Source organism: Prionailurus viverrinus, chromosome A3 (genome assembly GCF_022837055.1).
Source record: "Prionailurus viverrinus isolate Anna chromosome A3, UM_Priviv_1.0, whole genome shotgun sequence".
NCBI lineage: Eukaryota > Metazoa > Chordata > Mammalia > Carnivora > Felidae > Prionailurus > Prionailurus viverrinus.
In genome coordinates, this window is record NC_062563.1 from 88146288 (window position 1) to 88198061 (window position 51774).

The 51774-nt window shown below is 44.8% G+C and overlaps 1 protein-coding gene and 1 pseudogene across 4 annotated transcripts; both read right to left on the reverse strand.

Moving 5' to 3' along the window:
- Positions 1–342: 342 nt before the first annotated feature.
- On the reverse strand, positions 343–35602 carry CLEC4F (C-type lectin domain family 4 member F). Of its 4 annotated transcripts, XR_007151268.1 has the most exons (8): positions 35161–35602; positions 34200–34316; positions 33770–33880; positions 30246–31364; positions 12349–12501; positions 10518–10677; positions 649–683; positions 343–406 (listed from the first exon to the last, which is right to left on the reverse strand). XR_007151268.1 is itself a non-coding variant. In XM_047854633.1 (7 exons), exons 1-7 carry the CDS (start codon positions 35219–35221, stop codon positions 23540–23542), a joined length of 1830 nt encoding a protein of 609 aa, XP_047710589.1. In that variant the 5' UTR covers positions 35222–35602; the 3' UTR covers positions 23233–23539. The 4 variants fall into 4 exon arrangements, 3 of the variants coding, with proteins under 3 accessions (XP_047710589.1, XP_047710590.1, XP_047710591.1); XM_047854633.1 differs by lacking the exons at positions 343–406; positions 649–683; positions 10518–10677; positions 12349–12501 and adding exons at positions 23233–23690; positions 24360–24478; positions 25357–25508; XM_047854635.1 differs by lacking the exons at positions 343–406; positions 649–683; positions 10518–10677; positions 12349–12501 and adding exons at positions 23621–23690; positions 24313–24478; positions 25357–25508.
- Positions 35603–39993: 4391 nt separating this feature from the next.
- On the reverse strand, positions 39994–42546 carry LOC125163075 (40S ribosomal protein S6-like; annotated as a pseudogene).
- Between the last annotated feature and the right edge of the window lie 9228 nt (positions 42547–51774).

Sequence of the window (51774 nt, forward strand, 5' to 3'; positions counted from 1 at the left end):
CTGCCAATGGCCAAGGCTTACCACTCCTTACTTTTCTAGCTTAAGTTTATATTCCTATTAAAGTTAATCTCCCCAAGAAGGGTAATAGGCACTTATTCCTCAAGTGATGAAAATAGATAGAATGAAAGATAATAGCTATGGGTCCTGAAAGGTTAAGGATGGAAACCTCAGAGGAGCTGGGGGATAAGCATGAAGGCTGAAGACCCTGAAGCCTATTTCTTCTAAGCATGAAATTAAGGAAAAAGAATTGAGTAGATGTGTGACAAGCAAGGCCATTTAAAGGGTAATTGTAAAGCTTTGAATTATCACAATTTTTAAGAGACTTCAAGACTTTCAAGACTGCATTTATTTGTCTCTAGAAGGTAGCCCTGGGCTGGCACTTTTCACTTTTCATACTTGGGGGAGCCTGAAACAGAGAAGAAAGTCCCTTATAAATGGCTAAATGATAATAACAGATAGTTCCCAAAAGAACTATATAAATTTTTTCATTAGTAATCAAAAATGTTTAAGTTTAAAGATATCATTTTTTTATCTATTAAAATTCTATCATTTTAATAGATCCCACTGTTAGCAAGGATATGGTGAACTCGGCACTCAGAACTGATGGTATTATAAGTTGGCCTCATGCAAGTCCTAGATTGTACCTACCTGTGACTCAGGACTTCCACTTCTAGGAATCTATCCTAAAAATAAATAAAAAAATTTTTTTAATATAGAAAGAGGTAAATACATCAGGCTATTTGCCATGTTGATTAGAACAAAAAACTGAAAACTTAAATGATCCCCAATTAGAAAACCCTTCCATTCAATTGATCATTAAAACTTGTGATAAAGACTACACAGTAACCTCAAACATGTCAATGGTAGAATAAGAAGAAATACAACACAGTGTTATATACCCTGTGATAATTTCTTAATTCAGTTGTGTAAGAAAAAAATTTGGAAGCATTTTAGTATATTTCCATCCATGGTTTTAGTAAGATGGTAAGATTACTTTGGGTCTTAATATTCTGAAATCTCAACCTGAAGAAAAAGCCAAACCCATGACTAAAAATAAAGCCACTCCAATCTTTCACTGTGGAAAATAAAGTACTACAGTCACATGCTTTAATTCAGGTTATAAAAAACACATTTACCTATTTCCTAGCCCACTCTCATTTATATTTCAAGGGTCAGTGTTTTTTAGAACAAAAGGCAGTAAAGAGTTTAACACTATTACACATATGCTCTGATTCCATCCTTCACTGACCCACTGGATATTGGTCAAGTTCCTTCTGTTTTCTAGTTTCCTGACATGTAAAATGGATATAATTATACATCACAAGGTGGTCATGAAAATTACAATGTTATTATGTATACACCACCAGGAATAGTGTCCAGCACAAAGTATCAATAATTTTTCTGTTCTTAATCAAGTCTTTCCACTATACATTAAGCTAACTTTTTGAGTTCAAATTTAGCTTTAAAAGTTTCATTTAATTTTTTTTAAACTTTTCACATACTTATAATGTGTTAAACCTAAGAGATAAGTTCATGTATTGCTAGGTTTACCCAGAGTTAAAAGATAATTTATTCCAATAGCCTACAGTCTAGTGTATTATAGATCATTGTCTTAGTTTGGATTTAAGTGTTAACTAGAAAATTCCAGGAATGTAGTATTTAAGTATCAGAATATGAAAACTTGCTAAAGATTATCAATATTGCCTTATTCTCACAGTTAATTAAAAAAAAAAATGCCTGTTGGCCTCATCTAAGCAGTTGAAGGTCTAGGAAGAGGGTGGTCTGAGGGACAAACCCAGCTTGCTGCTCAGCCCCTCTGATAAGGCAGGCGTGCTCCTGTTGTTGGTTGTATAGCTGCATGGTTTGACATATTATCCAATGTAACCTTCCCTCCACCCACTGAGCCAAGACTTGGGGGAGGAGCCAGGGACTGAGGTAGATAGATACCAACCAGAAGTCCACATTTAGCTTCATATTTCAGTTCCCAGCAACAACAGTCTGAAAAGCAAGGTTCTCATTTGAAAGAAGCTGACTTTGTTGAAAGGGAGAATAATAAACATGTGGGTTCTGGTGGGCCAGAGCTCAGATGGCAGCTCCGGTGGTCACAAAGCAGGGAGGAGGCAAGACATGATGTGGGAGAAGATTTCCTACAACCAAAAATGGAAATGAAAGTTGAAATAGCAGGAAGTAGTTATTTGGAGGGGATGGAACTTGTCTGTAGAAGCTGCCTGATTACTAATCCCTGGGAAGGGCCCCTGTACCACACCTTCCTGGGGAAGAGTTACATAAGGGAACAGAACCCAAGAAAGATAAAAAAGAATCTGAGGAAAGCCAGGATTTGTACCCACTTCTCAGAATGTAGCCTCTCACAGTTTAGTGACCACATGGCTGAAGGAATTTATAAGTATGTGCCTGAGGGAAGCTACATAGCCCATCTAGGAGTGGGAAAGCCAGGGAGACAAGAAGATGCCTGGGTTCTGAAGGCAGGCAGCCCAGTGAGCCTGGCCTAGAGAAGAGAAGCCATAGTGGGGCCATGGACATCCACAGATGTCAGCTCAACAAGACTGGGGGCCTAAGGATTAGCTGGGGAAATACACATGAGCATTCTCCTTCCAGCCTCCAGCCATAGCACACACACTCCTTGCTGTACCCAAAGGAGGACAAGAGGATCTCCTAGGGGAGACGGGGCAAAGAGTCCCACAGGGATTCTGAACATTAAACTGGTAACAGTATTTACTCAAAGAAGATAGACCTTAATGGGCTAAGAGAATCTTCCCACCATCTGAGTCATAAGGTCTTTACTAGGTTCTCAAAAACAAGTAGAATACAGTGTAGAAAGTAAAGTTATATTTCTTCCCATATAAATTGTGCTCACAATTGTCAGTCCTGCTTTGATGTGTGCAAATCCAGCCAGGACCCAGAGATCAGAACGCAGCATGGTCACCACAGCCCTGCCACCTCATAGAGTTGTACAGATGATCTTCCAGCAAATAAAGCTCCTTTATAATGAGCAGGGTTTTGGCCACCAAGCCCCACATGGTCTTTCTCTTCCCTTGGGGGCCTGGTCCAAATTGCATGAAGCAGGGAAACTCTGCTCCTAGGTTCTTCTCACCTCAGAGCACTGAGGCAGGTGCCCCACGCCCATCTTCCACACTAGCATTGCTGGAAGGACACATTCCTGGGAGGAAAGTCTTCCAAAAAAGGAGTGATCCAAAGAGGACCAGAAGAGTTCCCCCCAAAATAATCAAGCTATATTTATGGTTCCTTTACCCTCCCACTAGAAGATCTGCCTTTAAAATGATGTCTTTGGGGTCCATTTCATTGCTAACCCATTCTGGATAACTCAGAGGTTAGAAAAAGGGGAGACGGGAAAGGGCAGGAGGACACACTGACCTCCCTGAGGGGCAGGCTTATGTGGTCCTAGTACTTGATGGCTTCCTGCTAACCCAAAGAGCAGTCTGTCTTAAGGGAGGTCAGCAGCACATCAGAGGAATCCTGCCGCTAACTTTGAGAGACCTTTCCACTCAATTCTTACAACCCTCCTCTCTATCCATGTGGGACCAACGAGTTTGGGTCTTTTATAAAACTCCTATAAATTCCCTCCAGAAGTCCACTAGAATAAATCAAGATTTATTTCAATTAATTTAAATTTTTTTAGCATTTATTTATTTTTGAGAGACGGAGCATGAACAGGGGAGGGGTAGAGAGAGAGGAGACACAGAATCTGAGGCAGGTTCTGGGATCAGAGCTGTCAGCACAGAGCCTAACATGGGGCTCGAACCCATGAACTGCGAGATAATGACCTGAGCTGAAGTCAGACACTTAACTGACAGAGCACCCAGGCACCCCTTACTTCAACTAATTTAACTACCAAGCCCATCATATGAGAGAAATAAAAATTATTGGCTTTCTCAAATTATGTTCAGCTCACCAGGTAGACATATTGTCAAACATACCAAACCTCACACACATTCACAAAACCCACTTTTTGTTTGATTTTTCCGTGGGGACAGAAGATTGAGAGTTCCAACAAAAGAAATCTCCCTGTCTTATTTTCATGAAGAAATTCACCTTTCCTCTAACATTTTCTTCTCATCTTGGTCAGACTGGGACTCAAGAGTTTCCCTTGGGTGCTGCTTGGATCTCTTCCTGAGTAGCTGCATCCAGGGGAACCCTCCACTGGAGGTGGCATCACTCTGAGGTTAGATGAATCCTGATTGTATGCTCCAGACCTCACCTTTCCAAAGCTCCAGGGAAAAAAACCAACATCTATATCATCACAGCAACAATCCCTCAGCCCCCAGAATTTAGAAGACACAGTCACATCCTGAGCCAACACAACCACTAGAGCAGCCTCCACACTCAGAGTCCCAGCACTCTTGGTCCAGGGCTGCAAAGTTTAACACCCAAACTGGTGGTACAACAAGGTGTCTGGGGGCCGACAACCCAGCGAGCACCCACCACATCAAAAGGAAGTGCAAGTTTCTAAAATATTCTGCTGCTACGTTCATCAGAATATACCCCCTAGGCCTCAGTGAACACCAGGGCAGACATATGTGGTTCCCAGGGAAAAGCCTAGACCACCATACTGTGGTAGAATTTTTGCTATCACATAGAGCCAGTTCCTGGCAGAAATGTGAGAGGGAAGACAGGAGATAGTTGCTTCAAGGCCTTCCCAAGGTGCTAATGAATTCATCCCAGCTAGTTAGATCATTCCATTTCAGAGCTTAAAATGCTATTAGAAGAAATGCTCCCAGTGATTAATTTCCACACACGGATTACCACAATCTGCAGAGGGAGTAGTGGAAATCTACCATCCGCATAGTCTTCTTCCTCTCAGAAACTCTTCCAAGGAATACTCCCACACCAGGCCAAAATTTTAGAAGTGTGTGATGGCAGAACACCCAGGCCCCAGACCAGGCACTTATGTTCATCCACATATTCCTTTCCAGAGTCCCTCTGACCCCAGCACAATTGGCATCTCACTCCAACACAGAGGATGGCCTTTGTCCAGGGACACAGCCTCTGCAGGATCATAGGCAACTGTGAACAAAACTCAGAGCCTTGCGTGATAGGAAATGCTCAAACCATAAACACAGGTGTCAAACAAAAGAAATAAGCAATGGTGGGTCAGTAAACATCTTGCCACCCAGCAATGCTCAATCCCAAAACAGCAAAATCCTACACTTGAAAATCCAATCCTAAATGAGCCTTGCCAGGATCCTGACATTGATCCCTACTCCTACCAAGGCCAGATGCTGCAGCTTCACATGGCTCAGGGCCCTCTCCATTCGCACACATACTTGCTGATTCAGTCCCCAAGTGAACCTGCTCTGGCCCGAGAAGTTAATCTCCATGCCTGCCATCAGCAGATTCTTATGTACTTCATTTGGGATTTTTGCCTCTCAGGAATGTTGTTGATCTTGCACAGGCTGTTCTGACCCCATCCTCAAATCCCCAAAAATGCCCATCTCTGCCAGCACCAGGATTCCACTCCTCAGATCCTCTCCAAGGGCAGGAAGAAGGGTGCCATTCCTGCAAACTGAAGCTGGAGGAGGCCTGCGTCCCAAATCCTAAGCCCCTCTGTACATAAGCATTTCAGTCCAATGAGTCACATCATTGGACTATCCCCAGGTTTCTGGTTAGGGTGTCTGGCCAGGATCCTGAAACCCTATATACTCACTCCTTCATGTAAACTACACTGACCCCTTATGAGAAGTGTTTGGCAAATAAAGGTCAGGCTGAGCTTTGTTTCCCTGGTCCCTCTCACTTCATATTGGTTCCTGATTATAAAATGAAAGCGTTTATAAAGTTAGTAAAAGTGATGTTGAATAATTGCTCAAGCCACATGCAAATTAGGATCTCAGAGTTAAACCTATTAGCCAGGAAAAAAACTAGTCAGAAAGATAGTCACACAGTAGGCACTTAAAAGAGAAAAAAATCACTTCCCCCTTCCCATCCTGAACAATTCAGTCCTAATGCTGTTAGCTCACAGTGAGATGGGGGGAGGGACATGGTGGCCTTGAGTGAGCTATTGGAGACCCAGCAGGGTGAGGATGGCATCCACACATAGAGGTGGCCTAATACAGGACGTCAGAGACCAAGCAGATGAGGGGAATGGCCACACAGTGGGGAGGCTCAGTGCAAAGTGATGAAGTCCAATCAGCAGGAGAGGGGTCTTGGAAGGGCAGTGTGGTAAGGGGAGCCAGACCCAAGCCAGGCAAGGATGGTGCCCAGGCAGAGGGCAGCATAGCATGGGGAGAAGCAGCCCATGCCAAATCAGACAGGCATGAATATGTGCAGGTGACCTCACATGGTGACCCAGAGTCCAAGCAGGATGAGGAGACACCCATGTGTGGGGTGAGGGATGGCCTGAGTGGAATGTGAGAGCCAAGGAGAAGGTTCTTACGGAGGGGCAGCTAGTCATGGTGTTGTTATGGGCTGAATAATGTCCCTTCAAAATCCATATGTTGAAGTCCTAACCCCCTACCTCAGAATGTGACTGTATTTGGACATAGGGCCTTAAAAGGGGTGATTAAGTTAAAATGGAGGGTGGGCACCAGTTCAATATGAGTGGTGTCCTTATAAGAGAAAATTGGGGCACACACATGCAGAGGAAAGACCGTTTGCGAGCCAAGAAGAGAGGCCTCAGAAGAAATCAAACTTGCCAACACCTTGATCTTCGACTTCCAACCTCCAGAACTGCGAGAAATAAATTTACATTGTTTAAACCACTTACTCTGTATATTTTGTTACAGCAGCCCTAGCAAACTAATACAGGTGCTAAAGCCCAAAAGGGGTGAAGAGAAGAGCCAGGCATGGGGGAGACAGCACAGAGAGGAGAAATGAGTTACACACAGGGTGTCCTTGATGAAAGACTCATTCCAGGGCTAGGGGTGCGAAAGGACATGATGCTTGAGCTCAGAACATCTTCTGCCAGAAAGGAAATGATCAAAGAATGATAGTGACAGGTCAAGCGGAAAGTTAGCCCACTTGATGGGGCTTTCACTGGCCACAACGAGGAAAATTTGAATAACAAAATAAATAATGAAATACTAGGATATTATGATGATATAATAATTACTGAATTAAATAGAAAACCATTAAAATGAATATAGAAATAACCAAAAGGTTCTACAATAAGTCAATGGTTAAACTGTGGCACATCCATCCCATGGACTAATACTCAGCAATGAAGGGGGAGGGGTGTGAATAGACTTTTAATACAATGACTGGGATGATCTAAAGGGCACTGTGCTAAGTAAAAAGACCAAACTTTAAAGAATACACACTGAATGATTCCATATAGTATAGAACACTCCCCAAATGACAGAGACATGGAGAACAGATTACTGGTGGTCAGTGGGTAGAGAAAGTGGAGATGTGGGGGCAGTGGATGATAGCAGGCAGGAGAGCTTTATGGGGGTGGAACCGTGCTAGATCTTAACAGTAGTGGTGATTCCACAAATCTACACTTGTGATAAAATGACAGGGAACTAGACACACATAGTACCAATATCGATTTTGTTTTGATATTGTACTATAGTTTCAGGAGATGCAGTCATTGAGGGAAAGAAACCAAGTTAAGGGTACATGGGACTTCTCTGTACTATCTTTGTAACTTCCTGTGCATCTATAATTATTTCAAAATTAAAAGTTTCATAGATACAGAATGTTGGTGAAGAACAGGATATCAAGAGAGCTTCAGAGCACCTCCACACAAAATATGGATCACAAAGTAAAAAGGTTAACTTTACAGTAGAGAGGCCTGGAAGTTATTACATTAAGTGATGGAAGTGAATATCCTCAGTAACAGGACAAATCAAAATGTACCCCATTTAATAAGATGCAATGGGTAGACAACAGCATCACTTCCATGCCGTTCCCGCCAAAGATGTAGATCTGAATCTAATCAGGGGGAAAGAGACAAACTCAAATCAAGAAATATTCTGCAAAACAACTGGCCTGTAATCTTTCAGTGTGTCAAGGTCATAAAAATCATGAAAAGACCAACAAAATGTTCCAGACAGATGGAGGCTAAAGAGACATGACAATTAAATGCAACTCATGATTCTCAGCTGGTCCTTCTGCTAGAAAGGACATTCAGACTGTTGTGAAAACCTGAATGGAGCCTGAGGATTTTGTGGCAGTAACGCCACAACATTAACTTCCTGATTTTGATGGCTACACTGTGGTCATGTAAGGCAATGTCCTCGTTTATAGGAAATGCATACTAATTAAGGACGATGGGGCATCAGGTTGGCAACTTATTCTCAAATGGGTCAGGAAAAAAGTTATTTGTACTGTACTTGTGACCCTTCTATAAAGTGTTTCAGAATAAATGCTTTTATTTTAAAAATAAATGATTTAAATGTCAAAGAATGAGAAACCCTTCACAAAACTGATGAAATCCTAGAACATTTCTGCAAAAAAAAAAAAAAAAAAAAAAGTCACTCTTTACATTCAGGCCTGGAAAGTCGCACTTGGCAGAAGTTACATGCATATATAAAAATCTCAAAAACATGATTCCTTGTTTAGTCTAAGAATTAGCATGCTCTTTCAACTAGCAATTTAAACTGAGTTAACCAAAAGACTAAAATTTAAGTGTTTTGTTCCCTTTCCTAAAGAAAGTTGTTAGAACTTTTCTGTTTCTTAATAGAAAATGTTAGTCCCCGCTTTAAATCTGCTTACTATAAACAGCCTATTTCCAGGATCAATTATCCTTGGAAGACAAATACCTCCTTACATCCCTGCTGCTGGTGTTGCTAAGCATATGCCTACTGTGCTTTCTTTTAGGTTCCACTCCCAGCCCAGGCCCAAAAAGGAATGGCAGGAAGGTATAGCCAAGCAGCTCACCCCAAGAATGACATGGTGATACCTATCTGACAAGGATAGGTGAGGATTAAATGCAAGTAAGATTCTTGCCTTAATACCAAGTATATATTAAAACATTACTATTTTTTAATATTTTGAGTGTGTGTGTGCACGCACACACACACACACACGTGAAAGCAGGGGAGGGGTGTGTGTGGCAGGGAGAATCCCAAGCAGGCTCAGAGCTGTCAGCACAGAGCCCAATGTGGGGCTCAATCTCACAAATGGTGAGATCATGGCCTGAGCTGCAATCAAGAATCAGATGCTTGGCTGACTGAGCCACCCAGGCGTCCCAAAACTAACATTACTATTGTTAACAGATAGCCAGGTTCAAGGTTCAGCTCAGGTCAGATCTTCATCCTTACTTTTGTTCCCAGTCATTCCCAGTCGGCTCAGGTAGTAGCAACAGGAATTCAGTCTCCCAAAGGTTGACTGTCAAGGGAAGGTTTGGTTTATAGGTCAAGTGGCCAGAATATAAAAATCTAAAACTGAGCATGTACAAGAAGTAGAACCCTTACAGAACAGTAATCAAGTAAAAAAATGGCAGCCAAGGTCAGTCAGCAGAAAGCCCGGAAGACCCAAACCAGAGTAGAGCACTACTAAAGGCCAAGTGAGAAAACTCAGAACACTTGCTACAAACAGAATGCCTGTGGCTTATTGTTGATTACCCACCAATCAATACTGATTGCTCATGATGAGTCCAGCAGATTTAATAATGTATGTCCAAGTGAACACTGACATGCCAGGTATTGTGCTTGACACTTCCCTGACATGATGCCATTTGAGTCTTACAATTATCTCATGTACAAGGTAGTCCAATTATCATTCCCATTCCACAGATGGGAAAACTGAGGATGAGATTCAGCAGTTCACCTAAGGTTACAAAACTAGCATTTGAACCCCAGTGTTGGCTCTCTAGAACCTGCACTCAACTGCTATTTTAAACTGCCTCCCACCACCAACCAGCATTTGTGACTCCACAGCTCCCACTGCCCCTTATGTCACACTAAGCAACTTGTTACAGTACGCTTGGTTACAGTTCCTACAAGCTGTTCTTGTTTCTAGCAGTCATGTGGCAGGATGGACCAAGGGGTCTCATCAGAGTAACACAGTCACAGCAAGGGCTAAAAATGCCCACTTGTGGACTTGAAGAGGCAGACTGCTATTTCTATCCAGCAGCTTCATTAGTTTGGCAAAGTACCAGGAGCTATTAAATAAACTCTTATTTTTACTTAGAAAATGCCTTCCAATAAGGCCAATTCAAAAACAAAATGTGTATGTGCACACATGTGCATGCATGTCTGTGGTATCACCATTTATCCTTGTGTATGGCAAGCTACTTCTTTCTTTTTCTGGAGGCCTCACAGTCAGAGATATTTTTGATGAGTTATTTAGGGTCATAAAAGGTAAACTTCGGTCTGAAGTGGGTAATTCTGGAGGGGTTGCCTTCCCCTTGAGTTGCTTACCTATTAATTTGGAAACATAATAAATTTTCCAAACTAGCAAACTCCACCTTCCCATTAGGTACTTTCACAAAATGACCTTGTTTCAATCATCTTTCAGCATGTAAAATGCCACACACTTCAAGGAAAATATTTTGAGTTTTTGACATCTACGTGGCTATTTAAGAAAAAACACTTTACCAGACTCCTGGTTGGGGAGATAACTCCGGTCGTGGACATCATGCTCTGGCGACAAGTGTGTGCTGACTCACCACTGCCACCATCTGCCCAGGGCCTCTCCTCCTCGTTCTTCAAGCCCACAGTACAGCTGGCATGTTGGGTGATGTTTCTCGATAGATCTCTAGCCAATGATATAGGTGGTTCAGAAACATTGTTGCTATAGCTCTGGTGATCCAGATTTTGTCTCTAGAAACCATATGTAGTTGTCAAACAGTATGACAGTCAAGATTCTGAAGATTTAAATCAATATATTCCAAAATTTTAACCAATGAAGTTTCATTTAAGTGATAAGGGCCATTCTTAAGTTATCATGGATGGAGAGAAAATCATCACTCACGAGACTGTATTTGTTTTTCTATAACCTTAAGATGTTGTACAGTTGGCAACTGCATTAAAAATATTATCCCATGGAACAGATCCTGTATTTTGTAATGAATGTAGCACAAAACAAAGCCCTCCTGTTACACATGCAAGGAAAAACTAGGGCAGCCACCTGTTCATGTACAAATGCTATGACCATACAACAACTCAAGCATCTAATTGGTTCACAGGACAATCCATTCCCACCATTGCAGAATTTATCCCCTCAGGGGTCACCCAAGTAGGACTAGTGAGTGGACAAGGAAAAAAATGAAAAGAACCATTATATAAACTGGCTATTCCCAGCCTAATTTTTTAGAATGATAATGTTTCTCTACTCTCTAATATCGGTCCTTCTCTTCTGTCCCTAAACACAATCACATTGCTACTTACAAAAGACTTCAATTGATCTAACCACTTTTCTTCTTCCATCCTTTTGATCCTTCTTCCAGTCTCAGATTTCTAGGTTTAATGGACTTGAAATTTGCCATTATACTCTGCCTGGGACCCATTTTACTCTGAGGGCCACCTACACGCCCTCAACCCCCTAATAAGCAGACTTCCAGCCCACTCCTATCCTACACCTCACATTCTGGGCTTCTCCATAGTTTCTTGAACCACTTCCCACCCTCAGATTCCCAAGATTCTCCCCACCCAACTTTAGGACCAGTCTTGCTTCTCCACCTTCTTGCCACCTTCTCCTCTCTGATGGCTCCTCCTCCTTCCTGCCAATGGTGTCACTCATGACTCATTTCTAAGGCCTTTCTCTCTTCGTATCTTACCTCCTCTGATGACTAATTCACTTACAGGCCTTCAAGTCCTGCCTGACCATGCAACAAACCCATATAACTAGCCCACAGCTTCCATCACCTAATGGACAGTTGTGAGCTCTACACACTGACAATTGTGCTGACACTACGTGCTTCACAGTTTGCATAGCAGGTTCATTTATGTCATCCCACCAAATGGTTGAAAATCCCATGAGACTGGTATCCCCAACCATTGCTGAGCATTCCACCAGACTTGTCTTAGAGAGGGCCTCTCCAAGGGAAATGCCTCTTCCTTTCTGTGTCCTGTCTGATGGGAAACCACCACTATAGAGTGGATTTATGGAAGCCTCCTGTCACACCCTAGCTATCAAGGTTCTATTAAAGATGCAGCAGTTAGGAAGCAGGTACCCTGGACAGTGACAGGAGGCAAGTATATAATCAGAAACTTGGCTCCAAAGCTCACACAGATCTGGATTCAAACCCCAGTCCTGACATTTCTTAGCTATGTAGCCTTTACTTGTATTTTGATTTCCTGCTCTGTAAAACATGGATCATAAATAACTCCTAGGATTGTTACAAACTAACTGGAACATATAAATTGCCCAGCACATGGAAAGGGCTCAATAAATGGTGGACATTGTTCTAAATTCTTAAACCTTTACCTCCGAGTCTTTGGCTCCTTCCAAAACATCACTGAGAACTTGTATGTATTCAGTTGCACCTTTAAGGATATCAACCTTGCTAGGCTTCCTGCTTTGGGGAAGAAATGGCACAAGCGCCTTCAGTTTGGCAAAACCACGGTTGAGATTTTTTATCTGGAAAACAAAAAAGCACAGTGACACACAGAGAAGCTAATTTGTACAGATGCCCCCCCAAACCATAGATGAGGGTTGTGAGGGCTTGCTTTCACAGCTCATGTCTGGGTGGTGAACCTAAATAGGCATATGCCAGAGTCCCCACTCCACTGGCAGTGCAGTTGCTGGCAATGGAGGAAGGAGCGGCGTAAACTCAGCACTGTGGGTGGACGGGCTAGCAGGGGGGAAGGGGTCTGTGTTCTTGCTGAACCCTGTCCTCCTCCTCTTAGAGCATACCTGCTGCACTGTAATGTTCAGGCAGTTGGGTAGTGGCTAAAAACTCTAAGTCAATACACCAGGATTTAAAACCCAGCTCCACCACACACATACTAACTTTACAAGAACGTTAGGATACTTCATATTGCCACATTATGGTGTATCTGCTAAGTGGAAAATACCCACCTTGTAAACATCCTTGTGGTGATTAACATAATTATACATAAAACTCTTCTTCCTGAACTGGTGCATAGAAAGTCCTCCATAAGTGGTACTGATAATGAGTAAAATGTGCAAACACTGGTCTACTCAAGCACTGTGCCATCAACTCTTTAATCTCTTTCCCAGCCAAATCAGGTGTTAGTGTCTAGAGAGTCTGCATGTTGGCAAGACTTTAAAGGCAGAATAAGGCTAGCTCTCTATGATTCTCCAGGGTCCAATCCTTCAGCTCACAATGCCTGGAACTCTGATGACCATCCCCCTGGGGGAAAGAGGCCTTGGAAAAAACTGGTTCCCACTACACCATAAAGCCAATATACTCCTGTTAATCGAGAGTCCTCTCCCACTCCAGATCAAAGTCAACAATGGACATAGTTATCTCATTACAGCAGAATACAAAGACCAAAAAACATATGAAAATGTGCAACTCTGATGAAAGGACTACAAAACAAAATAGAAATTAAATGCCATTTTTCATGTACCAAGCTGGCAATGTTGTCGTTTTGTTAATCATACCCAGCATTGGAGATGGACAAAGGGAACAGTCTTATACCCTGTAAGAAAGGATGAAAATGAGTAAACTTTCTAGAAAGCAATTCAGCAACTTGTATCACAACTTTTGAGATTGTATAGGTCCTATGTTCCAGTAATTCCATTTCTAGTATTTTGACAGCAATTGCACATAGATATATAGACCAGTAAAAAGCTGCAAAAAGCATAAAGACTGGATAAGTTATGGTCTATTTATAGGACTATGCAGTAAAAAGCTGAAAGAATGCTTAAGAATGAGGAAATGCTTTTGATAGTGTTAAGTGGAAAAAAACAAAAATACATACTAGCTCACAGTTTTATAGAATTATATATGGCACACACATAACTAGAGAAAAAAGACTGGGAGGATATATACAAGATGTCAGTTCATGGTAGTTATATCTGTGTTATGGTTGTTTCTGTTCCCTGGTCATTTCTGTATTTTCCAGGTATATTAATTTTGTCGTTGTAAAGAAGAATGAAGGTCATTAGCTTTAAAATAGAGGGTAAAACCAGGATGAATTCTCTGCAGAAAGCAATTCCTTCCTGATGGGAAGGCCCATACAAAACGCAAACTACTGAATCAGAATCTTGTTTGAGGCCACATCATCACATCCGATTCCAGGGTTATTTTCACAAAGGGTCCGTGCCTGGTGAAACCAGGCTTTTCCACTCCCTCAGTTTACCCCAACTTCCCCTGTTCTACTTTCACTTGGTCCTTTCTCCTCCCGCCCTTTCCCAAAGCTCCTAGCTGATGCACCGGGGCTCCACTTCCAGAGGACCCGCGCACGGGCGGCAGAACCTCTCCCTCAAGTCCCAAGCCCGAAGGCGCGCCCTCCGTCCTCTCCTGTCCCCCACCCCCCACCCCACTCCCGGTTGGACTTCCTCCGCCGCGGCCAAACCCCCAGGTCTGCAAAGAGCAGAAGGGAGGCCAGATTGGACAAATTGGGGGCCCAGGTTCGATGAGAAATACTAAAAGCCACCAGTAGATGCCGCTCGGACTACGGCGCACAAGACCATTCCGCGTTGTGATTCACCGCGGCGTCCCAGCCTGATTGGGAAGCAACACTAGCTGGAGTGCAAGTCCCGTGCGCACCCCTGCACCGTGTTTCCTTACTCTAAAAAAAGAGAAAAGAGTAACTTCCACTGGGCCCCCTCACCCCATACTTGCTTCGAGGCAGAGATGCAGAAGGGAAAGGGGTGGTGGGAGCCCTTTGCACCCCAAGCGCCTACCCAGCGCCGAGTGGTTGGGAGATTTAAGCGCGACTCCTGGGCGCTAACCTTTTTGAAAGCACTTGCCAAGGCGAGACATTTTTTAACGTTGTCAGGGGCCTCGCGTGTCCCCACTCCCACCCCTTGACCCCGTTCCGGGTGGTCAGCAGGTGAAGAGGCCATCCTAGCGTCAGCGAACGTCTCCCGGACGACGGAACCTCGGGCCTCAGGGGGTTCCAGTCGCCTCGGAACCCCGCGGGTGGGGATGAGTGGGTGCACGGGCTACCGGCCAGGTGTTTGGTGGCGAGCAGCGGGTCGTGAGGCGGCCGAGCCCGGGTGGCCTTGGAGACCCGCGCGGAGCAGGGCGCTCACCCGTTCGCGCTCCTTGGCGTTGGCCACGCGCCGCCGCTCCAGCACCAACTGGAGGTCCTCCGTCGAGGAGTAGCCGCCCGAGGGCAGCCGCTTGAGCCGGCAGATGGCGGCCAGCTGGGGCAGCGGCCCGAACTGCTCCCGCAGCACTTCCTCCAGCACCTCGGCCTGCGGGACGCTCAGGAGAGCCGGGGCGGGCGCTGCTTCCATGGCGGCGGGCGGCGGGCTGGGGGCGGTGCGGCCTTTCATCTCCCGCACCTGCGGCTGCACGAGCTGCGGAGCACGGGGGCGGGGCCTGGGGCCCGGACCACCTGTCCCGGTTCCCCTACCCCGGCCTAATGCAAGTCGGGTGCCGCTCGGGGAGCCGCGTTTCACGAGCTGCACAGGTGATTTTGGTGAACACTGGATTACAGACAGCACCGGTTCTTAAACCTGGAGGCACACTGGAGTCGCCTGGGGGAATTGGGTTTTTCTTGATCCACTTGCCTGGATTCCAATCCCCAGAATTCCAGTTTGATCAGTCCAGGCTGGGGACTGAGCTTCTGGATATATGTATACACATGTATGCAAACATACTTATGTACATGTATATATTTACCAGACAAAAAATTTGCCGGCTACAAAGAAAACTTCTAAAAATCATTTTGAAATAAATAAAAGTTGCAAGAGCAGTAACCAAAAGGTCCTGTAGCCCCTTCACCTAGATTTTCTGCTTGTTAACATTTTGCACAATTTACTCCATTGCCCTCTTTCTCTCTAGGAATATTCCCATTTTCATTATTCTTTTTCTGAAGTGTTTCCTAAGTCTTGCCCTGTCATCATGACCTTGACAGTTTCTAAGAGAAGTCTTTCATTCTGAAGGATGTCCCTCACCTAGGTTCTGCCCAATGTTCCCTCATGTCCAGACCTAGGCCATCCCTTCTTGGCAGGGACTCCACAGAAAAGATGCTGGGCTTTTCTCAGTGCATCCCATCAAGACATACATGATGCCAACCTGTTCCACCACTGGTGAAGTTAATCTTGATCACTCAGTCACGGTGGTGTCTCCCAGGTTCCTTCACCATACATGGACTAACTTTTCCTTTTGACTGATAAATATTTTGTGAGGAAATCACCAAAATCCTTAGCATCCATTGATGACTCCTGCCTGAATTAACCACTATTTTGTGGCCAAATCATTGACAACCTATTGGGGGGATGAGCTTTTCCTTCTCCTCATGTATTTATTCATTTTGTGTTTATCTCAGCATGAACTCATGACTTTATGTTTTGCTCAATAAGATGTAATTTATTCAGATCACTATTTCAGTGCTCAAATGGTTCCAGATTTGGCCTGTAGGAGCCCCCTTTGTGCTGGCTTCTCTGTTCTTTTAACATGACCCCATCATTCTTTGCGTGCCTTCTTACTTGTACCAAAAAGGCATGACATGTTCCTGGCTCATCTTGAATCTTCCCAGCCTAGCCATGGAATCAGTCAATTCTAGTGGAAGATGGAATTTAGAAACAAAGATTTGGAAGCTTGGTTGTTCATTCCTTTTGGATGTCAATGCTTCTAAGCCCTTTTAGCAGATAGGAAACATACATATGTACACATATAAGTATACACACACAGTTATATCTATATTTTTGTGTAGATAGATGACAGAGGGTTAAAACGCAGGAGTTCACACTAATATCTCCAATTCCAATCCAATAGCTCACATTTCTCTCTTGTTTCTCCCTAATCTGTAACTCCCTTCTCCAACAGTAAGAAACCTGACTCCTGTTTATCCTCAGTATATTTACTTATTTATTTGCTCAACTCTTGTATACATCCAGTTTCCTAGCCACATCGGCCACCTCCTCAGCCCCATCTCCTCCTCAGCTCCCTCCATGACACTGCCTGCAAAAGAAGAGAAGAGGACACACCAAATGTTTAACTGGGGTTCTCTGAGCAGTGAGCCTGGGAATGAGGGAAGATCTGTACCTCGTATCTTCTATATTTCTTGAATTTTTCACAATAAGTGTGGGTCACTTCTGTAGTGTATATATATAACCTATATATATGTACACATTTAAGAAGAAAAATAATTTTTTTCTCTAAGCTTATTTGGTGCTGTCTGCTGGCAAACAGATAGAAGGTAACGAGAGCCAAATATGCGGAAATTTTAAAATGGAGATAGTTTACCCATTTACTTGAATTTCTGTGAGTATCAAAAAGGACATTTTCTAATTTATTGCCAAACCCTGGAGTGGATAAGCTAGTGTGTGTCAGGGGCCCAGTGTGAGAACCCCAGAATTTATTCCTCCATACCTGCTCCCCTCCATCAATTCCAACTATAACTTGTTGGCCTCTTGTCTGTTAAACTTGTATATTGGGCCATATGTTCTGAGGGAGAGCAATCACATGAACTAACCTGAGCCAAGGTGTTACACCTGACAGTGACTGGGTGCTTCCACCTTGCCATTCCCCGAAGATACAATGGCCTAGTGAACCTAAAGTTAATTTTTCTCCCCTCTGGCAGTGTGAGAGGCATAGGTCATCTCTCTTCCTCATGTCACCCAGGGACTTAGGTTCCTTCCAAACCATTGCTCCAGAGTGTCATTTCCAAAAATGGAGTTGTCCTATTAGAGGCCTCTGCCATTGCCGGTGCCCAGTGGCAGCAAAGTCCTCAGGCATTCACCCCAATCAAGAGTCAGAGCAGGATCAGAAATTCCTCTAGGTATTCCAAGCAGAGCCAGTGGTTTAATTCGGGGATTTAGGTGCTTAACACCATCACTGGGAAAGCTGGTGAAGCAGGAGAAGTTCAGTTTGAGAACATACCACCAAAGCTGCAATCCAGGGAGTGGGAACCAATGTTACCATAGCTGCCACTCAACTCCCCCAAAGCTGGGAAAGGGGCCCTGGAACACTGTTGCAGAGAAATGCCAAGTCCCACCCCCAGGCTTGTCCACAGAAAATAGATGGAAGGACAGGGACATGAGCTCTGCCTGATGTCCATGCTCACCATCTCATACGCCTGTTTCTAAGGAGGTCCTCTTAACTGACATCCAGTACTCTGGGAATAAGGCATTCTGGGAAATGGAATTTCAGACTTCTGCCTCTACAATGCAGAGAGGCACCCTGGAGGAAGGGAAGGAGCAAGGAAGAAGTGGGGGGGGGGAGCTAATCCACTGTTTCTTCCGCCTGAGACACACAGAAACTGGCCCTTGCTCCATCTTTTGCCCCAGCAGATTCACCTCATCAATCCTGTTTCCTACCCTGGGACCCAGCTAAGAGGGACACTCCCCATATCTGCCTGGGTCTTTGGCAGCTCCTCATCCCACTGACCAGTTTTTGGCTTAGACACAGTAGCCTTAATCTTTGTACCTCAGTCAAAACATGAAAGAGCTGCTAACAAACAGCTTTAATAAGGGAAGGCAAAGAATGACATTTTTAAAAGGGACCAGAAACTATAAAAAGACAAGTTTGCATTGCCCAGAATGCCTGTCTAAATCAATTTGGCAATTTCATATTATTACTCATATTAATGTAAATTCATATTATTATTAAATACTATGTCTTATTTAATCTCACCATATTCCTGGGCACCTGATTTTACTCCCATTGTACAGATGAGAAAATCAATGCCAGAGAAGTTGAGTCACTAGCCAAAGCTACACTACTGGTCAGCTTCTCCTTGAGATCTGAATGGCCGCTGTCCCAGGGTCACCAGGGATAGACCTTTGTGGAAATCCCACATTTCCAGCTGGCCTGGTCCACCAGCACACAGGCCCTGCTTGCCATGCTCCATACTTCGCTTCCCTGGAGGCTCCTCCTCCTCCACCCCCACTGAGCATGAGCTGGGGTTACTATCTTGGCCACATCACCAGAAGAGTTAACTGTAGGTCAGAAGTGCTTTTCTACCAGGAACAGAGAAGGGGAACAGACCCACAGGCTTTGTCCCCAAGAAGCTGGTGAAAGGTCAGGGACCCCCCAGCTCAAATCCTTCTCATTTTTGCCACTGTGCTCAGCAGCAGCCGGTAGCCTCCAGCTTTGACAAGCTGAAGAACGATGCCTGGCAGCCTCATGAAAGAGTAGATAGAAGCTTGGAGCCCTGCAGGCTATGGGGCCTCACAGAAGAATGGGGACTTATAGGGCCTCAGGGTTAGTTGTGGGTCCAAGGGGAAGGAAGAGCTTCTGCAGCACAGGAGTTCATAGGACTGCAGGCAAGACATTCAAACTCTCTAGGCCTCATCTTGCCATCTATAAATGGGAGATTGTGACAGAACCTTCTTCAGAGTTGTAGCAAGGAGTTAATTAGGCCATTGACACAATAGTAACAGCTAACGCTTGTATAATGGGATCCATGTGCCATGTACTTTTCTAAGCTCATTTTATGGGTTAACTTAATCACACAACGACTTCAAGAGAGAGAGGTACTGTAATGTTTTCATAGAAGAGGAAATTGAGACACATAAGTCAAGTAACCAACTTTCCCAGCTAGACAGGGGTAAACCTGGGATTGGACCCAGGCTGTCTGGCCACAGACTATAACAGTCTATAACCACCAATCTCTCCTGCCTCACATAATTCCCACCACATTGTAAGTGATAACTACAATAGCAATGATGATATATGAACCAGATAGAATGTCCAGAAACTTGGCTATTACACATAAGTGACCCAGGCAGGGTGTTCTGAGAAAAAGTGCAGAAGCTTCAGTCAGAGCTGGTTGAGGAGATACTGAGGTCCAGGGCTCGGTTCTGGTGACCCCATAGCAGAAATATCATGAAAGGCTTGTTGGGGCCACCTTGAAGAGGGCCTGAAACCTCCATCCTGGGACCCAGCTGGAGTAAGAAATGCTTATCATAGCTAATAAAGATGAGATTGCAACAAAAGTAGGGCTTTGAGGAGATTCAAGAGGAAGTAAGCTACAGGCTGCTTTGGTGACAGCAGGTGGAACAGAGAAGCACAGCTGTGTTATGGATACCCTGCTTCGTGTGGACTTGTCCTGGAAGGCCTTTTCCAGGAAGAAGCCTTCTTGAGGCCCAGCTAGCAGACCCTCTTCTATCCTAAGTCCCTCCCACGAGTAGCCCAGGCCTCCTTACTCTTCGATGACTCTCCCTGGGGCTGGGGCTGGGGCTAGGACTTTTACTGGTGGCAAGGGTCCCTGGGCTTGGTTGGCTTTGAGCTGTAGGAATTGATAGCAGCGTATAAAAGCATAGCCACTTATAACTGGCCCTTATAAGCAAGAGCAACACAAAGGGAGAGGGTCTTTCCAAAAGCCATGGTATAGGCATACAAGGGAGTTGGACAAAGACCCAGGCCCAGATCTGGGTATATGGGAGAAAGTGTTGGAAGAATTCCGGAGTATAGAGGGCTGGGGCATTAGCTGATAGAGGACACTCACAGTTTCTGACTATAAGCACAGGTAGATTTTTTTCTGAACTAATGACTTGTGTCATCCTCAAAATGCTGTGACATCTGCTTCCAGAATATGCTCACTCTCCTGACTAAGAAATTGTTCCCTGCCCCTAGAAAACCAAGCCTAGGAGGTCATTTCATGACAGCCAAAAATTCTGTGCCTTCTCCCTATGCTAGAGCCAGGATCTCCCCTAACTCATAATGTGTAGACTCCAGCCTCTATCAGGTTGGGCCCTCATACCCTAAAAGACTGGAAATCATAGCTCTGGGAGAAAAAGCTGTGGGCACCCATGTGGTGGCAACTGTCTATTACAGCCTATATCTACCATCAACATAATCCGTGGTCACTGAGAGTAGCAGCTATACAGTGGAGGCTGGGTAGAGCAGGCTATCACTCCAGGGTGACAAGCTGACCACTTCCTCCAGGACAACCGAGGACTTCATTCTGTCTCCCCAGATGGCTCCACTCAGTCTGTAGAGAACTTAATTCCTCTGCCTTTCTGACTCTCTTGGGGAAATTTCAGCTTTCAGAACCTTCTCGATAGGGAAGAAAGGGCCAGCTCGCGCATGAAAATTGACCCTGGAGTGTGAGCATGTTTATGTGAGCATGTTTACCTGTCCCTGTCCCATTAGCTTTAGGCCACAGACCATGGTTGGTTAGATAGATAACGAAGCTAGCTTGCTACTCCAGAATGTCACCACCAGGTTTCAGGCTCCAGAGGATTCTTCCTGCAGCTATGAGAAGGGGCAGGATGTCCTAAGTACCCCTCCTCCCTACTAGAATGCTGGCTTCGAGAGTGGGGGTGGGGTGGAATTTTATGTTTCATTCACTTTTGAATCCTGAAAACCTAGAAGAGTGCTTGGTACACGGTAGAGGCACAATAAATAGTCCTCGATTGCATGAATATTGATAAAAACTAAAAGTCTTCAAGTAGACTTAATGGTCATGAATCTTTAGACATTAAAGTAATACTAAAATACATAAATCAAAAGCTATTAGAAACATAAGAACATGACAAGATAATAAACATATATGATGTTCTACATGGGAGAGTTAACACAAATAAATCCTCCTAGAGAAATTGATAGGTTGTATGGACAACATATAAATAAGGATATTGAATATTTGAACAATGAAAATCACAAGCCTAATCTAATAAATATACCTGTGGAATATTTATAAAAAGTGAATATACCTGTGGAATATTTATAAAAAGTGAACAGATACTACTAGGCCATAAAGAAAAGCTCTATAAATTCTGCAAAAGTGGGACATATTAATATTGGCTGCTACCTTTTTTGCATAGGCTATGGAAACCATAAAACAAAGAATAGGAACACATAAAAAGAAAACAATAAACCCATCCCTATATATCTATATTGCTATAGTACAAACTACTAACGAATAAACTGTCAGGAAATCAAATTGTGCAACATAGGTAAGTCTAAAAATAATAATAACAATAAAGGTGTTTAAAAGAAATACAGCAAGGGGTGCCTGGGTGGCTCAGTAGGTTAAGCGGCCGACTTCAGCTCAGGTCATGATCTCATGGTCCGTGAGTTTGAGCCCTGCGTCGGGCTCTGTGCTGACAGCTCAGAGCCTGGAGCCTGTTTCAGATTCTGTGTCTCCCTCTCTCTGACCCTCCCCTGTTCATGCTCTGTCTCTCTCTGTCTCAAAAATAAATAAATGTTAAAAAAAAATTTTTAAATAAATAAAAGAAATACAGCAAAATGTTATATCAAGCCTGTGATAGAGGAGAAGTTTCTAAGATCGATAAAAAGCTAAGAAGCCATAAAAGAAAAGGCCAAAAGAAAAGCCAAAAGGAAAATATGAATACGAACAGATTAAAGTCCTACTCAGCCAAAGATATCATACCAGGTAGAATAGATTTCCATTTCTGGTCCTAATGGAGTAGCTGGAGCAGTCCTTTTGCTGTCAGCAACTGGGAAACTGGACAAAACTCATGAAACAATTGATGAACAATTGTTTTCAGAAATTGGACAATTGCAACCCAAGTTCCTGGCTAGGGAAGCAGACAGGCTGAACCCACCAGCCCCCTAGGATTCTTCCTGGAGGCTCCTGCCAGACCCCAGTGCAGGGAGGAGGGTCCCTCCCGCACAGGGAATGACAGTTGCACTAAGTATGGAGAGAGGAAGATGGGAGTTGGGGGAGACTGAGAGTGCTAGGATTTGGGGAGGAGCATGAAGGAGAGACAGTTGTACAGAGGAAGAGCCACAGAAACCTACATTGGGCTCCCTGTGCCTGAATGCATAGGATGGGACTCCACAAGGCCAGGCAAAGAGCTGTTCTAGAAATTCTCATTCTAAATTGAGCTGGCAGAGATCCCAGTCCCTGGAAGGGGAGTGGGGCCACGAGAAGAGGCCAAAGCCAGAGATATGACATCAAGAGGAACAGTCGGGAAATGAGATGAGGCCAGCCACAGGACAGAAAGAAGTTTTTGGAGTGTTTTAAAGGCCTGGAAAAATCCAGCTCCAGCCCCATCTGCAACAAAGGAAATGCAGGAACACCTGGAATGACTATTACTTCTTGTGAATTCGTACCCCTGTAAGATGTCCCTGTGGTTAGTGTTAAACTTCTGCTGTTTTTCAAGGAACTAACTAAACATTCATAGCTATAAAGCCCTTAAACAAAGATATGCTTGTTATGCTTGATATGACAGAAGGGACATTGAGGAAGGAGACCAATCCAGGGAGAACAAAGGGTGGTGACCGTCACAGAGACAAGCACAACGCTTTTGTGCGTTCAGTGAGTATTTATTGAGGACCCGCTGTCTGACAGGCCTGTGCCGGTTGCTGAGGGGGATACAGAGGCACAACAAGCCTCTGGTCCTGAAGAGCCCTTGATCCCATTGGGTCATGTGGGGTAAATATGTTTGAAGGGTTACATGAAAGGACAGAGCAGGAAACACAAAAGGCCAAATGGAAAGCCCCAGAGAACAAGCTGGGTTCAGAGGTTCACAAGGCATCAGGTCGGCGAGGGAGGGGGGGGGGGGTAGGGTGGGTCCAGAGCTGGCAGCGGCGGCCACCTTTCAGATCTGGCCTGTCTCAGGCCACATGCTGGTTGATGGGCTTCTTACAGACCCAGCGATAGGGGGTGTCACAGTGCATGTCATTCCACTTCTGCTCAATATGGACACAGTCTTCTGTCTGCCCATCCTGGTGCCGCCAGTTGTCTGGCTGATTTGTGCCCCAAAACCTGGAAACAAGACGGCTTTATTCCGCCAGACAAAGGAAGTGTCCCTTCCCCCGACTTTGGTATAAGGAGCTGAAGTGACATGGGTCCCTAATCTCCTGGTGGCCGTGGATGGGGACAGAGGTGGGCCCAAGGGTGCCCTAAGGGTGGCTCTGTTGAGGTTGCCTTTAGTTACTGAGGGTCAAGGGATAGGAAGGGTGTCTGAAGCTATAAGCCCCACCCCAGAATTCACATTCAGATACCTTCTGGTGAAGGCAGGGCCTTCAAAAGTTACAGGATAGGCAACAAACAAAGAACAACAACAACAATAAAAAGGCAGGAAGACCCACTCATAGGCCACTTGCCAGCCCCAGGACCTGTCTTATTCTGATACCCCTCTGTGGAAGGGTCCACACAAGGACCACAATTATGCACACCCCGCACACATCATACACATCATACATACACACGTATCATACATACATACATACCACACATCACACATACATCACATACACAACCATACATCCACTCTTTATACACACATCACACATACACATCATACACATATATCATACACAACAGTAACACTTACTGGGCAGGAATACACACACAAGACAAGGACATGCAAAAGTTTCTAGCAGACCTGCTCCAGACTCTGCTTAGGACAGCACCAGATAGTGCTGCACTCACACTCTGCTCCGGAAAGCATTGAATGGTGTCCCGTCCACCCAGCGCCAGAGGCCCTCCTTGCCCCTGTCAGTGAGGCCAATCCAGTGGTAAGAGGTACTCGTGAACTTTACCAGAAATTCCTGCAGAGAAAAGGCAGTGTTTAATCCTATGTGAGGAGCTCATTTTCCCGGCCGTATGGAAAAGGAGTCTAGGCTGTCCTCTCCCTGGTCCTGGGACATGAAGCCCACTCCTCTGCAGGAGCTGAGCCCCTTCCTGCACCTTCCACGGTTTGTCCAGAGTTGAGGGCAGGATCCAGGTGCCCTCAGAGAAAATCCGTCTTCTCCCATGTTGACGTGATGAGTGTGCCTTCACTGGGACAAAGACCAACCATGCAATAAAAAATAGCATGGCCTTTGACAGATATACAAGAACAGCCTCAGAAGAACCACAAAGGATGGGCAGTTCTGTAAGCTGAAATGGACCAAACTCATTATGGTCCTTTGACAAGAACCCTAGTAAATTCTGGTAAGGACCTTTGGCAGATGGGCCACCCAAGGTCCATATTGCCTTTGGTGGTCCTCAAACTTCTGTGTCTGGCTTTCCCAGGAAGCCTGGGTCTCCTGCTCATGGGCCTTCCACAGCCATTGGATTAACTGGTGTTAAACTCGGGACTGACAACTAGAGCAGACGCTGGGGAAGTGAGGAATGGGGAGGGACATATGCTCCCAACACTTTAAGGGAAGTCACCCATGCCATCTCTCTTTGCCCTTCCTCATGGTTGACATCTGTGGGCCTCTGGGTGTCTCCCTCATTCGTCAAGAACATCGAGGTTTGCAGTCAGTGTTTTCACCTCCAGAACAAGGCGCTCGTTGCAACCCAATAAACATCTGCTCCCTGACTGACAGAGGAAACATGCAGGAAACAGCCCAGGCTACTGCAAGAGGAGAAAGGCCAAAGCGCCAAGGTCCCTCATCCCACACCAAGCCCGTCAGCACCACCCCAAGCCTGCAGCTCTGACCTGCTCCTCCTCAGAGGTCACTGAGGCCAGGTGGGCTCCCTGGGACACACAGAACTGCTCAGCCTCATGCCAAGACTTCTTGACGTGAGAAAAGTAATACAAGCTCCCGCTGTAGGCATTCCAGCCTTGCAGGATCAGCTGAAGAAGTTGATCTGGAGCAAAGGTTGGGGAGGAGAGAGAACCAGGGGCTGGATGTGGATGCCCCAGAGCTGCCCTTCCTGACCTCTCCAGGGACTGGCCACCAAGAGTCACAGGCCCACACAGCGCTTGATGCCCAGTGCTTGGGGCAAGACCTGGGAGGCTGCACCCCCAGCCTGATACCCAGTACAACAGAAAGCAGCCCAGGACACCTGGCTCCATCTCTCCAAGGATCTTCAGATAGCTTTGTTACCTAGGCAACACTTTCTTTCCAGACTCCTGCATTCTGGCTCCACTACCCTCTTTCCCCATTCACTGCTATCACCTGACAGTCCTCTGCCTCTCAGTTCCTGCCATCTCCCTAGAAGACTTTACAGCCATCCCGTGGTGACAGCCATTTCTTTGACTTCATCTCCATCCACTTCAGCTGCCCATACCCCAGACCATACTCAGGACCTGGTCTACCTGACCTCCCAATGTCAAGCTCTAGTAGCTCATTCCATGAGCACAAGCATCTTGTATTCTCAGCTCTTTCATTCCTCCCCACTATAACGCTCTGCTTTCTAACATCATCTGTACCACAGCTATTTGAAATGGGGCCACAACAGACTCACTTACTCATTCATTTATTCTTTTGTTCAACACCCATGGTTCAGTGTTTTTTAACTTCTGTGAACCAGGGACTGTTATACAAAGACCAGTAAGACATGATTTGTGCCCTCAAGGAACATACAGTCTAGTAAACAAGACAGATGTAAAAAGGGTGTTGAAGATGCATTCATTGAAAACCATGTGCATGCTAGAATAGAAGCATAAAAGACAGTCTGGTCTATTTCACCTGGGCTGCAAGTGATGCTCTCAGGAAGGACCCGTACATAGGTGAGATTCACTTGAGCTAAGTCTTAAAAGACTGAGGAAGAGTTTGCCAGTTGGTCAGTGCCAAAGAGAGCATCCCAGGCAGGGGGAAAAGTAGACACAAAAAGCATGGAGGTGTGAAACAGCATGGCATGGCCTGATCTGTTCAAGTGCTTGGGATGGTCAGTGCAGAAGGGACAGGAGACAAACTTGGACAGGTTCACCAGCACCATATCATACATGTCGTATAAAGGAGTTTGGGGTTTTTTCCCCTGTGAGCATAGGGAAGCCCTGAAGTGTTTTAAGAAGGATAGTAGTATGCTCAGATTTGCATTGTAATAATGTCAACCTGGTGACAGTGTGGAGACTAAATAGGAAGAAGCCAATCCTAACCGGGCCAGAGATACCAATTAGAACATAGTTGCAAATGTTTCAGTAATGATGGTGAGTGTGTAAACCAGGGGTTTCAAAGTGTGGTCCCAGACCAGCAGCATCAGCATCATCTGGGAATTGGTAGAAATGTAAATTTCTCATACCCACCCAGACTGGCTGATTCTGAAATTGTTTCTTAACAGTGGTAGGTTTTTTTTTTAATGTTTATTTATTTATTTTTGAGAGAGAAAGAGACAGCACAAGCAGGGGAGGAGCAGAGAGAGAGGAAGACACAGAATCCAAACCATGCTCCAGGCTCTGAGCTGGAGCTCAGACCCATGAACCGTGAGATCACGACCTGAGCCGAAGTCAGATGCTTAACCGGCTGTGCCACCTAGGCATCCCAACAGTTGGTGTCTTAACAAACCCTCTAGGTAATCCTGATGTATTCCAAAACCTGAGAACCAGTAGTCTAAACAGGATTGGCAAATTGCAACCTGCAAGCAACCTCTTTTTATAAATAAAGTTTTATTGGAACACAGCCACATTCTTTATATACATCTTTGGCTGCTTTATTGCTACAGCAGCAGACATGTTGCAATAGAGCCTGTTCATCCAGAAGCCCAAAATATCTACTATTTGGCCCTTTAAGAAAAAGTTAAACTAATGGTTCTCAGTCCTCACTGCCCATTAGAACCATCGAAGGAACTTTTTAAAAAATTCTAATGCCCACACTGCATCCCAGATCCCCAACCTCTCCAAAAAAAGTCAGAGTTCTGGAGGTGGGTCCCAGGCATCACTATTTGTAAAGCTCCTCAGGTGATCCCAGTGTGGCCCCAAGGTGGAGAAACACGGGTCTATGCTAAAGCAGTAGGTAGACATAGGACAACAGGGGGCATTGGAGGGACATTAAGGAGGGCAGACTTCCAGGCTCTGACAGACCAGGAATCCTCAATGCTGCCTGCCAAGCCCCTCATTTGTCAGCTCTCTTTAGCAGCTGCTCAAACTGTCCCCTCTCCCATCCTTAGCAAGTGACTGCCTACCCTACCTAGGAAGAGGCACCACTAAAGCTTGGCTGCCTCAGTTTCCTATTCCCACATCTGCAAACCTACTGCCACACCTCTTCCTCCTAGCCTCAGAGGTTCAAGTATTTATTGTCCCAACGCTTCAAGGTGAATCCCTCAGCCGTGTATGTCATTCCCAGTCTCTCCCTCCTCCAACCTCCTCCCTCTTTGCTGGCTCCTTTCTCCCATCTTCAGACCAAGCCTATCCTCTTAATCTAGAAAAACCCCCTCAAGGAAGTTCACCAAAATGTTAGCAGTGGGCTCATACAGAAAATATAGAACTTTTCATGGAAAAACAAGTGGTTGTTTTCTCATCATTCTCTTTCTCAATATTTGCCATGTTGTCTATAATTAATATGGAGGTTTTATAATGTAAATATCGATTACGTGTTTTTTTCATCCCTCCCTCCACCATGTCACCCCCTCTCCCCCACAGCCTCCTCTGCTCCTCAGCCGAGGTCCTTGAATGGCTTGTGCACTTGAGCTCTCATTCACACCCTGCTGATGGTGGTCTGGCCTCTAGGCCACACACAACTCTCCACTGGAACTTCATTACCAATGACTTCTTAATTGCCCAGTGTCAGCGGGTGCTTATTGGTTATTTCACATGACCTCTCAGGCATTTGCTAGAACTAGCTCCTTCCTTCTTGAAGTTCCCTCCTTCCTTGACTTCCCCAACTGCACATCTCCTGGTTCTATTCCTTCCTCTAAGACTGCCTTTCTAATAGTCTCCTTCAAAAACTCATCTTTTCCTTCTTGCCACCTGAAGGTTGACTTTCTGTTTCTGCCCTCAGCCTTTTTCCCACAAAGCATTTTATTGTATGCAATGCCTCCTGCCTCCACCAACACCCACTGCCACAACCAGAACCAACATAACCACAGCTTCCACATCTGTGTCTGCATCCAGGGCCTGTCACCTACACTCCACACAGCATGCAGATGACAGCCACTTGAATATCCCCAAAGCATCTCAGGCTCAGCATGTCCAAATCCCATTGCCCTTCTCCCTTCTTTTATTCCCTCTCAGTCAGGAGGCCCATCTAGTCAGCCTCTTTGAAGCCCTTCAATAGACCCTCATTTCCTAGAAGATGCAACCCAAACTCAGAAGCCTTCCACATCCAGCTGATATGTCTCCAGGTCTGCCTAAAGATTTTTTTAATGTTATTCATTTTGAGAGAGAGAGACAGAGACAGAGAGACAGAGCACGAGCAGGAGAGAGGCAGAGAGAGAGGGAGACACAGAATCCTAAGAAGGCTGCAGGCTCTGAGCTGTCAGCACAGAGCCCAATTGGGGCTTGAACTTACGAACCTTAAGATCATGACCTGAGCCGAGGTTGGACGCTTAACTGACTGAGCCACCCAGGTGCCCCTAGCATAGTGATTTTCAAAGTGCAATCATCAACCCATTCATGGGAGGCATCAGGGTCTTTTGGTTTTCTGGGGTTTTTTGTTTTTTGTTTTTATAAAAGATTATAGGGGTGCCTGGGTGGCTCAGTTGGTTGAGCACCTAAACTCTTGATTTCAGCTCAGGTCATGATCTCATGGTCATGGGATCAAGCCCCATGTTGGACTCCACACTGAGCATGGAGCCTGCTTAGGATTCTCTCTATATATCCCTCTGCCCTCCCCCACCCATCAAATAAAAAAATAATAGATTATAAAATATCAGAGTGCATCCATGTGTTAAAATGTCCGCTTTTGAAATGTGTGTGTGTGTGTGTGTGTGTGTGTGTGTGTGTATGCATATGTGTGTGAGAGAGAGAGTGAGAGAGAGAGATACACATAATTATACTGGGTCACAATATAAAATTAATTTCAGGCTGTGCTTACATTCCAAACAGTTTTAAAGCCACCATCCTGGCCCCTGCCTACTAACCTCTCATCAACTGCCCTCTTGGCTACAGTCCAGTCACAGAATTGCCTGAAGTTTTCTGAACCTCATGGTTTCACATCTTCATGACTATGAACCTGCCACCCTCTTACCCTAATTGTTTGGCAAACACCTATGAGTCCTTTAGGGCCCAGTTCAAGGGCCATCTTCTCTGCAAAGCATCTTTTAATCCTTTGTCCTCCAAAAAATTTCTCCACCCTCAGAAGATCCCTTGTCTATATCAGAGGACATCAACCTCAGAAGATCCCTTCTCCCTCCTCTTTGCTCCTCTCCACCCCAGTTCCTAGAGCTGTCCCTTACCTAACACCTCTTGCACCTCTCTGCATGTCTTCCATACATCGTTTGTTTCTGAAGTATTGTTTTGTCACTCTGGCCAGATGACAAACAACTTGAGAGCAGGATCAGCTGCCTTATGCCACCTTTACCACTGCCTAGGATTCAGCCCTTCTCCAGCACCCAGCCTCCTTCCTAGGGGGATACGTGCTGAAGTAAGCAAAAGACTGAAGGGACAGAAGACTCTAGCCACCCAAAAGACTATATGTCCCGGCCAAGCCCTCACCTCCCACTTACTTTGTGTCCTCTGTAGCTGCTCCTGGGAACCAAAGGCCACACGGAGTGTCTCCAGGCGACTCTGTTCCTCCTGGATTCTCGTAGTTAGCGTTTTGGTGTCCTGTAGATCCCCTTTTAACCTCTGGATCTCAGCACTGGCCTTCTGCAGATTGCTCTCTAACATCTGGGTCTTGGAATCTAAGGCTGAAGCAGACTTCATTCCTTGTTTTAGGGTCTGTATCTCTCTGCTGGCATTTTTCAAATAACCATTTAACACCTGAATCTTGGAATCTAAAGCATTAGCATTTTCTAGCTCTGTTTTTAATAACTGGATCTGAACATCTGTCTGCTCCAGATGGTGGCTTGCTTCTTGGGTCTGGGCAGTGACAGTCTCTAAATCTCTTTTTAACAAGTGAATCTCATCACCTGCCCTTTTGAAATGATCTCTTAATAACTGGATTTCAGAGCTGGCATTGTCTAAATGGCCTTTCAGAAAAGTCTGGGTCTGGGAGTTTAAAGCATTTGCATTTTGCAGGCTTCCCTTTACCCTCTGGATCTCAGCATTGGCTCCTTCCAAACTGCTTCTTAAAACCTGATTTTGGGCCCTTAAATCATGGACACTATCCAATTGGCCTCTCAAAACATGGATCTGAGCATTAGCATTCTTTAAGCTACTGTTTGCCAGCTGGGCCTGGGCATTTGCCATTTCCAACCCTGCCTTCAATATCTGAATTTCAGTGTTGGCATTTTCTAAGCCTCCATTCAACATGTGGAGATCAATGCTGGCATTTTCTAAACTGCTTTTTAAGAAACTGTAGGTCTGGGAATTTAAAGTGTTTGCCTTTTCCAGATCTCCTTTTAGCTTCCGGATCTCAGCACTGGCACCTTCCATGGAACTCCTTAACATCTGGGTCTGGAAAGTCAAGGTATTGGCAACCTGTAGAACTCCTTTTACCACCTGGATGTCAGCACTGGCATTTTCCAGATGACTACCGAGCACCTGGATCTGAGAACTGACATTGTCCACTCTACAAGTCAACATCTGCATCTCCATGCTCCAGGTGCTGGAATTCTCCACGTGGCTTTTAAACATCTGGATAGTCTCTTGCCACTCTGCCACCCTGCCAGAGTGCTGGGAATCTGGAGGGAGTAAAGGGAGAAGGTAGCCACAGAGGCCAATTGCATAGGGAAGCATTAATTAAATGGGCCAACCACAGTGTTCTTGAAATTTCTGAGGGAAATGTCTAAGACACAGCGCTGAGTGCTCCTTAAGCTGCCTCCTGCTCACTGCACCCACCCAGACCCTGGGAATGAGCATGCTGAGATTGTGAGCCAAAAATTTAAATAAATAAAGGCCTATTTAGCTGTCCCCCCATGAACTGAGGGGCAGAAGGATTAAAATACTTGCCTATGTAAACTAGCTATCAAGAAGAATCATGCTGGTCAGGCGTGGATTATTTTGCCATTGTAATTGAACTTGAAAGTAACTGATTATATCATTTAGAGCTGCTGAAGCTTAACTCCACTAAAATTTCACTATCAGATGGGTCATTATGAAAAAGAAAATAGGTATGAGTAAAGCCCATGTTTAGTCTTCCACTATATTTGCACACCAAGCACAAAGCCTCTTGATTCATCATTGTTACTTCTTAAAAACTGTGTAGACAACAAACATAGTTTTCTGATCACAAATTCCAGAAACTGAACAACATAGGTACCTGTTGGGTTCAATAGGTACCTGTTCAATCCACAGGGCTACGGTGGAGACCCTCCGGGTGATACTAGACCCTAGAACCTTCTTAACAGGCTGGCACACCCAATGTTAATATCAAGCAAGAGTCCCAACAGAAGTTGAGGATATGGGAGACCTGAGTGAAAGCCCTGATCATTGGGGTGATTCAGGGAACTCACAGCCCCTTTCATCTGCATGGTCTTTCCCACCAGACCCACCTGCAGCTGCCTCTGGTCCTCCTAGCACCCATTGCTCACCTCACAAGCTAAGACCTTATCTCAGACTTTCATGGTCTAAGACTCTTGATTCCAGCCTTCTCTCAGGAATAGAGTGAAGAACCCAAGTAGGAAGGGACCCTTTCTGGAAGATCCCTGCCCTATGCCTCATGCCCTATCTAGGTAAGTGTATGAGGCCTCAGACACTGTGCTGAGGCAAGGCCAGGTGGGGCCAGGTGGCCTTTGAAAGTGCCTTGTAAAGATAGACAAATACATCAATGGAACAGAATAGAGAATCCAGGGGCGCCTGGGTGGCACAGTTGGTTAAGTGTCCGACTTCAGCCAGGTCACGATCTCGCGGTCTGTGAGTTCGAGCCCCACGTCAGGCTCTGGGCTGATGGCTCAGAGCCTGGAGACTGTTTCTGATTCTGTGTCTCCCTCTCTCTCTGCCCCTCCCCTGTTCATGCTCTGTCTCTCTCTGTCCCAAAAATAAATAAACGTTGAAAAAAAAATTAAAAAAAAAAAAAAAGAGAATCCAGGAGTAGACCCACATACATATATGGATAATTGATTTTCAACAAAGTCACAAAAGTAATTCATGACAATCTTTTCAACAAACAGTGTGGCAACAATTGTCTATCCACACGCAAAATAAAAATTGACTTCATCCTCACACCATTATATAAAACTCAACTCAAAATTGATCATAGGCCTAAATGTAAAGCCAAAAAGTGTGAAATTTCCAGGAGGAAACATAGGAAAACGTCTTTGTGACCTCAGGATAGGTTTCCAATATGAAACCAAAAGTACAATCCATAAAAGAAAAAGAAATTGATAAATTAGACTTTATTAAAATTTAAATCTGGTCGGGGCGCCTGGGTGGCGCAGTCGGTTAGGCGTCCGACTTCAGCCAGGTCACGATCTTGCGGTCCGTGAGTTCGAGCCCCGCGTCAGGCTCTGGGCTGATGGCTCAGAGCCTGGAGCCTGTTTCCGATTCTGTGTCTCCCTCTCTCTCTGCCCCTCCCCCGTTCATGCTCTGTCTCTCTGTGTCCCAAAAATAAATAAACGTTGAAAAAAAAAAATTAAAAAAAAAAAAAATTTAAATCTGGTCAAGAGAACGAAAAGACAAGCCATAAACCAAGAGAAAATATTTGCAAATTACATGACTGATAAAGGACCAAAAAGTACATACTATATGATCAATTTTACATAAAACTCTAGAAAAAGCTAACTAATCTATATTACCACAAGTAGATCAGTGGTTGCCTGGGGAATAAAGGGAGGAGGGGAGAGGGAAGGATGACAAAGGGCACAAGTAAACTTTGGGAGGAGGAATATGCTCATTATCTTGATTGTGGTGATGGTTTCACGGGTATACATGTAAGTCAAAACTTATCTGCTTGTACACTTTCAATATTGTAATTTATTATCTGTCAGTTACACCTCAATAAAGCTGGTTTTTAAAAAGATCATGTCTTTCTGTAAGAAGACTGGAACACATTCAGGGGTCTGGGGACATCAGAGGAGAGGCTTCTCTTAGAGTCTGGGTATTTGAATGCCCCAGCTCCCCCACCCCACCCTGCCCTGTGGCTACTCACTGTAGGGTTCCACAGGTAACTGGCTGGTTGTGTTGTCCTCTCCGGCAATCATGGCGGAAAACTCTTGGAAAGAGGTATATGGCTCCAAAGGAAGTCTTGGCTTCTGTAGAACTGAGACACCCATTCCCGAGGGGTCAGCATAGGCTCTCTGCACTAAGGCTGGGAGAACAGGCTGCCCCACCCCCCGGGGTTCCAGAAGGAGGGAGATGGCACTAAGGACCTCTCAGACTTTCCTCCATGGGCCTCGGCTCTTGGGAGGCTCCCCTTGGACAGGGACCTTGGATGAGTCCCAGGAAAGATCTGGTTCAGGCCTGGGGCCAAAGATAGACTGATTCTTCTGGGAGTAGAGGGTATGCATTTGGTCCCTGTGGGACTTCTATGCAGGAAGATGGAGAGAGTTGGTGGGGGGTCAGGTCACTTAGGAGCTTACCCATAACAAAGAGAACCACCAGCAAGGAGGCAACAGTCACAGCCATAACCGTCAGGGTGGTCTGAACAAGCCTTGGCCTCCTGGGGGCTGCAGGAGCCCCTGCCGCAGAGTCCAGCCCTACAAGCGAGAAGCCAGTGTACAGGAGGAGAATGTGTTGTGTGGGCTGGACAGGATTCGCTCAGTCTCTTGGACTGTCCGATGAGGATAAGAACATTGGCCACACTTATCATGCAGGCGGGAAATAAAGCACTTGGAAGCGTTCACCAGAGCTAACTGGGGGTGTGGTAGCAACACAAAGGTCAAGAGAAGACCACAACCCAAAACCTAGAGGAGGTGCACAGGGCAGAACCCAGCACAGAGAAGGGCATCAAACATGCAGTGTGCATGAAAGAAGAAAGGAGGGAGACAGGGAGGGACAGAGAAGGAGCCTGACCTCTGAGTCCCAGGGCTAGGCTTGCTCTTGAACCCTGACCAGAGCAGGACTCACAGCCCTTTGGGACCACTGCCTCACCCATAACCTGACACAGGTCAGTGCTGGAGCCTCCCTCTGCAGGGTCATAAAGCCCTGCATGGATGTCCTAGGAGTGTGGAGGTGTGGTTAGGGATAAATAGTGTACAGAGAAATCTATTCCAAGGCGGAGAGACACCAATCTGGAGCCCCTGAGGCCTTGTGGGGCCAGCCCAACATGCAGAGATGGGACTCAAAACCAGGTCCCTCTGAATTCAATTTATTCTTTCTATTGACAGGTTGCCATCCCCAAGGAAAAGGGTCTGGGGAGGTTCACACAGACACTAGGGTGTGCGCCAGGCTCTCCATCCTCACCTAACCCACCTTCAGCCCTTGCCTGTTTATTCTGGAGGCTGAGACAGTAAGGAGCCAAGCTCTGGCCTGCCAGGGAGGGGCTGGGAGACAAGCAAGCCAATTCCTAATGAGGACAGGCTCATGCCTCAGTTTTCTCACCTCGGGGCTGCAGGGAGACACTCTGGTTGTCTGTGAAAAAGTGGACCTTGTCACAATTCATATCGTCTTCCTTTATCCTCCAATGCTCCTCCCTGCCGCGGACTCCAACGGGGCTGTCCGGTGGGCCAGTAGGGATAGGAAGCGAAGCTGAGATACCCCAGACTTATATGGCCCTGAGTAGGGCCTGACCATCCTGGAAGCTCTGCCCCCCTCCACTGCTGATTCTGCAGAATCACCCCAGTGGTGTCCTTCCCCTCCAAGCTCCCAGGCGCCAGACTGCCCTGCCCTCCCCTCAAGCCCATCACCCCAACCACCACTTTCCAGCATAGCTCCCAAAGCGAGCCTCAAATACTGTTTCACTGGCCTCCGGAGGGGGTACAGGTCCTTCTCAGCTTCGTAGAAAAACATCCTTGTTACCGGTGGCTGATTCTTAATCCTAGCCCAGACCCTGGAAAGTAACAGGAAGTCAGGTAAGGGGAGGAGGATCTGGGTAAGTGCAGCAGGGATTTGCAGGCCAAAGGTAGGGCTGAGGTGACTCTTGCCCACTTAGGACTTCACAACTGGCAGGGGAGGGAAGGGTCTGTAGTAGAATAAAAAGTATATTTGGTGTTGGGGCAACTGGGTGGCTCAGCCAGTTAAGTGTCTGACTTTGGCTCAGGTCAGTATCTGACGGAGCCCTGCACTGAGATGTCAGCTCAGAGACTGCTTCAGGTCCTCTGTTCCCCTCTCTCTGCCCCTCCCCGTGCTCTCACTCTCAAAAATAAATAAACATTTAAAAAATTTAAAAAAAATAAAACTTCAGATCCTCTGTCCCCCTCTCTCTACCCCTCCCCTTTCTCTGCCCCTCCTCCTCTCTGTCCCTGCCCCGCGCTCTCTCTCTCTCTCTCAAAAATAAATAAAATAAACATTTTTTAAAAAGTGTATTTGGTCTTTGTCCCAGTTCCTTGGAATTTCCCAAGTGATAGGAGCATTTTTTATTTTTCATAAAGAGCCCCTTTTGAGCATACTTGAGCTTATGCTAATGAAGTGACTCACGATGGGCCCCTAGATGGTTTCAGGATAGGAACTGATCCCAGAAAAACCAAACTCCCACCTATCCAACCCCACCCGGACTTCCAGGTGGGAGAGGGGGCCTGGAGATTGGGTTACAAAAGATTTGAGGAACTTTCAAGGACTTTCCTCATTAGTGAATACATCCACAAGCCAGAGGGTGTCACATCCTAACTCCACAGGAACAGAGGCTATTGTGCTCTGGACTCTTCTGAGCCTAGCCCAGGTATCTCTCCATATCTCTTCATCTGGCTTTTCATTTGTATCCTTTATTGTAAACTGTAATAGTAAACAGTGATTTCCTGAGTTCTGCGAGTCATTCTAGTGAATTATCAAAGCTAGGGAGGGTCACCGGAGTCCCCCGATTTGCAGTCGGCTGCACAGATGTGTGGGTTGCCCAGAGACTCCACTTGCGGGTGGAATCTGAAGTGGGGGCAATCTTGTGGGACTTAGCCCTTCACCTGTGGAGTCTGTGCCAACTCCAAAAGCCACTGTGAGAATACCAGCTCGATGTCAGAGAATCGGTTGGTATCAGAAAACAGCAAATGGGACCCAACTTGATCCAATTTTGCCCCTCTGGCCGATTGGATCCATGCTCCCTTGAGTCGATTGAGTTTGGGACAAACTAAGAAACTGATGGATAAGCCAATGTGCAGCTTTGCAGTGACACTGCAACTTCCCTGCTTCAGGGAGTCCCTGCTGCTTGTGGGCCTGGACTTAGAACACAGAGAAGTGAGACATCCTGGTGGAGCCAAGTGAGCCCAAAGTCCCCAGCCCCACAAGGGGGTAAACAGCTGAGCAGAATGAATACTTCCACTGGCTGGTCATCACACCCTTCCCTAAGTCAGTTCTGAGGTTAATGGTGGATTCTTGTTCCTTGGTTCCCCAATACTTCAGATGGTTATAATCTTATCAAAATGGATCACATTTTCTCTAACTCATAACAGTCTAATTACATATTTGTCCTCTATCTCACCAGTAACCCGTTTACAAGATGTCGGTTCTACCTGGCAAATGGCTTGTGCCATCTTTATTGTTGCTTTTTCCTATTTTCACGCTCAGTTTCTACATCCTGTTCCCAAATCCCAGAGTCAGCTTCCCACAGACCCTCTGAGTGCTAAAAAGCCTGCAGCCCAAATGCAATGTTGGAGAAGCCATCCTTCAAGTGCCTCATCCCGAGGCAGGGTCAGGAGAACAGCCTCCATCTAAGAGGAGCTCCTGTCATGGATGCTACTGTCAACTCAGCCAGCTGAGTGCACAGCTGATATGCAGGGTGAGGAAGGAGGCAGTTGCCTATATATACAGTTCATGATGCCATGGCAGTGTGTGTGTGTGTGTGTGTGTGTGTGTGTGTGTGTCGAGTGTGGAGCCATCACCTGTTGGCCTGTTACCTCCTGTCCATTGAAAGCTGACCTGAGAGGAAAGGACACAGGAGGAACATGAAGGCATCCATTTCTGGAGCAGTCAACAGCTCTGCCTGAGACCCCACGAGTGTTGAGCAAACACTTTCACCTTTGTAAAAGGGTAGCTGCTTGAGGTACCTCCCCAGAGGCCCATAAGAGGCCCTGGGGTGGCAAAAGAAAAGCAAGGGCCTGCCTTGATTTCCATCTCCCCACACACAGGAAGGGCCCAGGCCAAGCCCACTCAGAAGCTGATTCTTCCTGGGACCTGAGAAGCTGAGGGAGCCTTAAAAGCAGAACTGAAAGGGGCAGAGTCTGGGCTAAGACAGGGCATAGTGCTGCAGAGGTGGTCGCCTCAGGTGTTACCAGCAGGACTCCCCATCCTGCCCCTACTTCTCTGTCCCCATTCCCCTCCCTACCCCAGGCTCTCTTTTTTTTTAATGTTTATTTATTTTATGAAAGAGAGACAGTATAAGCAGGGAAGGCGCAGAGAGAGAAATGCACACAGAATATGAAGCAAGCTCCAGACTTTGAGCTGTCAGCATAGAGCCCCACGCAGGGCTCGAACTCAAGGAGGGCAAGACCATGACCTGAGCCAAAGCCAGACATTTAACCGACTGAGCCACCCAGGCACTCCAGGCATCCAGCTCTTATTTCTCCTTCAAGAACACCATCTGCCAGCAGGAAACAATGGATTGCTACATCCTTGCTGAGAGGTTTCTCTGTTCTCCGGCCAGAATAAATCAAATGGACATTTTATACATTAATACCAGAACCACTCATCAGCTAGAACCTCTTACACATTGGTTTTTCCTTCCCTACTGAAGGGTACAGAGCCATACTCCTAGAGATGCAGACTCCTATCCTAGCTGCAGAAGCTTTTTAGTCACCCATATCAATCCCTACCAACACACAATGGTCAGCTGTCTTCCAGGAAGTAGCTAGATTCAGCAGTTTTGATGGAAAGGAGAGAGAGGCCCTGAGCAGTCTCCTGTCCTCAGGCATCTCTCCTGGTATTTGTCTTGAGAACGATGCTTCCCTCCTCCTCAGCCTGTCCAGTAGGGGTGAGGCTAAACCCATACCCAATTCCCAGCCCCAGGAATGAGTTTATGGCTTGATCTCCCTTATTGCTTCAGGGATGAGCATGTGACCCAATGCTGGATTTTTGTTGGAGATTATAGGCGTGGAGCTACCCAGATTGCTACTGGGGAGAGTCTGCCTGGCCCTGACACTAAACCTGATGCAGCCAGAGGCAGGGCTGGAAAGAGGTAGCTTTGGGGCAGGATGTGAGCCCCTGTACCCAGCTTCACAAAGGGTCCCAACTTTGCTTCCCACAGCAAATCCAACAACAACAACAACAATCCGTCACATCACAGGCATCAATGCACCATCTTGCCTGGCTTTAATTTGGTTAATGTTTGTTTGTTTGTTTGTTTGTTTGTTTGTTTGTTTTGAGAGAGAGAGAGAGAGCACAAGCCAGGAAAGGGCAGGGAGAGAATCCCAAGTGGGCTCCAGACTGTTAGAGCCTGATGAGGAGTTCAATCCCATGAACCCATGAGATCATGACCTGACCCGAAATCCAGAGTCAGAAGATTAACCAACTGAGCCACCCAGGTGCCCTTAACTGGGTTAATCTTCTAACTGTTCTCCCTGTCTCTAGTCTTGCTCCTCTCAAGTCTTGTCGCCATATTGCAGGCATAATGATTTTTTTAAAATTAGGTATCCATACACACATGATCTAGCTCCCTCAGCCAAGAAGAAGCAATGACACCCCAGTTGCAGTGACCACACACACAGTACCCAAATCTTGGTTTCTAATATCATTATCCAAAAAAATGAAACCAGAGCTCCTTGGAGAAATGGCTGATTCTAGGACCAGGGCAGAAAATATACAAAATTAATCCAAGTCATGCTTGGAAATAAAGAGATGTTTTTTAAAATGATGAAAGGATGTTAAAAAACACATAGGAGCCACCTGAAAGAGCTCCTAATGGCCAAAACTGGAACAATTTGAGCAAGAAAATAAATGAAGTACTATTGGACTATAATCCAAAGCATAAAACCCATGAATCCATACTGATAAGTAAACATTTGAATAAATAAGCAAATAGATAAATCTCCCACACAGAAAAATTCCAAATAATTTGTGTACATACTTGAATCTCAAGAAAGTAGAGCACACCTCCCTATTGCTTAAGTGTGGGCTGCACACAGTGATTGCTATGGTCTGAATGTTTGTGTCCCCCCCCAAATCTGTATGTTGAAATCCTAACCCCCAATTTGATGGTATTAGGAGGTGGGGCCTTTGGGAGGGATTAGGTCATGACGTAGAGTCCTCATTAATGGGATTAGTGCACTTACAATAGAGGTCCCAGAGAACTTGCCTGCCCCTTCCATCATGCAGATGGATACAATAAGACACAAGAGTCGGTGACTGGAGGAAGCCCTCACTCAACCATGGTGGCACCCTCATCTTGGATTTCCAGGCTCCAGACCTGTGAGAAATAAATTTTTGTTGTTTATAAGCTACTTGATCTGTAGTATTCTATTATAGCATCCCAAATGCACTAAGACTGAGACTTCCTTCCAGAGAGTACAAAATGGAAAGGGTGGGGGGAGGAGTAATTTTGCAGTAAGCGAACCTGACAAACATTACCTCAGCCTGGAGATCAAGGGCAGCACCCAGTAACGAGTCATGTCGACAGTGTGTACCCGTGATGAGAATAGCACTTTATCTCTGAGGTCTTCCTCCTAAAACACATCACCCTAGTTGGATAAAAAATATCAGATGAACCCAAATTGAGGGATAGTCTACAAAATATCTGACCAGTTCTCCACAAAATTGACAAGGTTACCAAAAACAAGGAAAGTCTAGGTGCAGGCAGAGTTAAGACGGAGGAGAAGTAGGGGGACCAGGATTTTCCTCGTCCCTCAAACACAGCTGGGTTGACATCAAGTCACTGGGAACACCCAGAAAATCAATCTGCGGAGTGGCAGAAGGATCTCCACAGTTGGAGGGAGACAGCTTGGCAGGACTGGGGTGCATGTATGTGAATTGGGGGAGAGAAAACAGCATAGGCCCAGAGGGGAGGGAACCCCTTCTGTGCGGAGACAAAAGAGAGGGCTTCGGTACTGAGTTAGCACAAGAGGAAAACCTCTCCAGACCATGCACTGGGGAAAGAGAATTCCAGAGAGTGCCAGTTTCTCTTTTGCAAACAGCCTTAGGAGCTGAAACTCAAAGATTCCTAAAGTGAGCGACTTTCTCCGGAGTGGAGCCGGGAGCCATGTGTGCGCACTCCTGGGGAAGAAGGAGCCCACCCCGGGGGCTCTGTAGCCATCTCAGGGGTACGCTGGGAGGGAACAGTCCCCTTCCTCGAGTACTTTGGGAAGAGGGTTTATTGCCTCCTCAAGGACGAAAGGCTCTGCAGGTGCCAGCCAAAGGCCTTTTATCAGCAGGGCTGGGTGGCGCTACACCAGAACGGGGGGGGGGGGGGGGGATTGGAGGGTCCTTTAACACATCAGGTTTTGAATCCCAGCTGAGCCCCTAGGAGGCACAGGAGACTGTGGAGCAGGGCAAGCCTACTGCCCCTGAGCAGTGTGGTTTGAGACACCCAGTCTGGGGTAGAGAGACTGGGGTGTCACCATTTTTCTCCCCACACCAACATGGTGGGGCTTTAGGGACCAGCACAGCAGCCCCCCGTGGAGGCGGGATCTGCTTACACCAATCCCGGCTGCTCCATGTCTTCTAATTGCTGCTAGCTGGGGGGGGGGGGGGGGGACTGACACTGACAGAACCTCTCCTCCAGACCAGCACAGCCACCAGTCCCAGGGACCAACAGACAACTGGTGTTTGTTTGTTTGTCTTTTTCTTTTCTTTTTCTTTCTACCTTCTTGTTTTTTATTTTGGAATCAGACTCATAGTTTCTGATTTCTTTACATATATATACACATACATATAATAGATATAAATTATATAAAATATATATTATATATTTATTTATATACATAATATATATTATGTATTATATATTTGTATTTTTTATATATATACATTTTTTACTTTTTTCTTTCTTTCTTTCTTTTTTTTTTTTTTTTTTTTTTTTTTGATGTCCGATCTTACTTATTTGTTCCTCTTAGAACAATCTCATTTTTGGAATCAGACTTAGAGGTAGAAGCTCTCAGAGAAGACAGCTTCTGTCTCTTGGTAATCTTTCCTGGCATTTTTCTTTGGCCTCCTTCACTCTGTTGGCCACCAGTCTGGCATATTCTACAGCCTCTTGCTTATTTTTTTTTTACTTCACTGCTTCTTCCAGGCGGTACACCAACATTTGTGTTGAAGGACACAGGGAGTAACAAGATGCCGAATCTTGGGTGCTTTGGTCCTAGGTTTCTTACCTTCTCTGTTAAGGGGCTTTCTCACAACAGACTGGTGGACATCATCTTCCTTTGAGAGACTGTAAAGTTTGCAGATTTTGCTAGCTCTTTTGGGCCCCAGGTGATGAGGCACAGTAGTATCAGTGAGTCCAGAAATACCCTTCTTCCCTTTCTTCATGAAGACCCGGTTGAGAACACTGAGATTGGCAACCACAATGCAACCCTGAACAGATTTGCACTTTCTTTCTCCAGTCCTCCTTAGTCAGTAGCAGGAATGCCCCTTACTCAGCAGCACACAGACATGGCCATGGGTCAAGACACCTTCTTCATGGGGAAGCCTTGTGTGTCACTGCCACCACCGATTCAGACCAGGTAACCCTTCCATTCTTCACCTTGTTCATCAGCAGCAACTTCTGTGGCCATTCGCTTCTCAAAAATGGTACAAAGTTTCCATTCGTCATCCACTTCAATGAGTTTCTGGCAGCCAGTAGCTGGGAAAGAGATGTTCAGTCTCATCCTGAAGCAGCCTGCCACCTCTGAGGCGCCACAAAAAACAGGCCCGACTTCCCTACGCCTTTTCTATCTCTTTATCTTTATTTTCCTTTCTCTTTCTCTGGATTTAGCTTTATAGTTTTTGATTCTCTATTGGGTCTTCTTTTCTACCCTTTCATTTTTCTCTTTTTATGGGATCAATCTTCCCCCACCTTTTCCTTTTTTTCCAGGGTTATTTCAACAAATAAATCACAGCACACCTGGTTGAAGGCCCAAACATTCCACCACTACAAGCAAGGAAGAGCTTTGTAGAGGACTGACCAGTGGGATAGAGCAACCAAAATGCAACAGCAGAGTGCATGCAATCTGCAGAGTAGCAAAAGGATCTCCACAGCTAGAGGGAGACAGCTTTGCAGGATCGAGGTACAGGACACTTTCTGAAGTGCCAGGCCCTGGACAGTGTATGACCCCTTTTTAATATCTTAGTACTCACAGGTGCAGGACATATAACAAGCTATTAAAACACGCAAAAGACAGACACTTAACCAAAATGACAAAACAGAAGAATTTTCCCCAAAAGAAATTAAGGAAGAAATCACAGCCAGAGAATTGCTCAAAACAGATATAAACAATATATCTGAACAAGAATTTCGAATAACAGTCACAAGACTCATAGCTGGGCTTTAAAAAAAAAAAAAGCATAGAAGACAGCAGAGAATCTCTTGATGCAGAGATAAAAGACCTAAGAACTAGTTACAATGAATTAAGAAATGCTATAAATGACATGCAAAATAAACTAGATACAGTGACAGCAAGGATGGAAGAAACAGAGGAGAATAGGCAAAATAGAAAATAAAATTATGGAAAATGATGAAGCTGAAAAAAAAAGAAGGAAATGAAATTACTAGATCACGAGGGAAGAATTAGAGAGCCAAGTGATTCCATAAAATGAAACAATATCTGTATCATAGGAGTTCTAGAAGAAGAAGAGGGGAAGGAAATAGTCATCCAAGTCCAAGAGGCACAGAGAACTCCCCTCAAAATCAACAAAAACAGGTCAACACCATGGCATATCACAGTAAAACTGGCAAAACACAAAGATAAAGAGAGAATTATGAAAGCAGCTAGGGACAAATGGTCCTTAACCTACAAGGGAAGACACATAAGGGTAGTAGCAGACCTGTCCACTGAAACTGGGCAGGCCAGAAAGGAGTGGCAGGAAATATTCAATGTGCTGAATAGGAAAATATGCAGCCAAGAATCCTTTATCCAGCAAGGTTGTCATTCAGAACAGAAGAAGAAGAGATAAAGGCTTTCCCAGATAAACAAAACCTAAAGGAGTTCATGACCACTAAACCAGCCCTGCAGGAGATCCTAAGAGGGACTCTGTGAGTGGAAAGCAGCAAAGACTACAAAGGACCAGAGATATCACCACAAACATGAAATCTACAGATAACACAATGGCACTAAATTCATATCTTTAATAATCACTGTGAATTTAAATGGACTAAATGCACCAAGAGACTCATTTTAGACCAGAGGACACCTTCAGATTGAAAGTGAGGGGATGGAGAACCATCTATCATGCTACTGGAAGTCAAAAGAAAGCTGGAGTAGCCATACTTATATCAGGCAAACTAGATTTTAAAAGAAAGACTGTAACAAGAAATGAAGAAGGGCATTACATCATAATTAAGGGGTCTACCATCAAGAAGAGCTAACAACTGTAAATGTTTATACCCCCAATGTGAAGCACCCAAATACATAAATCAATTAATCACAAACATAAACAAACTTATTGATAATAATACCATAATTGTGGGTGATTTTAATTTAATTTAATCTTTTAATATAATTTATTGTCAAATTGGTTTCCATACAACACCCAGTGTTCATCCCAACAAGTGCCCTCCTCAATGCCCGTCACTGTGGGTGATTTTAATATTCCACTTACAACAATGGACAGATCATCTAGGCAGAAAATCAATAAGGAAACAATGGCTCTGAATGACACATTGGGCGAAATGGACATAACAGATATATGTAGAACTTTTCATCCTAAAGCAGCAGAATACACATTCTTCTCGAGTGCACATGGAACATTCTCCAAAAGAGATCACATACTAGTCACAAAACAGCCCTCAACAAGTACAAAAAGACTGAGATCATACCATGCATATTTTCAGATCACAATGCTATGAAACTTGAAATCAACTGCAAAAAAAAATTTGGAAAGCCCCCAAATACATGGAGGTTAAAGAACATTCTACTAAAGAATAAATGAGTTAACCAGGGAATTAAAGAAAAATTTAAAAATACATGGAAGCAGGGGTGCCTGGGTGGCTCAGTCGGTTAAGCATCCAACTTCAGCTCAGGTCATGATCTCACGGTCTGAGAGTTCCAGCCCCACGTCAGACTCCAGTTCAGACCTTGGAGCCTGCTGCAGATTCTGATTCTCCCTCTCTCACTGCCCCTCCCCCTCTTGCATTCTCTCTCTCTCTCTTTCTCTCTCTCTCTCTCTCTCTTAAAAATAAATAAACATTAAAAAAATTTTTTTAATACATGGAACAAATGAAAATGAAAACATCACAGTCCAAACCCTTTGGGATGCAGCAAAAACAGTCCTAAGAGGAAAATATATCGCAATTCAGGCCTATCTTAAGAAGCAAGAAAGGTCCCAAATACAAACCTAACCTTACACCTAAAGAAGCTAGAAAAGCAGCAGCAAATAAACCCCAAAGCCCGCAGAAGAAGGGAGATAATAAAGATTAAGGCAGAAATAAACAATATAGAATCCTAAAAAACAGTAGAACAGATCAATAAATCTAAGAGCTGTTTTTTTGAAAGAATAAACAAAATTAATAAACCCCTAGCCAGACTTCTCAAAAAGAAGAGGACCCAAATAGATAAAATCATGAATGAAAGAGGAGAAATCATAACCAACACCACAGAAATACAAACAATTATTAGAGAATGCTATGAAAAATTATATGCCAACAAACTGGATAATTGGAAAGAAATGGACAAATCACCCGCACCTACCAAAACTCAAATGGGAAGAAATGGAAAATTTGAACAGACCCATAACCAAAGAAATTGAATCAGTTACCAAAAATCTCCCAATAAATAAGAGTCCTGGGCCAGATGGCTTCCCAGGGGAATTCTACCAGACATTTAAAGCAGAGTTAATACCTATTTTTCTCAAACTGTTCCAAAAAATAGAAATGGAAGGAAAGCTTCCAGACTCATTCTATGAAGCCAGCTTTCCTTGATCCCCAAACCAAAGACCCCACTAAAAAGGAGAATTATAGGCCAATATCCCTGATGAATATGGATGTAAAAATTCTCAACAAGATACTAGCAAATCAAATTCAACAGTGCATTAAAAGAATTATTCACCATGATCAAGTGGGATTCATTCCTGAGCTGCAGGGCTGGTTCAATATTTACAAATCAATCAATGTGATACATCACATTAACAGAAGAAAAGATAAAAACCATATGATCCTGTCAATAGATGCAGAAAAAACATTTGACAAAATACAGCATCCTTTCTTAATAAAAACCCTCAAGAAAGTCAGGATAGAAGGAACATACGTTAACATCATAAAAGCCATATATGAAAGGCCCACAGCTAATAGCATCCTCAATGGGGGAAAACTGAGAGCTTTCCCTCTGAGATCAGGAACACGACAGGGATGTCCACTCTCACCCCCTGTTGTTTAAAACAGTGTTGGAAGTCCTAGGCTCAGCAATCATATAATAAAATGAAATAAAAGTCATCCAAATTGGCAAGGAAGAAGTCAACTTTCACTTTTCGCAAATGACATGATACTCTACACGGAAAACCCAAAAGACTCCACCAAAAAACTGCTAGAGCTGATACATGAATTCAGCAAAATTACAGGATATAAAATCAATGTACAGAAATAGGTTGCATTTCTATACACCAATAATGAAGCAATAGAAAGAGAAGTCAAGGAATTGATCTCATTTACAGTTGCACTAAAACCCACAAAATAGCTAGGAATAAACCTAACCAAAGAGGTAAAAGATCTGTACACTGAAAACTATAGCAGAAAGAAATGGAAAAATATTCCATGCTCATGGATTGAAAGAAAAAATATTGTTAAAATGTTGATACTACCCAAAGCGATCTACACATTCAATGCAATCCCTATCAAAATAGCACCAGCATTCTTCACAGAGCTAGAACAAACAATCCTAAAATTTGTATGGAACCACAAAAGACCCCAAATAGCCAAAGTAATGTTGAAAAGGAAAACAAAAGCTGGAAGCTCACAACCCCAGACTTTAACCTGTATACAAAGCTGTAATCATCAAGACAGTATGGTATTGGCACAAAAACAGATACATAGATCATTGGAATAGAATAGAGAACCCAGAAATGGACCCACAGATATATGGCCAACTGATCTTCGACAAAGCAAGAAAGAGTATCCAATGGAAAAAAAAGACTCTCTTTAGCAAACGGTTCTGGGAGAACTGGACAGCAACATGCAGAAGAATAAAACTGGACCACTTTCTTACACCATACACAAAAATAAATGCAAAATGGATGAAAGACCTAAATGTGAGACAGGAAACCATCAAAATCCTACAGGAGAAAACAAGCAGCAACCTCTTTGACCTTGGCCACAGCAACTTCTTACTTGACATATCTCCAGAGGCAAGGGAAATAAAAGCAAAAATGAACTACTGGGACCTCAGCAAGATAAAAAGCGTCTGCACAGCAAAGGAAGCAATCAACAAAACTAAAAGGCAACTGATGGACTGGGAGAAGATATTTGCAAATGACATATCTGATAAAGGGTTAGTATTCAAAATCTATAAAGAACTTACCAAACTCAACACCCAAAAAACAAATAATCCAATGAAGAAATGGGCAAAACACATGAACAGATATTTTTCCCAAGAAGATATCCAGATGGCAAACAGACACAGGAAAAAATGCTCAACATCACATATCATCAGGGAAATACAAATCAAAACCACAATGAGATACTACCTCACACTGGTCAGAATGGCTAAAATTAACAACTCAGTAAACAACAGATGTTGTCGAGGATGTGGAGAAAGGGGAACCCTTGCATTGTTGGTAGGAATGCACACTGGTGCAACCACTCTGAAAAACAGAGTTCCTCAAAAAAATTAAAAATAGAACTATCCTACAACCCAGCATTTGCAATATTAGGAATTTATCCAAAGGATACAAAAATGCTGATTCAAAGAGGCACATGCACCCCAATGTTTATAGCAGCACTTTCAACAATAGCCAAATTATGGAAAGAGCCCAAATGTCCACCAACTGCTGAATGGATTAAGAAGATGTGGTGTGTGTGTGTGTGTGTGTGTGTGTGTGTATGAAGATGTGATATATATATGTATATATATATACATATATATATCACACACACACACATATATATATACACCACATCTTCTTAATCCATGTATAATACACACACACACACACACACACACACACACACATACATACATACAATGGAAAACTACTCGGTAATGGAAAAGAATGAAATCTTGCCATTTGCAACAACATGGATGGAACTGGAAGTCATTATGGTAAGCGAAATCAGTCAGTAAGAAAAAGACAGATATTATATGATTTTACTCATATGTGGAACTTGAGAAATTTAACAGATGAACATAGGGGAAGGAAGGAAAAGTAAGATAAAAACAGAGAGGAAGGTAAATCCTAAGAGGCTCTTAAATACAGAGAACAAACTGAAGGTTGATGGGGGGTAGGGGTGGGTTAAATGGGTAATGGGCATTAAGGAGGGCACTTTTCAGGATGAGTACTAGGTGTCATATGTAAGAGATTAATCAGTGGGTTCTATTCTTGAGGCTAAGACTACACTGTATGTTAACTAACGAGAATAAAAAATAATAATAATAATAAAACAAGGGAAATCTGAGAAACTATCACAACCAAGAGGAGCCTAAGAAGACAGGATGACTAAATGTAATGTGGGACCCTAAATGAAACCCTAGGATAGAGAAAGGACACTAGGGAAACATAGGACATCTGAATAAAATATGGACATTAGTTAGTAATAATATATCAATATTGGTTCATTAATTGTGACGAAAGTACCATATTAATGTAAGATATTAATAATTGGGGAAATAGGCAGAAGTATTTGAGAGCTCTAGGTATTATCTTCACAATTTTTTCTGTAAAGCTGAAATTATTCTATTTTTAAAGTTGTTTAAAAAAAGATATCAGATCGGGGCGCCTGGGTGGCGCAGTCGGTTGAGCGTCCGACTTCAGCCAGGTCACGATCTCGCGGTCCGTGAGTTCGAGCCCCGCGTCAGGCTCTGGGCTGATGGCTCAGAGCCTGGAGCCTGTTTCCGATTCTGTGTCTCCCTCTCTCTCTGCCCCTCCCCCGTTCATGCTCTGTCTCTCTCTGTCCCAAAAATAAATAAACGTTGAAAAAAAAAAATTAAAAAAAAAAAAAAAAAAAAAAGATATCAGATAATTAATGGGATCTCAGGAGAGCAAAGAGGCAGACTTTGGAAGGGAGACTGGCAGGAAGAATACTCCGACAACATGGAGATACCTCTACGGTACAGCAACACCAAACCCTGCCTGAACCCTGGACAAACAGCAGGACCAAATCTAAGGTCTCTCCTGGCTGAATCTGCTCAGTGGGGCCCAGACCTCATACCCGTACCTCTCTTCAAGGAAGACTGCACATGCCATTCTACTGCTAACTTAGGAAGGTGGGACTAAAAACTGGAAGGTACCTAAACAGGAGGCTGCTCAGTGTGAAAGAAGGATTACAAGCATGGCAAATGGAGAGGGAGAGAGAGAGAGAGAGAGAAAGAAGAAGAAGAAGAAGAAGAAGAAGAAGAAGAAGAAGAAGAAAGAGAGAGAGAGAGAGAGAGAGGGAGAAAGAAAGAAAGAAAGAAAGAAAGAAAGAAAGAAAGAAGGGAAGGAGGGAGAAAGGAAGGAAGGAAGGAAGGAAGATAGAAGCATAAGGGCACCTGGGTGGCTCAGTCAGTTAAGCGTCCAACTTCAGCTCAGATCATGATCTCACTGTTCATGGGTTTGAGTCCCACATTGGGCTCTGTGCTGACACCTCAGAGCCTAGAGCCTGCTTCGGATTCTGTGTCTCCCTTTCTCTCTGCCCCTCCCCCACTCACACTCTGTCTCTTTCAAAAATAAAATAAAGATTTTTTTAAAAATTTAAAAGATAGAAGAATAGAATGGACAGACGGACTGATTTGGAGGAAGTATAAAAACAGAGAAATAAAATATCATAATATGTACCTGTTCATAAGATCTAGATCAATCAGTAAAACTGAGTCAAAAATTTTTTTCTCCTCTTCTTTTATATCCAAATACAAAAGTATATGTATTTCAAGAGTACTTTATTACAACATTGAGAGAGGGCATGTCCAGGATGCTAGCCTACTAAATGAGGAAAAAAATTACCATAATAAAAAGAATATACAAGTTGGCTGTGACAAAGTTCTCACCCATTCTTGGCTCCCAACTTTTTCCCAGTTAAGTGTCCAACTCTTGATTTCAGCTCACAGTTCGTGAGTTCAAGCCCCACAGAGCACTCTGTGCTGACAGTGCAGAGCCCGCTTGAGATCCTCTCTCTGCCCCTCCCCACCCTCTCTCTCAAAAATAAATAAACATGTTTTTAAAAAAAGAAATATTATGGTGTCTGTGACCTGAAGAGCTAGGTACTGATGATACCCATGCCCCACCTGAGATAGGGACTAATGTACTACCGATGCCAGGATTTCCTGGGTGAGGTCCCACCACCAGCAGAAGGGCAGGTACCCATGAAGTGACCTCACTGGAGAAGTGAGCCCAGCATGTGGGGAGAAGTGAGCCAAGATCACAAGACAAGGCAAAGCAGTAGCTGTCCCAGCTTCATGAGTGGGGAGGCCATGGTAACACCATTCTGGCTGGTTACAAGATGAGGCACAGACTCCTCACTGACTCAGTCTCCTTCCATTTGGAAAAAAAAGGCAAGGGGGTGGACATGGGCAAGTCTTGTCACAGGATCCACATGCACAGGACCCAGGAGGGTCAGGAGGGCTGGGCTGGATCTGAGGAACTTCAGCAGCCAGAGTTCTTGGGCTTTCACTCTGCTGCCCTCCCCTCTGCATCTCAGCCAGTCTCTCCTCTGCACCTTTCTCTTTTCCCTGCCAGGTATACTTCCATGTGCTCTACCTTTCTGCCTTGTAGCTGCTGCTTATCCTTGTTTCTGCAGGTGCCCCATGATGGCCCCTATCAGCCCTTCTCTAACCCAGGGCCTTCCCGCTGGACTTCCCCGTTAGCTGCATCATCCCCTGGGTATTTCCACACCCAAGTTCTTTCCCAGAGAAGTGGTCAGATTGTCCTGCTCACCTCCTCACACCAGGACCAACCAGAGATCCCTGAGCAGCCTTGTTCTGTTCTCCTCCTGTTCATCCCAGTGGTGAGTGACTCAGTCATTTCAAGCTACTACAACAAGAATACTACAGACTAAGAGGTCTACACAAGGGAAACCTCTTTCTCACAGTTCTGGAGGCTGGAAAGTCCAAGATCAGGTTTCTGGCTATTCCGTTCCTGCAGAGAGCTCTCTTTCTGGTGTGCAGACTGTCATCTCACTGTATCCTCACCTGGCAGAGAGAGAAGCATGCTTTCATTTCTCTTTTTATAAGGGCACTAATCACATCATGAGGGTGAAGCCCTCCTAAAGGCCCCACCTCCTAACACCATCACATTGGAGGTTAGAATTCCAACACGTGAATTTTGAGGACATACAACCATTCGGTCTATAGCAGTGAGGGAGGGATCTCCTGCTCTAAATAGTGGATAAAGACCAAACGGATGACACCTAATACTGAGCAGTGGTTTATTAGTCATATACTCACAGTCTAGAGAGGAGGAGACCACATGCTATGCAGGGTCCCACAGGGGTTATGCCTGCAAGCACAGTGAACCAGCAAGGACTGTGGTAGGCAGGCATCACAGTAACAAGAACTTACAGGGGCCCTGATTCCTGCAGGACATGATTGTCTCATTGGAATAGTTTCCCAGGTTGGTGGGTGGGTTTGTGGAACCCATTAGGTTGAAAGTTGGGTGCAGTGCAGCTGGTCCAGTGGATAGAGGAACTAGCCAGGTAGGGGGACATATCTGGTGAGATCAGGGGAATGCATAGTTAGGCTCTGGGGCTCAAAGATGTCACAGCAGCATATGAAATTTTAGGCCTTACGCTACAAGCCTCTGAATCAGCTGGCCTGGTGACAAGTG

Coding starts and splice junctions, on each gene's coding strand:
- CLEC4F (XM_047854633.1), bottom strand. CDS start 35,221: ATGAATTGTGACAAGGTCCACTTTTTCACAGACAACCAGAGTGTCTCC. Junction 31,365..33,769: donor GTTACCTGTGGAACCCTACA/GTGAGTAGCCAC, acceptor TACTCCCTCCAG/ATTCCCAGCACTCTGGCAGG. Junction 23,691..24,359: donor AATGCTTTCCGGAGCAGAGT/GTGAGTGCAGCA, acceptor TCTTGTTTCCAG/GTTTTGGGGCACAAATCAGC.